Raw genomic sequence first — 71,006 nt, forward strand, 5'->3', positions numbered from 1 at the left:
GACTTGCCTCGTGGCTAGGCTTCCAGTCCTGAAAGGAGCGGGCTGCGCGAGACTGGGAGATGCTCCTGGCGCCTTCCTGGCCTCAGCTCCACTCCTGCCTTGCCTTTGCATCTAGTCCCCAGGCGTTCTCGTGGAGGGCTTAGTTGCCGGTGGGTTGCACACTGCCAAGCGCTCCAGCAGTGAGGGCTCTATTAGAGGCAATGGGAGGGCAACTGCAGGGCTCCTCCACCGGTTGCTTGACCGCCCAGACTCAGCACAGCACGGAGAGCACAAGGCTCACAGGGCCCCTGGCTGGGGTCTGCAGCCCCACACACGAGGAGGCTGACTCGGTGAGCGCCCAGAAGGTGCCTGCCAGACGTCATTTCCCTAGTGCTCTCCTCCCCAGCAGAGACGTGTGCAGGTGGTTTGGGCCTGCCCCTGCGTGTCTGGGCTCCCGTCCAAAGTCCCAGCTCAGGGAAGCAGCTCCTAAGACAAGACCTGTGGTAGGCGCAGGGGGCCCCGCCTTGAAGCCTAGTTTACAGCTTGCGGGAAGGGAGCCTCCTCAGGAGAAAAGAAGGCAGCCCTGCTGTGTGCGGCTGCATACACTGCTTTGGCGGAGCCGAGTTCGCCTCCAGTACCGCAGAGCTCCAGCTCTGCTTTGAGTCCCAATCTGGCAGAGTTGCTGGCGTGATGCAGCTCTGCCCTGGGCGAGCCTTGCCCAGACTTGCCTCGCGGCTAGGTTTCCAGTCCAGGACAGAGCATGCTGCGTGAGACTGGGAGATGCTACTGGCGCCTTCCTGGCCTCAGTTCCACTCCTGCCTTGCCTTTGCACCTAGTCCCCGGGCGTTCTTGTGGAGGGCTTAGTTGCCGGTGGGTTGCACACTGCCAAGCGCTCCAGCAGTGAGGGCTCTATTAGAGGAAATGGAAGGGCTACTGCAGGGCTCCTCCAGCGGTTGCTTGACCGCCCAGACTCAGCACAGCACGGAGAGCACAAGGCTCACAGGGCCCCTGGCTGGGGTCTGCAGCCCCACACACCAGAGGTGAACACCGGGAGCGCCCAGAAGGTGCCTGGAAGACGTCATTTCCCTAGTGCTCCCCTTCCCAGCAGAGACGTGTGCAGGTGGTTGGGGCCTGATCCTCCGTGTCTGGGCTCCCGTCCACAGCCCCAGCTCAGGGAAGCAGCTCCTGAGCCAAGACCTGTGGGAGGCGCAGGTGGCCCCGCCTGGAAACCTAGTTTACAGCATTCGGGAAGCCAGCCTCCTCGGGAGAAGAGAAGGCAGCCCTGCTGTGTGCGGCTGCATTCACTGCTTTGGCGGAGCCGAGTGCGCATCCAGTACGGCAGAGCTCCATCTCTTCTCAGAGGCCCGATCTGGCAGAGTTGCTGGCGTGAGGCTGCTCTGCCCTGGGCGAGCCTTGCCCAGACTTGCCGCACGTGAGGCTTCCAGTCCAGATAGGAGCGGGCTGCGTGAGACTGGGAGATGCTACTGGCGCCTTCCTGGCCTCAGCTCCACTCCTGCCTTGCCTTTGCACCTAGTCTCCAGGCGTTCTTGTGAAAGGCTTAGTTGCCGGTGGGTTGCACACTGCCAAGCGCTCCAGCAGTGAGGGCTCCTTTAAAGGCAAAGGGAGGGCTACTGCAAGTCGCCTCTTGCGTTTGCTTGACCGCCCAGACTCTGCACAGCACGGAAAGCACAAGGCTCACAGGGCCCCTAGCTGGGGTCTGCAGCCCCACACACCGGAAGGGAACTCTGGGAGCGCCCAGAAGGTGCCTGCCAGACGTCATTTCCCTAGTGCTCTCCTCCACAGCAGAGACGTGTGCAGGTGGTTGGGGCCTGCCCTTGAGTGTCTGGACTCCCTTCCACAGCCCCAGCTCAGGGAAGAAGCTCCTCAGCTATGACCTGAAGGAGGCGCGGGAAGCCCCCGCCTGGAAGCCCAGTTTATAGCATGCCGGAAGCGAGCCTCCTCAGTACAAGAGAAGGCAGCCCAGCTGCGTGCGGCTGCAATCAGTACTTTGGCGGAGCCGAGTGCCCCTCCAGTACGGAAGAGCTCCAGCTCTGCTCAAAGGCCCGATCTCTCATAGTTGCTGGCGTGAAGCTGCTGTGCCCTGGGCGAGCCTTGCCCAGACTTGCCTCGCGTTAGGCTTCCAGTCCAGAAAGGAGCGGGCTGCGCGAGACTGGGAGATGCTACTGGCGCCTTCCTGGCCTCAGCTCCACTCCTGCCTTGCCTTTGCACCTAGTCCCCAGGCGTTCTTTTGGAGGGCTTAGTTGCCGGTGGGTTGCACACTGCCAAGCGCTCCAGCAGTGAGGGCTCTATTAGAGGCAAAGTGAGGGCAACTGGAAGTCTATTCTTATGGTTGCTTGACCGCCGAGACTCAGCACAGCACGGAGAGCACAAGGATCACAGGGCCACTGGCTGGGGTCTGCAGCCCCACACACGCGGAGGCTGACTCGGTGAGCACCCAGAAGGTGCCCGCCAGACGTCATTTCCCTAGTGCTCTCCTCCCCAGCAGAGACGTGTGCAGGTGGTTGGGGCCTGCCCCTGCGTGTCTGGGCTCCCGTCCACAGCCCCAGCTCAGGGAAGGAGTTCCTGAGCCAAGACCTGTGGGAGGCGCAGGGGGCCCCGCCTGGAAGCCTAGTTTACAGCATGCGGGAAGCGAGCCTCCTCGGGAGAAGAGAAGGCAGGCCGGCTGCGTGCGGCTGCATTCACTGCTTGGGCGGAGCCGAGTGCGCTTCCAGTACGGCAGAGCTCCAGCACTGCTCAGAGGCCCGATCTGGCAGAGTTGCTGGCGTGAGGCTGCTCTGCCCTGGGCGAGCCTTGCCCAGACTTGCCTCGCGTTAGGCATCCAGTCCAGAAAGGAGCAGGCTGCGCGAGACTGGGAGATGCTACTGGCGCCTTCCTGGCCTCAGCTCCACTCCTGCCTTGCCTTTGCACCTAGTCCCCAGGCGTTCTTTTGGAGGGCTTAGTTGCCGGTGGGTTGCACACTGCCAAGCGCTCCAGCAGTGAGGGCTCTATTAGAGGCAATGGGAGGGCAACTGCAGGGCTCCTCCAGCGGTTGCTTGACCGCCCAGACTCAGCACAGCACGGAGAGCACAAGGCTCACAGGGCCCCTGGCTGGGGTCTGCAGCCCCACACACCGGAGGTGAACTCCGGGAGCGCCCAGAAGGTGCCTGAGTGCCGTCATTACCCTAGTGCTCTCCTCCCAGGCAGAGACGTGTGCAGGTGATTGGGCCCTGCCCCTGCCTGTCTGAGCTCCCGTCCACAGCCCCAGCTAAAGGAAGCAGCTCCTGAGCCACGACCTGTGGGAGGCGCAGGTGGCCCCGCCTGGAAGCCTAGTTTACAGCATGCGGGAAGCGAGCCTCCTCCGGAGAAGAGAAGGCAGCCCTGCTGTGTGCAGCTGCATTCACTGCTTTGGCGGAGCCGAGTGCGCCTCCAGTACGGCAGAGCTCCAGCTCTGCTCAGAGGCCCGATCTGACAGAGTTGCTGGCGTTAGGCTGCTCTGTCCTGGGCAAGCCTTGCCCAGACTTGCCTCACACAAAGGCTTCCAGTCCAGGAAGGAACGGGCTGCGCGAGACTGGGAGATGCTACTGGCCCCTTCCTGGCCTCAGCTCCACTCCTGCCTTGCCTTTGCACCTAGTCCCCAGGCGTTCTTGTGGAGGGCTTAGTTGCCGGTGGGTTGCACACTGCCAAGCGCTCCAGCAGTGAGGGCTCTATTAGAGGCAATGGGAGGGCAACTGCAGGGCTCTTCCAGGGGTTCCTTGACCGCCCAGACTCAGCACAGCATGGAGAGCACAAGGCTCAGAGGGCCCTTGGCTGGGGTCTGCAGCCCCACACACCAGTGGTGAACACCGGGAGCGCCCAGAAGGCGCCTGGGAGACGTCATTTCCCTAGTGCTCTCCTCCCCAGCAGAGACGTGTGCAGGTGGTTGGGGCCTGCCCCTGCGTGTCTGGGCTCCTGTCCACAGCCCCAGCTCAGGGAAGCAGCTCCTGAGCCAAGACCTGTGAGAGGCGCAGGGGGCCCCGCCTGGAAGCCTAGTTTACTGCATGCGGGAAGCGAGACTCCTCGGGAGAAGAGGAGCCAGCCCAGCTGGGTGCGGCTGCAATCAATACTTTGGCGGAGCCGAGTGCCCCTCCAGTACGGCAGTGCTCCAGCTCTGCTCAGAGGCCCGATCTTGCAGAGTTGCTGGCGTGAGGCTGCTCTTCCCTGGGCGAGCCTTGCCCAGACTTGCCTCTCGGCTAGGCTTCCAGTCCAGGAAGGAGCAGGCTGCGCGAGACTGGGAGATGCTACAGGCGCCTTCCTGGCCTAAGCTCCACTCCTGACTTGCCTTTGCACCTAGTCCCCAGGCGTTCTTGTGGAGGGCTTAGTTGCCGGTGGGTTGCACACTGCCAAGCGCACCAGCAGTGAGGGCTCTATTAGAGGCAATGGGAGGGCAACTGCAGGGCTCCTTCAGCGGTTGCTTGACCGCCAAGACTCAGCACAGCACGGAGAGCACAAGGCTCACAGGGCCCCTGGCTGGGGTCTGCAGCCCCACACACGCGGAGGCTGACTCGGTGAGCGCCCAGAAGGTGCCTGACAGACGTCATTTCCGTAGTGCTCTCCTCCCCAGCAGAGACGTGTTTAGGTGGTTGGGGCCTGCCCCTGCGTGTCTGGGCTCCCGTCCACAGCCCCAGCTCAGGGAAGCAGCTCCTCAACCAAGACCTGTAGGCGGCGCGGGGCGCCCCCTCCTGGAAGCCTAGTGCACAGCATGCGGGAAGCGAGCCTCCTTGGGAGAAGAGGAGGCAGCCCAGATGCGTGGGGCTGCAATCACTGCTTGGGCGGAGCCGAGTGCGCCTCCAGTACGGCAGAGCTTCAGCTCTGCTCAGAGGCCCGATCTGGCAGAGTGCTGGAGTGAGGCTGCTCTGCCCTTGGCGAGCCTTGCCCAGACTTGCCTCGTGGCTAGGCTTCCAGTCCTGAAAGGAGCGGGCTGCGCGAGACTGGGAGATGCTCCTGGCGCATTCCTGGCCTCAGCTCCACTCCTGCCTTGCCTTTGCATCTAGTCCCCAGGCGTTCTCGTGGAGGGCTTAGTTGCCGGTGGGTTGCACACTGCCAAGCGCTCCAGCAGTGAGGGCTCTATTAGAGGCAATGGGAGGGCAACTGCAGGGCTCCTCCACCGGTTGCTTGACGCCCAGACTCAGCACAGCACGGAGAGCACAAGGCTCACAGGGCCCCTGGCTGGGGTGTGCAGCCCCACACACGAGGAGGCTGACTCGGTGAGCGCCCAGAAGGTGCCTGCCAGACGTCATTTCCCTAGTGCTCTCCTCCCCAGCAGAGACGTGTGCAGGTGGTTTGGGCCTGCCCCTGCGTGTCTGGGCTCCCGTCCAAAGTCCCAGCTCAGGGAAGCAGCTCCTAAGACAAGACCTGTGGTAGGCGCAGGGGGCCCCGCCTTGAAGCCTAGTTTACAGCTTGCGGGAAGGGAGCCTCCTCAGGAGAAAAGAAGGCAGCCCTGCTGTGTGCGGCTGCATACACTGCTTTGGCGGAGCCGAGTTCGCCTCCAGTACCGCAGAGCTCCAGCTCTGCTCTGAGTCCCAATCTGGCAGAGTTGCTGGCGTGAGGCTGCTCTGCCCTGGGCGAGCCTTGCCCAGACTTGCCTCGCGGCTAGGTTTCCAGTCCAGGACAGAGCATGCTGCGTGAGACTGGGAGATGCTACTGGCGCCTTCCTGGCCTCAGTTCCACTCCTGCCTTGCCTTTGCACCTAGTCCCCGGGCGTTCTTGTGGAGGGCTTAGTTGCCGGTGGGTTGCACACTGCCAAGCGCTCCAGCAGTGAGGGCTCTATTAGAGGAAATGGGAGGGCTACTGCAGGGCTCCTCCAGCGGTTGCTTGACCGCCCAGACTCAGCACAGCACGGAGAGCACAAGGCTCACAGGGCCCCTGGCTGGGGTCTGCAGCCCCACACACCAGAGGTGAACACCGGGAGCGCCCAGAAGGTGCCTGGGAGACGTCATTTCCCTAGTGCTCCCCTTCCCAGCAGAGACGTGTGCAGGTGGTTGTGGCCTGATCCTCCGTGTCTGGGCTCCCGTCCACAGCCCCAGCTCAGGGAAGCAGCTCCTGAGCCAAGACCTGTGGGAGGCGCAGGTGGCCCCGCCTGGAAACCTAGTTTACAGCATTCGGGAAGCCAGCCTCCTCGGGAGAAGAGAAGGCAGCCCTGCTGTGTGCGGCTGCATTCACTGTTTTGGCGGAGCCGAGTGCGCATCCACTACGGCAGAGCTCCATCTCTTCTCAGAGGCTCGATCTGGCAGAGTTGATGGCGTGAGGCTGCTCTGCCCTGGGCGAGCCTTGCCCAGACTTGCCGCACGTGAGGCTTCCAGTCCAGATAGGAGCGGGCTGCGTGAGACTGGGAGATGCTACTGGCGCCTTCCTGGCCTCAGCTCCACTCCTGCCTTGCCTTTGCACCTAGTCTCCAGGCGTTCTTGTGAAAGGCTTAGTTGCCGGTGGGTTGCACACTGCCAAGCGCTCCAGCAGTGAGGGCTCCTTTAAAGGCAAAGGGAGGGCTACTGCAAGTCGCCTCTTGCGTTTGCTTGACCGCCCAGACTCTGCACAGCACGGAAAGCACAAGGCTCACAGGGCCCCTGGCTGGGGTCTGCAGCCCCACACACCGGAAGGGAACTCTGGGAGCGCCCAGAAGGTGCCTGCCAGACGTCATTTCCCTAGTGCTCTCCTCCACAGCAGAGACGTGTGCAGGTGGTTGGGGCCTGCCCTTGAGTGTCTGGACCCCCTTCCACAGCCCCAGCTCAGGGAAGCAGCTCCTCAGCTATGACCTGAAGGAGGCGCGGGGCGCCCCCGCCTGGAAGCCCAGTTTATAGCATGCCGGAAGCGAGCCTCCTCAGTACAAGAGAAGGCAGCCCAGCTGCGTGCGGCTGCAATCAGTACTTTGGCGGAGCCGAGTGCCCCTCCAGTACGGCAGAGCTCCAGCTCTGCTCAAAGGCCCGATCTCTCAGAGTTGCTGGCGTGAAGCTGCTGTGCCCTGGGCGAGCCTTGCCCAGACTTGCCTCGCGTTAGGCTTCCAGTCCAGAAAGGAGCGGGCTGCGCGAGACTGGGAGATGCTACTGGCGCCTTCCTGGCCTCAGCTCCACTCCTGCCTTGCCTTTGCACCTAGTCCCCAGGCGTTCTTGTGGAGGGCTTAGTTGCCGGTGGGTTGCACACTGCCAAGCGCACCAGCAGTGAGGGCTCTATTAGAGGCAAAGTGAGGGCAACTGGAAGTCTATTCTTACGGTTGCTTGACCGCCGAGACTCAGCACAGCACGGAGAGCACAAGGATCACAGGGCCACTGGCTGGGGTCTGCAGCCCCACACACGCGGAGGCTGACTCGGTGAGCGCCCAGAAGGTGCCTGCCAGACGTCATTTCCCTAGTGCTCTCCTCCCCAGCAGAGATGTGTGCAGGTGGTTGGGGCCTGCCCCTGCGTGTCTGGGCTCCCGTCCACAGCCCCAGCTCAGGGAAGGAGTTCCTGAGCCAAGACCTGTGGGAGGCGCAGGGGGCCCCGCCTGGAAGCCAAGTTTACAGCATGCGGGAAGCGAGCCTCCTCGGGAGAAGAGAAGGCAGGCCGGCTGCGTGCAGCTGCATTCACTGCTTGGGCGGAGCCGAGTGCGCTTCCAGTACGGCAGAGCTCCAGCACTGCTCAGAGGCCCGATCTGGCAGAGTTGCTGGCGTGAGGCTGCTCTGCCCTGGGCGAGCCTTGCCCAGACTTGCCTCGCGTTAGGCATCCAGTCCAGAAAGGAGCAGGCTGCGCGAGACTGGGAGATGCTACTGGCGCCTTCCTGGCCTCAGCTCCACTCCTGCCTTGCCTTTGCACCTAGTCCCCAGGCGTTCTTTTGGAGGGCTTAGTTGCCGGTGGGTTGCACACTGCCAAGCGCTCCAGCAGTGAGGGCTCTATTAGAGGCAATGGGAGGGCAACTGCAGGGCTCGTCCAGCAGTTGCTTGACCGCCCAGACTCAGCACAGCACGGAGAGCACAAGGCTCACAGGGCCCCTGGCTGGGGTCTGCAGCCCCACACACCGGAGGTGAACTCCGGGAGCGCCCAGAAGGTGCCTGAGTGCCGTCATTACCCTAGTGCTCTCCTCCCAGGCAGAGACGTGTGCAGGTGATTGGGCCCTGCCCCTGCCTGTCTGAGCTCCCATCCACAGCCCCAGCTAAGGGAAGCAGCTCCTGAGCCAAGACCTGTGGGAGGCGCAGGTGGCCCCGCCTGGAAGCCTAGTTTACAGCATGCGGGAAGCGAGCCTCCTCCGGAGAAGAGAAGGCAGCCCTGCTGTGTGCAGCTGCATTCACTGCTTTGGCGGAGCCGAGTGCGCCTCCAGTACGGCAGAGCTCCAGCTCTGCTCAGAGGCCCGATCTTGCAGAGTTGCTGGCGTGAGGCTGCTGTTCCCTAGGCGAGCCTTGCCCAGACTTGCATCGCGTTAGGCATCCAGTCTAGAAAGGAGCAGGCTGCGCGAGACTGGGAGATGCTACTGGCGCCTTCCTGGCCTCAGCTCCACTCCTGCCTTGCCTTTGCACCTAGTCCCCAGGCGTTCTTTTGGAGGGCTTATTTGTCGGTGAGTTGCACACTGCCAAGCACTCCAGCAGTGAGGGCTCTATTAGAGGCAATGGGAGGGCACCTGCAGGGCTCTTCCAGCGGTTGCTTGACTGCCCAGACTCAGCACAGCACGGAGAGCACAAGGCTCACAGGGCCCCTGGCTGGGGTCTGCAGCTCCACACACCAGAGGTGAACACCGGGAGCGCTCAGAAGGCGCCTGGGAGACGTCATTTCCCTAGTGCTCTCCTTCCCAGCAGAGACGTGTGCAGGTGGTTGGGGCCTGCCCCTGCGTGTCTGGGCTCCCGTCCACAACCCCAGCTCAGGGAAGCAGCTCCTGAGCCAAGACCTGTGGGAGGCGCAGGTGGCCCCGCCTGGAAACCTAGTTTACAGCATGCGGTAAGCGAGCTTCCGTGGGAGAAGAGAAGGCAGCACTGCTGTGTGCGGCTGCATTCACTGCTTTGGCGGAGCCGAGTGCGCCTCCAGTACGGCAGAGCTCCAGCTCTGCCCAGAGGCCCGATCTGGCAGAGTTGCTGGCGTGAGGCTGCTCTGCCCAGGGAGACTTGCCCAGACTTGCCTCGCGGCTAGGCTTCCAGTCCAGGAAGGAGCATGCTGCGCGAGACTGGGAGATGCGACTGGCGCCTTCCTGGCCTCAGCTCCACTCCTGCCTTGCCTTTGCACCTAGTCCCCAGGCGTTCTTGTGGGGGCTTAGTTGCCGGTGGGTTGCACACTGCAAAGCGCTCCAGCAGTGAGGGCTCTATTACAGGCAATGGGAGGGCAACTGCAGGGCTCCTCCAGCGGTTGCTTGACCGCTCAGACTCAGCACAGCACGGAGTGCCCAAGGCTCACAGGGCCCCTGGCGGGGGTCTGCAGCCCCACACACGCGGAAACTGACTCGGTGAGCGCCCAGAAGGTGCCTGAGTGCCGTCATTTCCCTAGTGCTCTCCTCCCGAGCAGAGACGTGTGCCGGTGCTTGGGGCCTGCCCCTGCGTGTCTGGGCTCCCGTCCACAGCCCCAGCTCAGGGAAGCAGCTCCTGAGCCAAGACCTGTGGGAGGCGCAGGGGGCCCCGCCTGGAAGCCTAGTTTACAGCATGCGGGAAGCGAGCCTCCTCGGGAGAAGAGAAGGCAGCCCTGCGGCGTGCGGCTGAATTCACTGCTTTGGCGGAGCCGAGTGCGCCTCCAGTACGGCAGAGCTCCATCTCTGCTCAGAGGCCCGATCTGGCAGAGCTGCTAGCGTGAGGCTGCTCTGCCCTGGGCGAGCCTTGCCCAGACTTGCCTCGCGGCTAGTCTTCCAGTCCAGGAAGGAGCATGCTGTGCAAGACTGGGAGATGCTACTGGCGCCTTCCTGGCCTCAGCTCCACTCCTGCCTTGCCTTTACACCTAGTACCCAGGCGTTCTTGTGGAGGGCTTAGTAGCCGGTGTGTTGCACACTGCCAAGCGCTCCAGCAGTGAGGGCTCTATTAGAGGCAAAGGGAGGGCTACTACAAGTCGCCTCTTGCGTTTTGCTTGACCGCCCAGACTCAGCACAGCACGGAAAGCACAAGGCTCACAGGGACCCTGGCTGGGGTCTGCAGCCCCACACACCGGAGGCGAACTCCGGGAGCACCCAGAAGGTGCCTGACAGACGTCATTTCCCTAGTGCTCTCCTCCCCAGCAGAGACGTATGCAGGCGGTTGGGGCCTGTCCTTGAGTGTCTGGACTCCCTTCCACAGCCCCAGCTCAGGGAAGCAGCTCCTCAGCTAAGACTTGTAGGAGGAGCGGGGAGCCCCCGCCTGGAAGCCTAGTGCACAGCATGCGGGAAGCGAGCCTCCTCGGTAGAAGAGAAGGCAACCCAGCTGCGTGCGACTGCAATCACTGCTTTGGCGGAGCCAAGTGCCCTTCCAGTACGGCAGAGCTCCAGGTCTGCTCAAAGCCCCGTTCTGGCAAAGTTGCTACCGTGAGGCTGTTGTGCCCTGGGCGAGCCTTGCCCAGACTTGCCTCGCGTAGGCTTCCTGTCCAGAAAGGAACGGGCTGCGCGAGACTGAGAGATGCTCCTGGCGCCTTCCTGGCCTCAGCTCCACTCCTGCATTGCCTTTGCACCTAGTCCCCAGGCGTTCTTGTGGACGTGTTAGTTGCCTGTGTGTTGCACACTGCCAAGCGCTCCAGCAGTGAGGGCTCTATTAAAGGCAAAGGGAGGGCTACTGCAAGTCGCCTCTTGCGTTTGCTTGACCGCCCAGACTCTGCACAGCACGGAAAGCACAAGGCTCACAGGGCCCCTGGCTGGGGTCTGCAGCCCCACACACCGGAGGGGAACTCTGGGAGCGCCCAGAAGGTGCCTGCCAGACGTCATTTCCCTAGTGCTCTTCTCCCCAGCAGAGACGTGTGCAGGTGGTAGGGGCCTGCCCTTGAGTGTCTGGACTCCCTTCCACAGCCCCAGCTCAGGGAAGCAGTTCCTCACCTAAGACGTGTAGGAGGCGCGGGGCGCCCCCGCCGGGAAGCCTAGTTTACAGCATGCCGGAAGCGAGCCTCCTCAGTACAAGAGAAGGCAGCCGAGCTGCATGCGGCTGCAATCAGTACTTTGGCGGAGCCGAGTGCCCCTCCAGTACGGCAGAGCTCCAGCTCTGCTCAAAGGCCCGATCTCTCAGAGTTGCTGGCGTGAGTCTGTTGTGCCCTGGGCGAGCCTTGTCCAGACTTGCCTCGCGTTAGGCTTCCAGTCCTGAAAGGAGCGGGTTGCGCGAGACTGGGAGATGCTACTGGCGCCTTCCTGGCCTCAGCTCCACTCCTGCCTTGCCTTTGCACCTAGTCCCCAGGCGTTCTTGTGGAGGGCTTAGTTGCCGGTGGGTTGCACACTGCCAAGCGCTCCAGCAGTGAGGGCTCTATTATTGGTAATGGGAGGGCAATTGCAGGGCTCCTCCAGTGGTTGCTTGACCGCCCAGACTCAGCACAGCACGGAGAGCACAAGGCTCACAGGGCCACTGGCTGGGGTCTGCAGCCTCACACACGCGGAGACTGACTCGGTGAGCGCCCAGAAGGTGCCTGACAGACGTCATTTCCCTAGTGCTCTCCTCCCCAGCAGAGACGTGTGCAGGTGGTTAGGGTCTGCCCCTGCATTTCTGGGCTCCCGTCCACAGCCCCAGCTCAGGGAAGCAGCTCCTGAGCCAAGACCTGTGAGAGGCGCAGGGGGCCCCGCCTGGAAGCCTAGTTTACAGCATGCGGGAAGCGAGCCTCCTTGGGAGAAGGGGAGGCAGCCCAGCTGCGTGCGGCTGCAATCACTGCTTTGGCGGATCCGAGTGCCCCTCCATTACGGCAGAGCTCCAGCTCTGCTCAGAGGCCCGATCTGGCAGAGTTGCTGGCGTGAGGCTGCTCTGCCCTGGGCGAGCCTTGCCCAGACTTGCCGCACGTTAGGGTTCCAGTCCCGAAAGGAGCGGGCTGCGTAAGACTGGGAGATGCTACTGGCGCCTTCCTGGCCTCAGCTCCACTCCTGCCTTGCCTTTGCACCTAGTCCCCAGGCGTTCTTGTGGAGGGCTTAGTTGCCGTTGGGTTGCACCCTGCCAAGCGCTCCAGCAGTGAGGGCTCTATTAGAGGCAATGGGAGGGCAACTGCAGGGCTCCTCCAGCGGTTGCCTGACCGCCCTGACTCAGCACAGCACGGAGAGCACAAGGCTCACAGGGCCCCTGGCTGGGGTCTGCAGCCCCACACACCGGAGGTTAACTCCGGGAGCGCCCAGAAGGTGCCTGACAGACCTCATTTCCCTAGTGCTCTCCTCCCCAGCAGAGACGTGTGCAGGTGGTTTGGGACTGCCCCTGCGTGTCTGGGCTCCCATCCACAGCCTCAGCTCAGGTAAGCAGCTCCTGAGTCAAGACCTGTGGGAGTCGCGGGGGGCCCCACCTGGAAGCCTAGTTTACAGCATGTGGGAAGCGAGCAGCCTCGGGAGAAGAGAAGGCAGCCTGGCTGTGTGCGGCGGCATTCACTGCTTTGGCGGAGCCGAGTGCGCCTCCAGTAAGGCAGAGCTCCAGCTCTGCTCAGAGGCCCGATCTGGCAGAGTTGCTGGCGTGAGGCTGCTCTGTCCTGGGAGAGACTTGCCCAGACTTGCCTCGCACATAGGCTTCCAGTCCAGGAAGGAGCGGGCTGCGTGAGACTGGGAGATGCTACTGGCGCCTTCCTGGCCTCAGCTCCACTCCTGCCTTGCCTTTGCACCTAGTCCCCAGGCGTTCTTGTGGAGGGCTTAGTTCCCGGTGCGTTGCACACTGCCAAGCGCTCCAGCAGTGAGGGCTCTATTAGAGGCAAAGTGAGGGCAACTGGAAGTCTATTCTTACGGTTGCTTGACCGCCCAGACTCAGCACAGCACGGAGAGCACAAGGCTCTCAGGGCCCCTGGCTGGGGTCTACAGCCCCACACACGCGGAGGCTGACTCGGTGAGCGCCCAGAAGGTTCCTGACAGACGTCATTTCCCTAGTGCTCTCCTCCCCAGCAGAGACATGTGCAGGTGGTTGGGGCCTGGCCGTGCGTGTCTGGGCTCCCGTCCACAGCCCCAGCTCAGGGAAGCAGCTCCTCAGCCAAGACCTGTGGGTGGCACGGGGGACCCGCCTGGAAGCCCAGTTTACAGCATGCGGGAAGCGAGCATCCTTGGGAGAAGGGGAGGCAGCCCAGCTGTGTGCGGCTGCAATCACTGCTTTGGCGGAGCCGAGTGCCCCTCCAGTAAGGCAGAGCTCCAGCTATGCTCAAGGCCCGGTCTGGCAGAGCTGCTGGCGTGAGGCTGCTCTGCCCTGGCGAACCTTGCCCAGAATTGCCTCGCGGCTAGGCTTCCAGTCCAGGAAGGAGCAGGCTGCGCGAGACTGGGAGATGCTACTGGCGCCTTCCTGGCCTCAGCTCCACTCCTGCCTTGCCTTTGCACCTAGTCCCCAGGCGTTCTTGTGAAAGGCTTAGTTGCCGGTGGGTTGCACACTGCCAAGCGCTCCAGCAGTGAGGGCTCTATTAGAGGCAAAGGGAGGGCAACTTCAAGTTTCCTTGTGTGGTTGCTTGACCGCCCAGACTCAGCACAGCACGGAGAGCACAAGGCTCACAGGGCCCCTGGCTGGGGTCTGCAGCCCCACACACGCGGATGCTGACTCGGTGAGCGCCCAGAAGGTGCCTGCCAGACGTCATTTCCCTAGTGCTCTCCTTCCCAGCAGAGACGTGTGCAGGTGGTTGAGGCCTGCCCCTGCGTGTCTGGGCTCCCGTACACAGCCCCAGCTCAGGGAAGGAGTTCCTGAGCCAAGACCTGTGGGAGGTGCAGGGGGCCCCGCCTGGAAGCCTAGTTTACAGCATGCGGGAATCGAGCCTCCTCGGGAGAAGAGAAGGCAGGCCGGCTGCGTGCGGCTGCATTCACTGCTTGGGCGGAGCCGAGTGCGCTTCCAGTACGGCAGAGCTCCAGCACTGCTCAGAGTCCCGATCTGGCAGAGTTGCTGGCGTGAAGCTGCTCTGCCCTGGGCGAGCCTTGCCCAGACTTGCCTCGCGTTAGGCATCCAGTCCAGAAAGGAGCAGGCTGCGCGAGACTGGGAGATGCTACTGGCGCCTTCCTGGCCTCAGCTCCACTCCTGCCTTGCCTTTGCACCTAGTCCCCAGGCGTTCTTGTGGAGGGCTTAGTTGCCGGTGGGTTGCACACTGCCAAGCGCTCCAGCAGTGAGGGCTCTATTAGAGGAAATGGGAGGGCTACTGCAGGGCTCCTCCTGCGGTTGCTTAACCGCCCAGACTCAGCACAACACGAAGAGCACAAGGCTCACAGGGCCCCTGGCTGGGGTCTGCAGCCCCACACACGCGTAGGCTGACTCGGTGAGCGCCCAGAAGGTGCCTGACAGACGTCATTTCCCTAGTGCTCTCCTGTCCAGCAGAGACGTGAAAAGGTGGTTGGGGTCTGCCCCTGCGTGTCTGGGCTCCCGTCCACAGCCCCAGCTCAGGGAAGCAGCTCCTGAGCCAAGACCTGTAGGAGGCGAAGGGGGCCCCGCCTGGAAGACTAGTTTACAGCATTTGGGAAGCGAGCCTCCTCGGGAGAAGAGAAGGCCTCCCTGCTGTGTGCGGCTGCATTCACTGCTTTGCCAGAGCCGAGTGCACCTCCATTACGGAAGAGCTCCAGCTCTGCTCAGAGGCCCGATCGGGCAGAGTTGCTGGCGTGAGGCTGATCTGCCCTGTGCGAGCCTTGCCCAGACTTGCCTCGCGGCTAGGCTTCCAGTCCAGGAAGTAGCACGCTGCGCGAGACTGGGAGATGCTACTGGCACCTTCCAGGCCTCAGCTCCACTCCTGCCTTGCCTTTAAACCTAGTCCCCAGGCGTTCTTGTGGAGGGCTTAGTTGCCGGTGGGTTGCACACTGCCAAGCGCTCCAGCAGTGAAGGCTCTATTAGAGGCAATGGGAGTGCAACTGCAGGGATCCTCCAGCGGTTTCTTGACCGCCCAGACTCAGCACAGCATGGAGAGCACAAGGCTCACAGGGCCCCTGGCTGGGGTCTGCCGCCCCACACACGCGGAGGCTGACTCGGTGAGCGCCCAGAATGTGCCTGACAGACGTCATTTCCCTAGGGCTCCCCACCCCAGCAGAGAAATATGCAGGTTGTTTGGGCCTGCCCCTGCATGTCTGGGCTCCCGTCCACAGCCCCAGCTCAGGGAAGCAGCTCCTCAGCCAAGACCTGAAGGAGGCGCGCGGCGCCCCCGCCTGGAAGCCCAGTGCACAGCATGCGGGAAGCGACCCTTCTTGGGAGAAGAGGAGCCAGCCCAGATGCGTGCGGCTGCAATCACTGCTTGGGCGGAGCCGAGAGCCCCTCCAGTACGGCAGAGCTCCAGCTCCGCTCAGAGGCCCGATCTGGCAGAGTTGCTGGCGTGAGGCTGCTTTTCCTTGGGCGAGCCTTTCCCAGACTTGCCTCGTGTCTAGGCTTCCAGTCCAGGAAGGAGCAGGCTGCGTGAGACTGCGAGATGCTACTGGCGCCTTCCTGGCCTCAGCTCCACTCCTGCCTTACCTTTGCACTTAGTCTCCAGGCGTTCTTGTGGAGGGCTTAGTTGCCAGTGGGTTGCACACTGCTAAGCGTTCCAGCAGTGAGGGCTCTATTAGATGCAATGGGAGGGCAACTACAGGGCTCCTCCAGCGGTTGCTTGACCGCCCAGACTCAGCACAGCACGGAGAGCACAAGGCTCACAGGGCCCCTGGCTGGGGTCTGCAGCCCCACACACTGGAGGGTAACTCCGGGAGCGCCCAGAAGGTGCCTGACAGACGTCATTTCTCTAGTGCTCTACTCCCCAGCAGAGACGTGTGCAGGTGGTTGGGGCCTGCCCTTGAGTGTCCGGACTCCCTTCCACAGCCCCAGCTCAGGGAAGCAGCTCCTCAGCTAAGACCTGTAGGAGGCGCGTGGCGCCCCCGCCGGGAAGCCTAGTTTACAGCATGCCGGAAGCGAGCCTCCTCAGTACAAGAGAAGGCAGCCCAGCTGCGTGCGGCTGCAATCAGTACTTTGGCGGAGCCGAGTGCCCCTCCAGTACGGCAGAGCTCCAGCTCTGCTCAAAGGCCCGATCTCTCATAGTTGCTGGCATTAGGCTGCTGTGCCCTTGGCGAGCCTTGCCCAGACTTGCCTCGCGTTAGGCTTCCAGTCCAGAAAGGAGCGGGCTGCGCGAGTCTGGGAGATGCTACTGGCGCCTTCCTGGCCTCAGGTCCACTCCTGCCTTGCCTTTGCACCTAGTCCCCAGGCGTTCTTGTGGAGGGCTTAGTTGCCGGTGGGTTGCACACTGCCAAGCGCTCCAGCATGAGGGCTCTATTAGAGGCAAAGTGAGGGCCACTGGAAGTCTATTCTAATGGTTGCTTGACCGCCCAGACTCAGCACAGCACGGAGAACACAAGGCTCTCAGGGCCCCTGGCTGGGGTCTACAGCCCCACACACGCGGAGGCTGACTCGGTGAGCGCCCAGAAAGTGCCTGACAGACGTCATTTCCCTAGTGCTCTCCTCCCCAGCAGAGACGTGTGCAGGTGGTTGGGGCCTGCCCCAGTGTGTCTGGGCTCCCGTCCACAGCCCCAGCTCAGGGAAGCACTCCTGAGCCAAGACCTGTGGGAGGCGCAGGGGGCCCCGCCTAGAAGCCTAGTTTACAGCATGCGGGAAGCGAGTCTCCTCTGGAGAAGAGAAGCCAGCCCAGCTGCGTGCGGCTGCAATCACTGCTTTGGTGGAGCCGAGTGCCCCTCCAGTACGGCAGAGCTCCAGCTCTGCTCAGAGGCCCGATCTGGCAGAGTTGCTGGCGTGAGGCTGCTCTGCCCAGGGCGAGCTTTGCCCAGACTTGCCTCGCGGCTAGGCTTCCAGTCCAGGAAGGAGCAGGCTGGGCGAGACTGCGAGATGCGACTGGCGCCTTCCTGGCCTCAGCTACACTCCTGCCTTGCCTTTGCACGTAGTCCCCAGGCGTTCTTTTGGAGGGCTTATTTGCCGGTGGGTTGCACACTGCCAAGCGCTCCAGCTTGAGGGCTCTATTAGAGGCAAAGTGAGGGCAACTGGAAGTCTCTTCTTACGGTTGCTTGACCGCCCAGACTCAGCACAGCATGGAGAGCACAAGGCTCACAGGGCCCCTGGCTGGGATCTGCAGCCCAACACACACGGAGGCTGACTCGGTGAGCGCCCAGAAGGTGCCTGAGAGACGTCATTTCCCTATTGCTCTCCTCCCCAGCAGAGACCTGTGCAGCTGGTTTTGGCCGGCCCCTGCGTGTCTGGGCTCCCGTCCACAGCCCCAGCTCAGGGAAGCAGCTCCTGAGCCAAGACCTGTAGGAGGCGCAGGGGGCCCCGCCTGGAAGCCTAGTTTACAGCATGCGGGAAGCGAGCCTCCTCGGGAGAAGAGAAGGCAGCCCTGCTGTTTGCGGCTGCATTCACTGCTTTGGCGGAGCCGAGTGCGCCTCCAGTACGGCAGAGCTCCAGCTCTGCTCAGAGGCCCGATCTGGCACAGTTGCTGGCGTGAGGCTGCTCTGCCCTGGGCGAGCCTTGCCCAGACTTGCCTCGCGGCTAGGCTTCCTGTCAGGAAGGAGCAGGCTGCGCGAGACTGGGAGATTCTCCTGGCGCCTTCCTGGCCTCAGCTCCACTCCTGCCATGCCTTTGCACCTAGTCCCCAGGCGTTCTTGTGGAGGGCTTAGTTGCCGGTGGGTTGCACACTGCCAAGCGCTCCAGCAGTGAGGGCTCTATTAGAGGCAATGGGAGGGCAACTGCAGGGCTCCTCCAGCGGTTGCTTGACCGCCCAGACTCAGCACAGCACGGAGAGCACAAGGCTCACAGGGCCCCTGGCTGGGGTCTGCAGCCCCACACACGCGGAGGCTGACTCGGTGAGCGCCCAGAAGGTGCCTGACAGACGTCATTTCCCTAGTGCTCTCCTCCCCAGCAGAGACGTGTGCAGGTGGTTGGGGCCTGCCCTTGATTGTCTGGACTCCCTTCCACAGCCCCAGCTCAGGGAAACAGCTCCTCAGCTAAGACCTGTAGGAGGCGCGGGGCGCCCCCGCCTGGAAGCCCAGTTTATAGCATGCCGGAAGCGAGCCTCCTCAGTACAAGAGAAGGCAGCCCAGCTGCGTGCGGCTGCAATCAGTACTTTGGCGGAGACGAGTGCCCCTCCAGTTCGGCAGAGCTCCAGCTCTGCTCAAAGGCCCGATCTCTCATAGTTGCTGGCGTGAGGCTGCTGTGCCCTGGGCGAGCCTTGCCCAGACTTGCCTCGCGTTAGGCTTCCAGTCCAGAAAGGAGCGGGCTGCGCGAGACTGGGAGATGCTACTGGCGCCTTCCTGGCCTCAGCTCCACTCCTGCCTTGCCTTTGCACCTAGTCCCCAGGCGTTCTTGTGGAGGGCTTAGTTGCCGGTGGGTTGCACACTGCCAAGCGCTCCAGCAGTGAGGGCTCTATTAGAGGCAAAGTGAGGGCAACTGGAAGTCTATTCTTACGGTTGCTTGACCGCCGAGACTCAGCACAGCACGGAGAGCACAAGGATCACAGGGCTACTGGCTGGGGTCTGCAGCCCCACACACGCGGAGGCTGACTCGGTGAGCGCCCAGAAGGTGCCTGACAGACGTCATTTCCCTAGTGCTCTCCTCCCCAGGAGAGACATGTGCAGGTGGTTGGGGCCTGCCCCTGCGTGTCTGGGCTACGTCCACAGCCCCACCTCAGGGAAGCAGCTCCTCAGCCAAGACCTGTGGGAGGCACAGGGGGCCCCACCTGGAAGCCCAGTTTACAGCATGCGGGAAGCGAGCCTCCTCCGGAGAAGAGAAGGCAGCCCTGCTGTGTGCGGCTGCATTCACTGCTTTGGCGGAGCCGAGTGCCCTTCCAGTACAGCAGAGCTCCAGCTCTGCTCAAGGCCAGATCTGGCAGAGCTGCTGGCGTGTGGCTGCTCTGCCCTGGGCGAGCCTTGCCCAGACTTGCCTCGCGGATAGGATTCCAGTCCAGGAAGGAGCAGGCTGCGCGAGACTGGGAGATGCTACTGGCGCCTTCCTGGCCTCAGCTCCACTCCTGCCTTGCCTTTGCACCTAGTCCCCAGGCGTTCTTGTGGAGGGCTTAGTTGCCGGTGGGTTGCACACTGCCAAGCGCTCCAGCAGTGAGGGCTCTATTAGAGGCAATGGGAGGGCAACTGCAGGGCTCCTCCAGCGGTTGCTTGACCGCCCAGACTCAGCACAGCACGGAGAGCCCAAGGCTTACAGGGCCCCTGGCTGGGGTCTGCAGCCCCACACACGCGGAAACTGACTCGGTGAGCGCCCAGAAGGTGCCTGACAGACGTCATTTCCCTAGTGCTCTCCTCCCCAGTAGAGACGTGTGCCGGTGCTTGGGGCCTGCCCCTGCGTGTCTGGGCTCCCATCCACAGCCCCAGCTCAGGGAAGCAGCTCCTCAGCCAAGACCTGTGGGAGGTGCAGGTGGCCCCGCCTGGAAGCCTAGTTTACAGCATGCGGGAAGCGAGCCTCCTCGGGAGAAGAGAAGGCAGCCCTACTGCGTGCGGCTGAATTCACTGCTTTGGCGGAGCCGAGTGCGCCTCCAGTACGGCAGAGCTCCATCTCTGCTCAGAGGCCCGATCTGGCAGAGCTGCTGGCGTGAGGCTGCTCTGCCCTGGGCTAGCCTTGCCCAGACTTGCCTCGCGGCTAGGCTTCCAGTCCAGGAAGGAACATGCTATGCAAGACTGGGAGATGCTACTGGCGCCTTCCTGGCATCAGCTCCACTCCTGCCTTGCCTTTGCACCTAGTCCCCAGGCGTTCTTGTGGAGGGCTTAGTAGCCGGTGTGTTGCACACTGCCAAGCGCTCCAGCAGTGAGGGCTCTATTAGAGGCAAAGGGAGGGCTACTGCAAGTCGCCTCTTGCGTTTTGCTTGACCGCCCAGACTCAGCACAGCACGGAAAGCACAAGGCTCACAGGGCCCCTGGCTGGGGTCTGCAGCCCCACACACCGGAGGCGAACTCCGGGAGCACCCAGAAGGTGCCTGACAGACGTCATTTCCCTAGTGCTCTCCTCCCCAGCAGAGACGTGTGCAGGTGGCTGGGGACTGCCCTTGAGTGTCTGGAATCACTTCCACAGCCCCAGCTCAGGGAAGCAGCTCCTCAGCTAAGACTTGTAGGAGGAGCGGGGCGCCCCCGCCTGGAAGCCTAGTGCACAGCATGCGGGAAGCGAGCCTCCTCGGTAGAAGAGAAGGGAGCCCAGCTGCGTGCGGCTGCAATCACTGCTTTGGCGGAGCCGAGTGCCCTTCCAGTACGGCATAGCTCCAGCTCTGCTCAAAGGCCCGATCTGGCAGAGTTGCTTCCTTGAGGCTGTTGTGCCCTGGGCGAGCCTTGCCCAGACTTGCCTCGCGTAGGCATCCTGTCCAGAAAGGAGCGGGCTGCGCGAGACTGGGAGATGCTACTGGCGCCTTCCTGGCCTCAGCTCCACTCCTTCCTTGCCTTTGCACCTAGTCCCCAAGCGATCTTGTGGACGTCTTAGTTGCCGGTGTGTTGCACACTGCCAAGCGCTCCAGCAGTGAGGGCTCTATTAGAGGCAAAGGGAGGGCATCTGCAAGTTTCCTCTTGCGGTTGCTTGACCGCCGAGACTCAGCACAGCACGGAGAGCCCAAGGCTCACAGGGCCCCTGGCTGGGGTCTGCAGCACGACACACGCGGAAACTGACTCGGTGAGCGCCCAGAAGGTGCCTGACAGACGTCGTTTCCCTAGTGCTCTCCTCCACAGCAGAGACGTGTGCAGGTGCTTGGGGCCTGTCCCTGCGGGTCTGGGCTCCCATCCACAGCCCCAGCTCAGGGAAGCAGTTCCTCAGCTAAGACCTGTAGGAGGCGCGGGGCGCCCCCGCCTGGAAGCCCAGTTTATAGCATGCCGGAAGCGAGCCTCCTCAGTACAAGAGAAGGCAGCCCAGCTGCGTGCGGCTGGCATCAGTACTTTGGCGGAGCCGAGTGCCCCTCCAGTACGGCAGAGCTCCAGCTCTGCTCAAAGTCCCGATCTCTCATAGTTGCTGGCGTGAGGCTGCTGTGCCCTGGGCGAGCCTTGCCCAGACTTGCCTCGCGTTAGGCTTCCAGTCCAGAAAGGAGCGGGCTTCGCGAGACTGGGAGATGCTACTCGCGCCTTCCTGGCCTCAGCTCCACTCCTGCCTTGCCTTTGCACCTAGTCCCCAGGCGTTCTTGTGGAGGGCTTAGTTGCCGGTGGGTTGCACACTGCCAAGCGCTCCAGCAGTGAGGGCTCTATTAGAGGCAAAGTGAGGGCAACTGGAAGTCTATTCTTACGGTTGCTTGACCGCCGAGACTCAGCACAGCACGGAGAGCACAAGGATCACAGGGCCACTGGTGGGGTCTGCAGCCCCACACACGCGGAGGCTGACTCGGTGAGCGCCCAGAAGGTGCCTGACAGACGTCATTTCCCTAGTGCTCTCCTCCCCAGCAGAGACGTGTGCAGGTGGTTAGGGCCTGCCCCTGCGTTTCTGGTCTCCCGTCCATAGCCCCAGCTCAGGGAAGCAGCTCCTCAGCCAAGACCTGTGGGAGGCGCAGGGGGCCCCGCCTGGAAGCCTAGTTTACAGCATGTGGAAAGCGAGCCTCATTGGGAGAAGGGGAGCCAGCCCAGCTGCGTGCGGCTGCAATCACTGCTTTGGCGGAGTCGAGTGCCCCTCCATTACGGCAGAGCTCCAGCTCTGCTCAGAGGCCCGATCTGGCAGAGTTGCTGGCGTGAGGCTGCTCTGCCCTGGGCGAGCCTTGCCCAGACTTGCCGCACGTTAGGCTTCCAGTCCAGAAAGGAGCGGGCTGCGTGAGACTGGGAGATGCTACTGGCGCCTTCCTGGTCTCAGCTCCACTCCTGCCTTGCCTTTGCACCTAGTCCCCAGGCGTTCTTGTGGAAGGCTTACTTGCCGGTGGGTTGCACACTACCAAGCGCTCCAGCAGTGAGGGCTCTATTAGAGGCAAAGGGAGGGCAACTGCAGGGCTCCTCCAGCGGTTGCTTGACCGCCCAGACTCAGCACAGCACGGAGAGCACAAGGCTCACAGGGCCCCTGGCTGGGGTCTGCAGCCCCACAAACCGGAGTTGAACTCCGGGAGCGCCCAGAAGGTGCCTGACAGACGTCATTTCCCTAGTGCTCTCCTCTCCAGCAGAGACGTGTGCAGGTGGTTGGGGCCTGCCCCTGCGTGTCTGGGCTCCCGTCCACAGCCCCAGCTCAGGGAAACAGCTCCTGAGCCAAGACCTTTGGGAGGCGCAGGTGGCCCCGCCTGTAAGCCTAGTTTACAGCATGCGGGAAGCGAGCCTCCTCGGGAGAAGAGAAGGCAGCCCTGCTGTGTGCGGCTGCATTGACTGCTTTGGCGGAGCCGAGTGTGCCTCCAGTACAGCAGAGCTCCAGCTCTGCTCAAGGCCAGATCTGGCAGAGCTGCTGGCGTGAGGCTGCTCTGCCCTGGGCGAACCTTGCCCTGACTTGTCTCGCGGATAGGTTTCCAGTCCAGGAAGGAGCAGGCTGCGCGAGACTGGGAGATGCTACTGGCGCCTTCCTGGCCTCAGCTCCACTCCTGCCTTGCCTTTGCACCTAGTCCCCAGGCGTTCTTGTGGAGGGCTTAGTTGCCGGTGGGTTGCACACTGCCAGGCGCTCCAGCAGTGAGGGCTCTATTAGAGGCAATGGGAGGGCAACTGCAGGGCTCCTCCAGCGGTTGCTTGACCCCACAGACTCAGCACAGCACGGAGAGCACAAGGCTCACAGGGCCCCTGGCTGGGGCCTGCAGCCCCACACACGCGGAGGCTGACTCGGTGAGCGCCCAGAAGGTGCCTGACAGACGTCATTTCCCTAGTGCTCTCCTCCCCAGCAGAGACATGTGCAGGTGGTTGGGGCCTGCCCCTGCGTGTCTGGGCTCCCGTCCACAGCACCAGCTCAGGGAAGCAGCTCCTCAGCCAAGACCTGTGGGAGGCGCAGGGGGCCCTGCCTGGAAGCCTAGTTTACAGCATGCGGGAAGCGAGCCTCCTCCGGAGAAGAGAAGGCAGCCCTGCTGTGTGCGGCTGCATTCACTGCTTTGGCGGAGCCGAGTGCGCCTCCAGTACGGCAGAGCTCCAGCTCTGCTCAGAAGCCCGATCTGAAGAGTTGCTGGCGTTAGGCTGCTCTGTCCTGGGCGAGCCTTGCCCAGACTTGCCTCACACATAGGCTTCCAGTCCAGGAAGGAGCGGGATGCGCGAGACTAGGAGATGCTACTGGCGCCTTCCTGGCCTCAGCTCCACTCCTGCCTTGCCTTTGCACCTTGTCCCCAGGCGTTCCTGTGGAGGGCTTAGTTGACGGTGGGTTGCACACTGCCAAGCGCTCCAGCAGTGAGGGCTCTATTAGAGGCAATGGGAGGGCAACTGCAGGGCTCCTCCAGGGGTTGCTTGACCGCCCAGACTCAGCACAGCACGGAGAGTCCAAGGCTCACAGGGCCCCTGGCTGGGGTCTGCAGCCCCACACACCGGAGGCGAACTCCGGGAGCACCCAGAAGGTGCCTGACAGACGTCATTTCCCTAGTGCTCTCCTCCCCAGCAGAGACATGTGCAGGTGGCTGGGGCCTGCCCTTGAGTGTCTGGACTCCCTTCCACAGCCCCAGCTCAGGGAAGCAGCTCCTCAGCTAAGACTTGTAGGAGGAGCGGGGCGCCCCCGCCTGGAAGCCTAGTGCACTGCATGCGGGAAGCGAGCCTCCTCGGTAGAAGAGAAGGCAGCCCAGCTTCGTGCGGCTGCAATCACTGCTTTGGCGGAGCCGAGTGCCCTTCCAGTACGGCAGAGCTCGAGCTCTGCTCAAAGGCCCTATCTGGCAGAGTTGCTTCCTTGAGGCTGTTGTGCCCTGGGCGAGCCTTGCCCAGACTTGCCTCGCGTAGGCTTCCTGTCCAGAAAGGAGCGGGCTGCGCGAGACTGGGAGATGCTACTGGCGCCTTCCTGGCCTCAGCTCCACTCCTGCCTTGCCTTTGCACCTAGTCCCCAGGCGTTCTTGTGGACGTCTTAGTTGCCGGTGTGTTGCACACTGCCAAGCGCTCCAGCAGTGAGGGCTGTAGTAGAGGCAAAGGGAGGGCATCTGCAAGTTTCCTCTTGCGGTTGCTTGACCGCCCAGACTCAGCACAGCACGGAGAGCACAAGGCTCACAGGGCCCCTGGCTGGGGTCTGCAGCACCACACACGCGGAAACTGACTCGGTGAGCGCCCAGAAGGTGCCTGACAGACGTCGTTTCCCTAGTGCTCTCCTCCACAGCAGAGAAGGGTGCAGGTGCTTGGGGCCTGCCCCTGCGGGTCTGGGCTCCCGTCCACAGCCCCAGCTCAGGGAAGCAGCTCCTCAGCCAAGACCTGTGGGAGGCGCAGGGGGCCCTGCCTGGAAGCCTAGTTTACAGCATGCGGGAAGCGAGCCTGCTCGGGAGAAGAGAAGGTAGCCCTGCTGCGTGTGGTTGCATTCACTGCTTTGGCGGAGCCGAGTGTGGCTCCAGTACGGCAGAGCTCCAGCTCTGCTCAAGGCCAGATCTGGCAGAGCTGCTGGCGTGAGGCTGCTCTGCCCTGGGCGAACCTTGCCCTGACTTGCCTCGCGGATAGGTTTCCAGTCCAGGAAGGAGCAGGCTGCGCGAGACTGGGAGATGCTACTGGCGCCTTCCTGGCCTCAGCTCCACTCCTGCCTTGCCTTTGCACCTAGTCCCCAGGTGTTCTTGTGGAGGGCTTAGTTGCCGGTGGGTTGCACACTGCCAAGCGCTCCAGCAGTGAGGGCTCTATTAGAGGCAATGGGAGGGCAACTGCAGGGCTCCTCCAGCGGTTGCTTGACCGCCCAGACTAAGCACAGCACGGAGAGCACAAGGCTCACAGGGACCCTGGCTGGGGTCTGCAGCCCCACAAACCGGAGTTGAACTCCGGGAGCGCCCAGAAGGTGCCTGACAGACGTCATTTCCCTAGTGCTCTCCTCCCCAGCAGAGACGTGTGCAGGTGGTTGGGGCCTGCCCCTGCGTGTCTGGGCTCCCGTCCACAGCCCCAGCTCAGGGAAGCAGCTCCTCAGCCAAGACCTGTGGGAGGCGCAGGGGGCCCCGCCTGGAAGCCTAGTTTACAGCATGTGGAAAGCGAGCCTCATTGGGAGAAGGGGAGCCAGCCCAGCTGCGTGCGGCTGCAATCACTGCTTTGGCGGAGTCGAGTGCCCCTCCATTACGGCAGAGCTCCAGCTCTGCTCAGAGGCCCGATCTGGCAGAGTTGCTGGCGTGAGGCTGCTCTGCCCTGGGCGAGCCTTGCCCAGACTTGCCGCACGTTAGGCTTCCAGTCCAGAAAGGAGCGGGCTGCGTGAGACTGGGAGATGCTACTGGCGCCTTCCTGGTCTCAGCTCCACTCCTGCCTTGCCTTTGCACCTAGTCCCCAGGCGTTCTTGTGGAAGGCTTACTTGCCGGTGGGTTGCACACTACCAAGCGCTCCAGCAGTGAGGGCTCTATTAGAGGCAAAGGGAGGGCAACTGCAGGGCTCCTCCAGCGGTTGCTTGACCGCCCAGACTCAGCACAGCACGGAGAGCACAAGGCTCACAGGGCCCCTGGCTGGGGTCTGCAGCCCCACAAACCGGAGTTGAACTCCGGGAGCGCCCAGAAGGTGCCTGACAGACGTCATTTCCCTAGTGCTCTCCTCTCCAGCAGAGACGTGTGCAGGTGGTTGGGGCCTGCCCCTGCGTGTCTGGGCTCCCGTCCACAGCCCCAGCTCAGGGAAACAGCTCCTGAGCCAAGACCTTTGGGAGGCGCAGGTGGCCCCGCCTGGAAGCCTAGTTTACAGCATGCGGGAAGCGAGCCTCCTCGGGAGAAGAGAAGGCAGCCCTGCTGTGTGCGGCTGCATTGACTGCTTTGGCGGAGCCGAGTGTGCCTCCAGTACAGCAGAGCTCCACCTCTGCTCAAGGCCAGATCTGGCAGAGCTGCTGGCGTGAGGCTGCTCTGCCCTGGGCGAACCTTGCCCTGACTTGTCTCGCGGATAGGTTTCCAGTCCAGGAAGGAGCAGGCTGCGCGAGACTGGGAGATGCTACTGGCGCCTTCCTGGCCTCAGCTCCACTCCTGCCTTGCCTTTGCACCTAGTCCCCAGGCGTTCTTGTGGAGGGCTTAGTTGCCGGTGGGTTGCACACTGCCAGGCGCTCCAGCAGTGAGGGCTCTATTAGAGGCAATGGGAGGGCAACTGCAGGGCTCCTCCAGCGGTTGCTTGACCCCCCAGACTCAGCACAGCACGGAGAGCACAAGGCTCACAGGGCCCCTGGCTGGGGCCTGCAGCCCCACACACGCGGAGGCTGACTCGGTGAGCGCCCAGAAGGTGCCTGACAGACGTCATTTCCCTAGTGCTCTCCTCCCCAGCAGAGACATGTGCAGGTGGTTGGGGCCTGCCCCTGCGTGTCTGGGCTCCCGTCCACAGCACCAGCTCAGGGAAGCAGCTCCTCAGCCAAGACCTGTGGGAGGCGCAGGGGGCCCTGCCTGGAAGCCTAGTTTACAGCATGCGGGAAGCGAGCCTCCTCCGGAGAAGAGAAGGCAGCCCTGCTGTGTGCGGCTGCATTCACTGCTTTGGCGGAGCCGAGTGCGCCTCCAGTACGGCAGAGCTCCAGCTCCGCTCAGAAGCCCGATCTGAAGAGTTGCTGGCGTTAGGCTGCTCTGTCCTGGGCGAGCCTTGCCCAGACTTGCCTCACACATAGGCTTCCAGTCCAGGAAGGAGCGGGATGCGCGAGACTAGGAGATGCTACTGGCGCCTTCCTGGCCTCAGCTCCACTCCTGCCTTGCCTTTGCACCTTGTCCCCAGGCGTTCCTGTGGAGGGCTTAGTTGACGGTGGGTTGCACACTGCCAAGCGCTCCAGCAGTGAGGGCTCTATTAGAGGCAATGGGAGGGCAACTGCAGGGCTCCTCCAGGGGTTGCTTGACCGCCCAGACTCAGCACAGCACGGAGAGTCCAAGGCTCACAGGGCCCCTGGCTGGGGTCTGCAGCCCCACACACCGGAGGCGAACTCCGGGAGCACCCAGAAGGTGCCTGACAGACGTCATTTCCCTAGTGCTCTCCTCCCCAGCAGAGACATGTGCAGGTGGCTGGGGCCTGCCCTTGAGTGTCTGGACTCCCTTCCACAGCCCCAGCTCAGGGAAGCAGCTCCTCAGCTAAGACTTGTAGGAGGAGCGGGGCGCCCCCGCCTGGAAGCCTAGTGCACTGCATGCGGGAAGCGAGCCTCCTCGGTATAAGAGAAGGCAGCCCAGCTTCGTGCGGCTGCAATCACTGCTTTGGCGGAGCCGAGTGCCCTTCCAGTACGGCAGAGCTCGAGCTCTGCTCAAAGGCCCTATCTGGCAGAGTTGCTTCCTTGAGGCTGTTGTGCCCTGGGCGAGCCTTGCCCAGACTTGCCTCGCGTAGGCTTCCTGTCCAGAAAGGAGCGGGCTGCGCGAGACTGGGAGATGCTACTGGCGCCTTCCTGGCCTCAGCTCCACTCCTGCCTTGCCTTTGCACCTAGTCCCCAGGCGTTCTTGTGGACGTCTTAGTTGCCGGTGTGTTGCACACTGCCAAGCGCTCCAGCAGTGAGGGCTGTAGTAGAGGCAAAGGGAGGGCATCTGCAAGTTTCCTCTTGCGGTTGCTTGACCGCCCAGACTCAGCACAGCACGGAGAGCCCAAGGCTCACAGGGCCCCTGGCTGGGGTCTGCAGCACCACACACGCGGAAACTGACTCGGTGAGCGCCCAGAAGGTGCCTGACAGACGTCGTTTCCCTAGTGCTCTCCTCCACAGCAGAGAAGGGTGCAGGTGCTTGGGGCCTGCCCCTGCGGGTCTGGGCTCCCGTCCACAGCCCCAGCTCAGGGAAGCAGCTCCTCAGCCAAGACCTGTGGGAGGCGCAGGGGGCCCTGCCTGGAAGCCTAGTTTACAGCATGCGGGAAGCGAGCCTGCTCGGGAGAAGAGAAGGTAGCCCTGCTGCGTGTGGTTGCATTCACTGCTTTGGCGGAGCCGAGTGTGGCTCCAGTACGGCAGAGCTCCAGCTCTGCTCAAGGCCAGATCTGGCAGAGCTGCTGGCGTGAGGCTGCTCTGCCCTGGGCCAACCTTGCCCTGACTTGCCTCGCGGATAGGTTTCCAGTCCAGGAAGGAGCAGGCTGCGCGAGACTGGGAGATGCTACTGGCGCCTTCCTGGCCTCAGCTCCACTCCTGCCTTGCCTTTGCACCTAGTCCCCAGGTGTTCTTGTGGAGGGCTTAGTTGCCGGTGGGTTGCACACTGCCAAGCGCTCCAGCAGTGAGGGCTCTATTAGAGGCAATGGGAGGGCAACTGCAGGGCTCCTCCAGCGGTTGCTTGACCGCCCAGACTCAGCACAGCACGGAGAGCACAAGGCTCACAGGGACCCTGGCTGGGGTCTGCAGCCCCACAAACCGGAGTTGAACTCCGGGAGCGCCCAGAAGGTGCCTGACAGACGTCATTTCCCTAGTGCTCTCCTCCCCAGCAGAGACGTGTGCAGGTGGTTGGGGCCTGCCCCTGCGTGTCTGGGCTCCCGTCCACAGCCCCAGCTCAGGGAAGCAGCTCCTGAGCCAAGACCTTTGGGAGGCGCAGGTGGCCCCGCCTGGAAGCCTAGTTTACAGCATGCGGGAAGCGAGCCTCCTCGGGAGAAGAGAAGGCAGCCCTGCTGTGTGCGTCTGCATTCACTGCTTTGGCGGAGCCGAGTGTCCCTCCAGTACAGCAGAGCTCCAGCTCTGCTCAAGGCCAGATCTGGCAGAGCTGCTGGCGTGAGGCTGCTCTGCCCTGGGCGAACCTTGCCCTGACTTGCCTCGCGGATAGGTTTCTAGTCCAGGAAGGAGCAGGCTGCGCGAGACTGGGAGATGCTACTGGCGCCTTCCTGGCCTCAGCTCCACTCCTGCCTTGCCTTTGCACCTAGTCCCCAGGCGTTCTTGTGGAGGGCTTAGTTGCCGGTGGGTTGCACACTGCCAAGCGCTCCAGCAGTGAGGGCTCTATTAGAGGCAATGGGAGGGCAACTGCAGGGCTCCTCCAGCGGTTGCTTGACCTCCCAGACTCAGCACAGCACGGAGAGTAAAAGGCTCACAGGGCCCCTGGCTGGGGTCTGCAGCCCCACACACGCGGAGGCTGACTCGGTGAGCGCCCAGAATGTGCCTGACAGACGTCATTTCCCTATTGCTCTCCTCCCCAGCAGAGACGTGTGCAGCTGGTTTGGGCCGGCCCCTGCGTGTCTGGGCTCCCGTCCCCAGCCCCAGCTCAGGGAAGCAGCTCCTGAGCCAAGACATGTGGGAGGCGCAAGGGGCCCCGCCTGGAAGGCTAGTTTACGGCATGCGGGAAGCGAGCCTCCTCGGGAGAAGGGAAGGCAGCCCTGCTGTGTGCGGCTGCATTCACTGCTTTGGCGGAACCTAGTGCGCCTCCAGTATGGCAGAGCTCCAGCTCTGCTCAGAGGCCCGATCTTACAGAGTTGCTGGCGTGAGGCTGCTCTGCCCTTGGCGGGCCTTGCCCAAACTTGCCTCGCGGCTAGGCTTCCAGTCCAGGAAGGAGCAGGCTGCGCGAGACTGGGAGATGCTACTGGCGCCTTCCTGGCCTCAGCTCCACTCCTGCCTTGCCTTTGCACCTAGTCCCCAGGTGTTCTTGTGGAGGGCTTAGTTGCCGGTGGGTTGCACACTGCCAAGCGCTCCTGCAGTGAGGACTCTATTAGTGGCAGTGGGAGGGCAACTACAGGGCTCCTCCAGCGGTTGCTTGACCGCCCAGACTCAGCACAGCACGGAGAGCACATGGCGCCCAGGGTCCCTGGCTGGGGTCTGCTGCCCCACACACGCGGAGGCTGACTCGGTGAGCGCCCAGAAGGTGCCTGAGAGACGTCATTTCCCTAGTGCTCTCCTCCCCAGCAGAGACGTGTGCAGGTGGTTTGGGCCTACCCCTGCGTGTCTGGGCTCCCGTCCACAGCCCCAGGTCAGGGAAGCAGCTCCTGAGCCAAGACATGTGGAAGGCGCAGGGGGCCCCGACTTTAAGCCTAGTTTACAGCATTTGGGAAGCGAGCCTCCTCGGTAGAAGAGAAGGCAGCCCTGCTGTGTGCGGCTGCATTTACTGCTTTGGCGGAGCCTAGTGCGCCTCCAGTTCGGCAAAGCTCCAGCTCTGCTCAGAGGCCCGATCTGGCAGAGTATCTGCCGTGAGGCTGCTCTGCCCTCGGAGACTTGCCCAGACTTGCCTCGCGGCTAGGCTTCCAGTCCAGGAAGGAGAAAGCTGAGCGATACTGGGAGATGCTCCTGGCGCCTTCCTGGCCTCAGCTCCACTGCTGCCTTGCCTTTGCACCTAGTCCCCAGGCTTTCTTCTGGAGGGCTTAATTGCCCGTGGGTTGCACACTGCCAAGCGCTCCAGCAGTTAGGGCTCTATTAGAGGCAAAGTGAGTTCAACTGGAAGTCTATTCTTACGGTTGCTTGACCGCCCAGACTCAGTACAGCACGGAGAGCACAAGGCTCACAGGGCCCCTGGCTGGGGTCTGCAGCCCCACACACGCGGAGGCTGACTCGGTGAGCACCCAGAAGGTGCCTGACAGACGTCATTTCCCTAGTGCTCTCCTCCCCAGCAGAGATGTGTGCAGGTGGTTGGGGCCTGCCCCTGCGTGGCTCGGCTCCCGTCCACAGCCCCAGCTCAGGGAAGCAGCTCCTCAGCCTAGACCTGTAGGAGGTGCGGGGCGCCCCCACCTACAAACCTAGTGCAGATCATGCGGGAAGCGAGCCTCCATGGGAGAGGAGGAGGCATCCCAGACCCGTGTGCCTGCAATCACTGCTTGGGCGGAGCCGAGTGCGCCTCCACTACGTCACAGTTCCAGCTCTGCTCAGAGGCCCGATCTGGCAGAGTGCTGGCGTGAGGCTGCTCTGCCCTGGGCGAGCCTTGCCCAGACTTGCCTCTCGGCTAGGCTTCCAGTCCAGCAAGGAGCAGGCTGCGCAAGACTGGGAGATGCTCCTGTCGCCTTCCAGGCCTCAGCTCCACTCCTGCCTTGCCTTTGCACCTAGTCCCCAGGCGTTCTTGTGGAGGGCTTAGTTGCCGGTGGGTTGCACACTGCCAAGCGCTCCAGCAGTGAGGGCTATATTAGAGGAAATGGGAGGGCTACTGCAGGGCTCCTCCAGCGGTTGCTTGACCGCCCAGACTCAGCACAACACGGAGAGCACAAGGCTCACAGGGCCCTTGGCTGGGGTCTGCAGCCCCACACACGCGGATGCTGACTCGGTGAGCGCCCAGAAGGTGCCTGACAGACGTCATTTCCCTAGTGCTCTCCTCCCCAGCAGAGACGTGTGCAGGTGGTTGGGGCCTGCCCTGCATGTCTGGGCTCACGTGCACAGCCCCAGCTCAGGGAAGCAGCTCCTGAGCCAAGACCTGAAGGAGGCGCGCGGCGCCCCCGCCTGGAAGCTTAGTGCACAGCATGTGGGAAGCGACCCTCCTTGGGAGAAGAGGAGGCAGCCCAGATGCGTGCGGCTGTAATTACTGCTTGGGCGGAGCCGAGAGCCCCTCCAGTACGGCAGAGCTCCAGCTCTGCTCAGAGGCCCGATCTGGCAGAGTTGCTGGCGTGAGGCTGCTTTTCCTTTGGCGAGCGTTGCCCAGACTTGCCTCGTGTCTAGGCTTCCAGTCCAGGAAGGAGCAGGCTGCGTGAGACTGCGAGATGCTACTGGCGCCTTCCTGGCCTCACCTCCACTCCTGCCTTACCTTTGCACTTAGTCTCCAGGCGTTCTTGTGGAGGGCTTAGTTGCCAGTGGGTTGCACACTGCTAAGCGTTCCAGCAGTGAGGGCTCTATTAGATGCAGAGGGAGGGCAACTACAGGGCTCCTCCAGCGGTTGCTTGACCACCCAGACTCAGCACAGCACGGACAGCACAAGGCTCTCAGGGCCCCTGGCTGGGGTCTACAGCCCCACACACGCGGAGGCTGACTCGGTGAGCGCCCAGAAAGTGCCTGACAGACGTCATTTCCCTAGTGCTCTCCTCCCCAGCAGAGACGTGTGCAGGTGGTTGGGGCCTGCCCCTGCGTGTCTGGGCTCCCGTCCACAGCCCCAGCTCAGGGAAGCAGCTCCTGAGCCAAGACCTGTGGGAGGCGCAGGGTGCCCCGCCTGGAAGGCTACTTTACGGCATGCGGGAAGCGAGCCTCCTCGGGAGAAGGAAAGGCAGCCCTGCTGTGTGCGGCTGCATTGACTGCTTTGGTGGAGCCGAGTGTGCCTCCAGTACGGCAGAGCTCCAGCTCTGCTCAGAGGCCCGATCTGGCAGAGTGCTGGCGTGAGGCTGCTCTGCCCTGGGCGAGCCTTGCCCAGACTTGCCTCGAGGCTCGTCTTCCAGTCCAGAAAGGAGCGGGCTGCGCGAGCCTGGGAGATGCTACTGGCGCCTTCCTTGCCTCAGCTCCACTCCTGCCTTGCCTTTGCACCTAGTCCCCAGGCGTTCTTGTGGAGGGCTTAGTTGCCGGTGGATTGCACACTTCCAAGCGCTCCAGCTTGAGGGCTCTATTAGAGGCAAAGTGAAGGCAACTGGAAGTCTATTCTTACAGTTGCTTGACCGCCCAGACTCAGCACAGCACGGAGAGCACAAGGCTCACAGGGTCCCTGGCTGGGGTCTGCAGCCCCACACACGTGGAGGATGACTCGGTGAGCGCCCAGAAGGTGCCTGACAGACGTCATTTCCGTAGTGCTCTCCTCCCCAGCAGAGACGTGTGCAGGTGTTTGGGGCCTTCCCCTGCGTGTCTGGGCTCCTATCCACAGCCCCAGCTCAGGGAAGCAGCTCCTCAGCCAAGACCTGTAGGAGGCGCGGGGCGCCCCTGCCGGGAAGCCTAGATTACAGCATGCCGGAAGCGAGCCTCCTCAGTACAAGAGAAGGCAGCCCAGCTGCGTGCGGCTGCAATCAGTACTTTGGCGGAGCCGAGTGCCCCTCCAGTACGGCAGAGCTCCAGCTCTGCTCAGAGGCCCGATCTGGCAGAGTTGCTGGCGTGAGGCTGCTCTGCCCTGGGCGAGCCTTGCGCAAACTTGCCTCACGTTAGGCTTCCAGTCCAGAAAGGAGCGGGCTGCGCTAGACTGGGAGATGCTACTGGCGCCTTCCTGGCCTCAGCTCCACTCCTGCCTTGCCTTTGCACTTAGTCCCCAGGCGTTCTTGTGGAGGGCTTAGTTGCCGGTGGCTTGCACACTGCCAAGCGCTCCAGCAGTGAGGGATCTATTAGAGGCAATGGGAGGGCAACTGCAGGGCTCCTCCAGCGGTTGCTTGACCGCCCAGACTCAGCACAGCACGGAGAGCACAAGGCTCACAGGGCCCCTGGCTGGGGTCTGCAGCCCCACACACGCGGAGGCTGACTCGGTGAGCCCCCAGAAGGTGCCTGAGAGACGTCATTTCCCTAGTGCTCTCCTCCCCAGCAGAGACGTGTGCAGCTGGTTTGGGCCGGCCCCTGCGTGTCTGGGCTCCCGTCCACAGCCCCAGCTCAGGGAAGCAGCTCCTGAGCCAAGACCTGTGGTAGGCGCAGGGGGGCCCCGCCTGGAAGGCTAGTTTACGGCAGGCGGGAAGCGAGCTTCCTCGGGAGAAGGGAAGGCAGCCCTGCTGTGTGCGGCTGCTTTGACTGCTTTGGCGGAGCCGAGTGTGCCTCCAGTACGGCAGAGCTCCTGCTCTGCTCAGAGGCCCGATCAGGCAGAGTGGTGGCGTGAGGCTGCTCTGCCCTGGGCGAGCCTTGCCCAGACTTGCCTCGAGGCTCGGCTTCCAGTCCAGAAAGGAGCGGGCTGCGCGAGCCTGGGAGATACTACTGGCGCCTTCCTGGCCTCAGCTCCACTCCTGCCTTGCCTTTGCACCTAGTCCCCAGGCGTTCTTGTGGAGGGCTTAGTTGCCGGTGGGTTGCACACTTCCAAGCGCTCCAGCTTGAGGGCTCTATTAGAGGCAAAGTGAGGGCAACTGGAAGTCTATTCTTACGGTTGCTTGACCGCCCAGACTCAGCACAGCACGGAGAGCACAAGGCTCACAGGGTCCCTGGCTGGGGTCTGCAGCCCCACACACGTGGAGGCTGACTCGGTGAGCGCCCAGAAGGTGCCTGACAGACGTCATTTCCCTAGTGCTCTCCTCCCCAACAGAGATGTGTGCAGGTGGTTGGGGCCTGCCCCTGCGTGTCTCGGCTCCCGTCCACAGCCCCAGCTCAGGGAAGCAGCTCCTCAGCCTAGACCTGTAGGAGGCGCGGGGCGCCCCCGCCTACAAACCAAGTGCACATCATGCGGGAAGCGAGCCTCCTTGGGAGAGGAGGAGGCATCCCACACCCGTGTGCCTGCAATCACTGCTTGGGCGGAGCCGAGTGTGCCTCCACTAAGGCAGAGTTCCAGCTCTGCTCAGAGGCACGACCTGGCAGAGTGCTGGCGTGAGGCTGCTCTGCCCTGGGCGAGCCTTGCCCAGACTTGCCTCGCGGCTAGGCTTCCAGTCCAGAACGGAGCGGGCTGCGTGAGACTGGGAGATGCTCCTGGCACCTTCCTGGCCTCAGCTCCACTCCTGCCTTGCCTTTGCACCTAGTCCCCAGGCGTTCCTGTGGAGGGCTTAGTTGCCGGTGGGTTGCACACTGCCAAGCGCTCCAGCAGTGAGGGCTCTATTAGAGGCAATGGGAGGGCAACTGCAGGGCTCCTCCAGCTTTTGCTTGACCGCCCAGACTCAGCACAGCACGGAGAGCACAAGGCGCCCAGGGTCCCTGGCTGGGGTCTGCAGCCCCACACACGCGGAGGCTGACTCGGTGAGCGCCCAGAAGGTGCCTGAGAGACGTCATTTCCCTAGTGCTCTCCTCCCCAGCAGAGACGTGTGCAGGTGGTTTGGGCCTGCGCCTGCGTGTCTTGGCTCCCGTCCACAGCCCCAGCTCAGGGAAGCAGCTCCTGAGCCAAGACATGTGGAAGGCGCAGGGGGGCCCGACATTAAGCCTAGTTTACAGCATTTGGGAAGCGAGCCTCCTCGGGAGAAGAGAAGGCAGCCCTGCTGTGTGCGGCTGCATTCACTGCTTTGGCGGAGCCTAGTGCGCCTCCAGTTCGGCAGAGCTCCAGCTCTGCTCAGAGGCCCGATATGGCAGAGTTGCTGGCGTGAGGCTGCTCTGCCCTGGGAGACTTGCCCAGACTTGCCTCCCGGGTAGGCTTCCAGTCCAGGAAGGAGCAGGCTGCGCGATACTGGGAGATGCTCCTGGCGCCTTCCTGGCCTCAGCTCCACTCCTGCATTGCCTTTGCACCTAGTCCCCAGGCTTTCTTCTGGAGGGCTTAATTGCCCGTGGGTTGCACACTGCCAAGCGCTCCAGCAGTGAGGGCTCTATTAGAGGCAAAGTGAGTTCAACTGGAAGTCTATTCTTACGGTTGCTTCACCGCCCAGACTCAGTACAGCACGGAGAGCACAAGGCTCACAGGACCCCTGGTTGGGGTCTGCAACCCCACACACGCGGAGGCTGACTCGGTGAGCACCCAGAAGGTGCCTGACAGACGTCATTTCCCTAGTGCTCTCCTCCCCAGCAGAGATGTGTGCAGGTGGTTGGGACCTGCCCCTGCGTGTCTCGGCTCCCGTCCACAGCCCCAGCTCAGGGAAGCAGCTCCTCAGCCTAGACCTGTAGGAGGCGCGGGTCGCCCCCGCCTACAAACCTAGTGCACATCATGCGGGAAGCGAGCCTCCTTGGGAGAGGAGGAGGCATCCCACACCCGTGTGCCTGCAATCACTGCTTGGGCGGAGCCGAGAGCGCTTCCAGTACGGCAGAGCTCCAGTTCCGCTCAGAGGCCTGATCGGGCAGAGTTGCTGGCGTGAGGCTGCTCTGCCCTAGGCGAGCCTTGCCCAGACTTGCCTCGAGGCTAGGCTTCCAGTCCAGAAAGGAGCGGGCTGCGCGAGACTGTGAGATGCTACTGGCTCCTTCCTGGCCTCAGCTCCACTCCTGCCTTGCCTTTGCACCTAGTTCCCAGGCGTTTTTGTGGAGGGCTTAGTTGTCGGTGGGTTGCACACTGCCAAGCGCTCCAGCCGTGAGGGCTCTATTAGAGGCAAAGGGAGGGCTACTGCAAGTCGCCTCTTGCGTTTGCTTGACCGCCCAGACTCAGCATAGCACGGAACGTACAAGGCTCACAGGGCCCCTGGCTGGGGTCTGCAGCCCCACACACCGGAGGGAAACTCCGGGAGCGCCCAGAAGGTGCCTGACAGACGTCATTTCCCTAGTGCTCTCCTCCCCAGTAGAGACGTGTGCAGGTGGTTGGGGCCTGCCCCTGCGTGTCTGGGCTCCCGTCCACAGCCCCAGCTCAGGGAAGCAGCTCCTGAGCCAAGACCTGTGGGAGGCGCAGGGGGCCCCGGCTGGAAGCCTAGTTTACAGCATGCGGGAAGCGAGCCTCCTCGGGAGAAGAGAAGGCAGCCCTGCTGTGTGCGGCTGCATTCACTGCTTTGGCGGAGCCGAGTGCGCCTCCAGTACGGCAGAGCTCCAGCTCTGCTCAGAGGCCCGATCTGGCAGAGTTTCTGGCGTGAGGCTGCTCTGCCCTGGGCGAGCCTTGCCCAGACTTGCCGCACGTTAGGCTTCCAGTCCAGATAGGAGCGGGCTGCGTGAGACTGGGAGATGCTACTGGCGCCTTCCTGGCCTCAGCTCCACTCCTGCCTTGCCTTTGCACCTAGTCCCCAGGCGTTCTTGTGGAAGGCTTAGTTGCCGGTGGGTTGCACACTGCCAAGGGCACCAGCAGTGAGGGCTCTATTAGAGGCAATGGGAGGGCAACTGCAGCTCTCCTCCAGCGGTTTCTTGACCTCCCAGACTCAGCACAGCACGGAGAACACAAGGCTCACAGGGCCCCTGGCTGGTGTCTGCAGCCCCACACACGCGGAGGCTGACTCGGTGAGCGCCCAGAAGGTGCCTGACAGACGTCATTTCCCTAGTGCTCTCCTCTCCAGCAGAGACGTGTGCAGGTGGTTGGGGCCTGCCCTTGAGTGTCTGGACTCCCTTCCACAGCCCCAGCTCAGGGATGCAGCTCCTCAGCTAAGACCTGGATTAGGCGCGGGGCGCCTCCTCCTGGAAGCCCAGTTTATAGCATGCCGGAAGCGAGCCTCCTCAGTACAAGAGAAGGCAGCCCAGCTGCGTGCGGCTGCAATCAGTACTTTGGCGGAGCCGAGTGCCCCTCCAGTACGCAGAGCTCCAGCTCTGCTCAAAGGCCAGATCTCTCATAGTTGCTGGTGTGAGGCTGCTGTGCCCTGGGCGAGACTTGCCCAGACTTGCCTCGCGTTAGGCTTCCAGTCCAGAAAGGAGCTGGCTGCGCGTGACTTGGAGATGCTACTGGCGCCTTCCTGGCCTCAGCTCCACTCCTGCCTTGCCTTTGCACCTAGTACCCAGGCGTTCTTGTGGAGGGCTTAGTTGCCGGTGGGTTGCACAGTGCCAAGCGCTCCAGCAGTGAGGGCTCTATTAGAGGCAATGGGAGGGCAACTGCAGGGCTCCTCCAGCGGTTGCTTGACCGCCCAGACAGCACATGACGGAGAGCCCAAGCCTCACAGGGCCCCTGGCTGGGGTCTGCAGCCCCACACACCGGAGGGGAATTCCGGGAGCGCCCAGAATGTGCCAGACAGACGTCATTTTCCTAGTGCTCTCCTCCCCAGCAGAGACGTGTGCAGGTGGTTGGGGCCTGCCCTTGAGTGTCTGGACTCCCTTCCACAGCCCCAGCTCAGGGAAGCAGCTCCTCAGCTAAGACTTGTAGGAGGCGCGGGGCGCCCCCGCCGGAAAGCCTAGTTTACAGCATGCCGGAAGCGAGCCTCCTCAGTACAGGAGAAGGCAGCCCAGCTGCGTGCGGCTGCAATCAGTACTTTGGCGGAGCCGAGTGCCCCTCCAGTACGGCAGAGCTCCAGCTCTGCTCAAAGGCCCGATGTCTCATAGTTGCTGGCGTGAGCCTCCTGTGCCCTGGGCGAGCCTTGCCCAGACTTGCCTCGGGTTAGGCTTCCAATCCAGAAAGGAGCAGGGTGCCCGAGACTGGGAGATGCTACTGCCGCCTTCCTGGCCTCAGCTCCACTCCTGCCTTGCCTTTGCACCTAGTCCCCAGGTTCTTGTGGAGGGCTTAGTTGCCGGTGGGTTGCACACTGCCAAGCACTCCAGCAGTGAGGGCTCTATTAGAGGCAATGGGAGGGCAACTGCAGGGCTCCTCCAGCGGTTGCTTCACCTACCAGACTCAGCACAGCATGGAGAGCCCAAGGCTCACAGGGCCCCTGGCTGGGGTCTGCAACCCCAAACACGTGGAAGCTGACTCGGTGAGCGCCCAGAAGGTGCCTGTCAGATGTCATTTCCCTAGTGCTCTCCTCCCCAGCAGAGATGTGTGCCGGTGCTTAGGGCCTGCCCTGCGTGTCTGGGCTCCCGTCCACAGCCCCAGGTCAGGGAAGCAGCTCCTGAGCCAAGACCTGTGGGAGGCGCAGGGGGCCCCGCCTGGAAGCCTAGTTTACAGCATGCGGGAAGCGAGCCTCCTCGGGAGAAGAGAAGGCAGCCCTGCTGTGTGGGGCTGCATTCACTGCTTTGGCCGAGCCAAGTGCGCCTCCAGTACGGCAGAGCTCCAGCTCTGCTCAGAGGCCCGATCTGGCAGAGCTGCTGGCGTGAGGCTGCTCTGCCCTGGGCGAGCCTTGCCCAGACTTGCCTCGCACATAGGCTTCCAGTCCAGGAAGGAGCAGGCTGCGCGAGACTGGGAGATGCGACTGGCGCCTTCCTGGCCTCAGCTCCACTCCGGCCTTGCCTTTGCACCTAGTCCCCATGCGTTCTTGTGGAGGGTTAGTAGTCGGTGTGTTGCACACTTCCAAGCGCTCCAGCAGTGAGGGCTCTTTTAGAGGCAAAGGGAGTGCTACTGCAAGTCGCCTCTTGCGTTTGCTTGACCGGCCAGACTCAGCACAGCACGGATAGCACAAGGCTCACAGGGCCCCTGGCTGGGGTCTGCAGCCCCACACACGCGGAAACTGACTCGGTGAGCGCCCAGAAGGTGCCTGACAGACGTCATTTCGCTAGTGCTCTCCTCCCCAGCAGAGACGTGTGCAGGTGCTTGGGGCCTGACCCTGCGTGTCTGGGCTCCCGTCCACAGCCCCAGCTCAGGGAAGCAGCTCCTGAGCCAAGACCTGTGGGAGGCGCAGGGGGCCCTGCCTGGAAGCCTAGTTTACAGCATGCGGGAAGCGAGCCTCCTCGGGAGAAGAGAAGGTAGCCCTGCTGCGTGTGGCTGCATTCACTGCTTTGGCGGAGCCGAGTGCGCCTCCAGTACGGCAGAGCTCCAGCTCTGCTCAGATGCCCGGTCTGGCAGAGCTGCTGGCGTGAGGCTGCGCTGCCCTGGGCGAGCCTTGCCCAGACTTGCCTCATGGCTAGGCTTCCAGTCCAGGAAGGAGCAGGCTGCGCGAGACTGGGAGATTCTACTGGCGCCATCCTGGCCTCAGCTCCACTCCTGCCTTGCCTTTGCACCTAGTCCCCAGGCGTTCTTGTGGAGGGCTTAGTTGCCGGTGGGTTGCACACTGCCAAGCGCTCCAGCAGTGAGGGCTCTATTAGAGGCAATGGGAGGGCAACTGCAGGGCTCCTCCAGCGGTTGCTTGACCGCCCAGACTCAGCACAGCACGGAGAGCACAAGGCTCACAGGGCCCCTGGCTGGGGTCTGCAGCCCCACACACCGGAGGCGAACTCCGGGAGCGCCGAGAAGTTGCCTGAAAGACGTCATTTCCCTAGTGCTCTCCTCCCCAGCAGAGACGTGTGCAGGTGGTTGGGGCCTGCCCCTGCGTGTCTGGGCTCCCGTCCACAGCCCCAGCTCAGGGAAGTAGTTCCTGAGCCAAGACCTGTGGGAGGCGCAGGGGGCCCCCCCTGGAAGCCTAGTTTACAGCATGCGGGAAGCGAGCCTCCTCGGGAGAAGAGAAGGCAGGCCGGCTGCGTGCGGCTGCATTCACTGCTTGGGCGGAGCCAAGTGCGCTTCCAGTACGGCAGAGCTCCAGCACTGCTCAGAGGCCCGATCTGGCAGAGTTGCTGGCGTGAGGCTGCTCTGCCCTGGGCGAGCCTTGCCCAGACTTGCCTCGCACATAGGCTTCCAGTCCAGAAAGGAGCAGGCTGCGCGAGACTGGGAGATGCTACTGGCGCCTTCCTGGCCTCAGCTCCACTCCTGCCTTGCCTTTGCACCTAGTCCCCATGCGTTCTTGTGGAGGGCTTAGTTGCCGGTGGGTTGCACACTGCCAAGCGCTCCAGCTGTGAGGGCTCTATTAGAGGCAATGGGAGGGCAACTGCAGGGCTCCTCCAGCGGTTGCTTGACCGCCCAGACTCAGCACAGCATGGAAAGCCCAAGGCTCACAGGGCCCCTGGCTGGGGTCTGCAGCCCCACACACCAGAGGCGAACTTCGGGAGCGCCCAGAAGGTGCCTGACTGTCGTCATTTCCCTCGTGCTCTCCTCCCCAGAAGAGAGTTGTGCAGGTGGTTGGGGCCTGCACTTGCGTCTCTGAGCTCCTGCCCACAACCCAGCTCAGGGGATGCAGACCCTAAGCCAAACCTGCAGGAGGCGAGGGTCGGCTCGCCTGGAAGCGGAGTGCACAGCATGTGGGGAATCGAGCCTCCTCGGAGGTAGATGAGACAGCATAGCCGCGTGGCGCTACAAGCCCTGGTTGGTCAGAGTCAAGTGCTCCTCCTCTAGGGCATAGCTCCAGGTCTGCTCAGAGGCCCGATCTGGCAGAGTTCCTGGAGCGAGGCTGCTCTGCCCTGGGCGAGCCTTTCCGAGACGTGCCTCGCTGCTAGGCTCTTGCCCATGAAGGAGCAGGCTGTGCGAGGCTGGTATATCCCACGGGCACCTTCCTTGCCTCAGCTCTGATCCTGCCTTGCCTTTGCAGGTAGGCCCCAAGCGTCCTTGGGGAGGAGTTAGGGGCCGGTGGGTTCCACATTGCCACGGGCTAGAGCAGTGAGAGCTCTGTCAGAGGGAATGGAAGGGCAACTGTTTGGCTCCTTCAGTTGTTGCTTGGCTGCCCAGACATGTGCCGCACGGAGAGCACCATACACCCAGGGCCCCTGGCTGGGATCTGCAGTCCCCAGACTCGGAGACTCACTCCGTGGGCGCCCTGCAGGTGCCTGACAGATGTATATTCCCTAGCGCTCTCGTCCCCAGCAGAGACGTGTGCAGGTGGTTGGGGCCTGCCCCTGCGTGTCTGGGCTCCTGCCCACAGCCCCAGCTCAGGGGAAGCAGCCCCTGAGGTAAGACCTGTAGGAGAAGCAGGAGGCCCCTGCCTGGAAGCCAAGTGCGCAGCATGAGGGGAAACGAGCCTCCTCGGGGGAAATGAGGCAGCCCAACCGCGTGCAGCTGCAAGCCCAGTTTGGGCGGAGTCGAGTGTGCCTCCACTACTGCAGAGCTTCAGCTCTGCTCAGAGGCCCGATCTGGCAGAGTTCCTGGCGTGAGGCTGCTCTGCTCTGGGCGAGCGTTGCCCAGACTTGCCTCGCTGCTAATGTTAGTTTCCAGGAAGGAGCAGGCTGCGCGAGGCTCGGAGACACCACTGGCGCCTTCCTGGCCTCAGCTCCGCTCCTGCCTTGCCTTTGCACCTAGGCCGCAGGCGTCCTTGTGGAGGTTTTAGGGGCTGGTGTGTTTCACACTGCCAAGGGCTCCAGCAGTGAGAGCTCTGTTCGAGGGAAGCGAAGGGTATATTTGGAGTACAATCCTTTATCAGATATGAGGCCCACACCCTCAGCCTGAACCCTCACCCCGAACCCTTACCCTCACCCACACCCTCACCCTGAACCCTCACGCCTCACCCCTCACCCTAACAAGTTGGGGGGCTCTTCCCCAAACTCTAACCTTAACCCTACTGCCGGGGTCCAGCCCCAGTGGATCCAGGGTGATTTGAAGTTGGGGGCGGAGCCGGCGTCTTTAGAAAAATACATATTTAATCACAGATATAGAGAGATTAGAAATGGTTAGTGCAGTAGGAAGATTAGTGAAGAAAAGGAGGCTGAATAACTTAGATTACGTGGAATAGCATCCATGCTCCAGATGGGAATTCAGCCAGAAAAATGGGAGCAAGAAAGAAGTGACATGGGGGAATCAGTCTTTCCGGAAACTGATCCGATTTCTTTATTTTTGGGTTTGCTTATATACCTTTTGTTACACATAGGGATGAATACAGAGTCACGTGGGGGTCAGCAGTCCTGACCTTTATCAAAATCAGGTGCTTCACATAAATGTATAAAAAAAGGTCTTAGGGATACTACATCATCTTCTGGCCATGAGTGAGACCTGCTGACATTTTATGATCCTTTCTTTCTGATAACCAAAAAACTTATTTTTTCCAAGTGTGTTTTTTCTCAAACCAGGCACCACCCTCCAAATAAAGCTGCATTCCTATAGGGTGTGGGTGTAGTGAGTTACAATCAAGAAAGGAATTTACTTAACCCAAGGTTAACAGGATTCATCTTAAAGGTTAATACTTATTTCTCCTATATGTTAGTTATATTCATTAGAAGGGTAGGGAACATGGAGATTTAGCAGCAAACATCAGCCCAACAAATGAAAATCCTTTCACCAATGCTCCCCTTAAGATCTATTTAGTCTTAAGATATGATAAAGTTACATTCTTACATAGCAAGGATACAGTGATTTGTAGCAAAGTCCAGTGGTCTATTACAAAAGAGAAAATCCATTAGCTAAAAAGTCTAGTATTGCTAACATCAAAAATGACTGTATTTCCTTTTCTATATTCCAAATACATTGATTAATATATTCCCAAGTGCCTAAGGATATGGAGGCCTGGCGGCAATCATTGACTCAACAAGAAGAAAAAGCCCTATGCTAATTAAGACTCTCCAAAACTCTGTGCTGTTTATGGTTAAGAGGTAGTAAACAATCATGTGGCAGGAGTATGGATAATCCTGTCACACAAGCTAGTCTGTCAGCAGAGAGGTTTGACCTGAGACATCCTTGTCCCACCCAGAGCAGGGAATTAGCAGCAATTATTGACACAACAAATGAAAAAACCCTTCACCAATATAATTCCTAACCAACCCATTATACTAATAATTTCTAACTCCCCAAAATAATTTGCCTTTAGTAAGTCCAAAACATCTCGTGCCTCTCAGATTGGGAGGCTGTAAATCACATGTGGCTGGACTAACCTAAACAGGTGGGCTAGATAACCTTCAGAGCAGTCCGGAAGCTGAAACACTCTTGTCACGCCCAAGAATTTTTATTGCCTTGGAGCTGCAGGTTTACTCCTTCTCCGAGAGAAACGGTTATTGGGGAGAGCCCCCTGTAAAGTCAGAGGTGTAGGTGAGAGCATAAAACAGAGTCTGGTTTTGGGGTAGATGCTCAGGAACAGGGGGTTTCCTGAGGCTTGATCACGCCTTTGCATATGCCAAGCCTTCTTCCTCATGACCTTTGCCATGGGCGGAGTTCCTCACGCTGGCCCCCGACACCCTATCCACATCCTAAACCTAACCCACATCATAGTCACGCCCTCAACCCTATACTTACCCTTGAAGCACGTACCCGCCTCATCTTCATTTTTGACACTTCCCATGCATAACAAAAGACAAGGTCGTAATGTTTCAAACATGGATCCAAGACCCATTATCCACATAAAAAGAATATACATACTCTGATCACATCATTTAAATCTCTTGCATCACCAAAATACCTCTCCACCACGTATCCAATCGCCATTGATGGATCACATCTATCTCATACATTTCATAACTTAGCAATCAAATACGCAGCAGTAATCTGGGTAATTATATACACAAGATATATTTATACCATAAATATTTCAACACATTCCACTTTCTACGATGAATTCAATCTTCACAAAAGTAGGATGAACAGCACCTGTTTCCACTAGGATCCATATCATTGCACAAAGTGACAGTGAGCGTGAAAATCTTAATGATGACCACCAGTAAGAAGGTCAGCACGGTTGATATCACAGATTTTTCAGTGTTCCAATACAAGTTCTACCCAAATCCATAAGGAGAGACGTACGCATAGGAAACTACACATTGAAAGCAAGTCTATTGAGATAAATATTGGACATCAATTGTGTGAATCTTTAAGGCATAACTGCAGACATTCTTCAGACATTCTTCAAATTCATAAAATGACAACAAAGTATGGCTATGTACAATCCATTCGGTTTTATAAACCACTCATGAATAACCTCACAAGCCATTGAAAACCAGATGACAATTTCAAATAGCTTTGATCTACAAACAAGGCTGTAAGACAGAAAGTCAAAATCGAAATACATGAAGTAAATCCTCAATAGACAGGAAAACATCCCATGGTAGTGAAGTCAATTAACATTAGTTATTAGGGCTTTCATGCACAGACTCATTTCCGATCGATGTGATCTCAATTCATATTTGGCAAAATATACGAAAGCTGATCTTAACAGTCATATTATTTTTCTTTGTACCCCTAAAAAGAAAAATGAACATGAAACACTAAATTAAACTTGGAGACTCACATTTCCCAATCGGTATACAAAGCAACGGCATGTCAAACTTTCTAATTCACATATGCATTTAAATGAAATTGGATGAAATACCCCTAAATTAACACATACTTCTATGCCCAATGTTTCACAAGGCAGAAAACACTCAATGAATGAAACTGAGAGGGTAACAGCCAGGAAGGCCAGGGGTCTCCAAAGGGAGGAAACGGGGTGCAAGTGTCAGACAGTTGTAATCTGTGACTTCCCAGGCAGGAGGAAACAAGCTGTTCTCTTTCTTCCCCTTCTCGATACAAATTTAAAAAGAGGTTTTCTCTTACAATTCTGTGTTGCTATAATGACACCTGGTTCCACCTGAACTTCACTTTTCTCATACTTTGAGCTGACCAAGGCATTTTTCTTATGGAAAGGTTTGCCTTAAGCTATGTGAATGTACTATGTATTTACCCTAGACTCTATCTTCAAGGAGGTTCTGCCTAAAGGCTCAGAACTGACTTGACAAACCAATTAGCTTTACTCATACATGGTTCTCCTGATCTATGTGAATGAAGCTATCTATTTGCTCCTATCAATCATTTTATGGCCCAGGATGACTCACCTGGTGCCACGGTCATCTCCATATATCTTGTGGGTGAGGGGTCTGCTGCCATTCCTTTCTCTAATGAGTAGACTGCTAGTAGCTAGATAACATGCAGCTAAAGATGAGTAGGGGGGCACTCTTTCTGCCCCCTTCTGATGTCTATGTCAGAAGCTTTCTCTCTTTTATACTTTCATAAAACGTTGCGACACAAAAGCTCTGAGTGATCAAGCCTCATCACTGGCCCCGGGTTGAATTCTTCCTCTAAGGAGCCCAAGAATTCAAGCATCTTTCCTGGTTAGACAACAACCTTTAAAAACAATGGTCTTTTCAAAAAAAAATGATGATAAGTGATGAGTATGCAGATGTCTACGAATGAAATGGGACCCATATGTCAAACCACATAAAAATATATCTTCCCTCAACATACATATAACACAATCAGGCCTTCATATGCATCGATTCGCCAACTATCAACTCATACAAATATGGATGTAAAATATCACAATACATTCCAAAGTTGAAAAGTGATGGATATTGACTTTCGCCCGCTGGTGATTCTTTTTATGTCATCTCCATTATATTAGCTATGACAATGAAGCATGTGCTGTGCTAAGTCACTTACATTGTGTCCAACTCTTTGGGATCATATGGACTAGGCCCCACCAGGCTCCTCTCTCCATGAGATTCTCTAGGCAAGGATACTGGAGTGGGTTGCCATGCTCTCCCTCAGGAGATCTTCCTGCCCCAGGGATCGAATCCATATCTCCTATGTCTCCTGCATGGGTATGTTCCGCATGTTCTTTACCACTAGAACCACCTGGGAAGCCCCAAGACACATGAACATCAGTGGATTTGGGGATCCACGGGCCATATACAGAACCATTCCTCCAACAAAACTGAAGAATGACTTTAAAATCTCAAACAAAACATGAGTGTATGTGTTCACAAACTTCACGGAGCAAGGGTTTCTTCGATCTGAAAACTGGCATCGATGAAGGATTGTGTGAAGAATGCTTCCAAGTCTATTTGGCAAACACAACCTAAGTTGGCTATATTTAGTCCTCAGATGAATGGAATGTCATGAGTACTGGTCGTTTCAAATAAGTAGCATGTGAAGCTGTTTACACTTATTGGGATGCGTGGTAGGCCACATTCACACATTTCAGTAGCATTGGTGCCAAAACGATACATTTCTCAGGGGAAGCTTCTACATGGACTCTTGGGATCAGAGCTCTAACTCATACACACATGCTTTTCCTTTTAAAATGATCCTGCATGATACGCAAACAAAACACTGGATGAACACCTAGACGGTGAGCTCTGTACTAAATGATTTTAAAGCCAGTAGATGGAATGAGCTCATGAGGAAGACTACAAACGAGTCATCTTCTTCAACTTGGTCAAACTGCTCATAGTCATACAGGTGAATGAAAAGTTGAGCCTGTTGTCATTCAATCTGTTTAAAAGAAATAGAATAATACAACAAATTAGTAAATCTTGTTTTCTTAATAAACATTGTATGATTTCTGCACAGCTTTGTTACTGGCATGAATAGAATATCTACAATAATAATTTGTCACAGTGAAATGGATTCACATTCGCTATCGAGTCACATCTATAATTGATGCCATAGCTGTTTGATACTATTGCTTGAATGAATGCAACTTATGTGACTTCACAAACTACAAACACGACTAACATAATAGCTATTATAAAACCTTGAGTGACATGAGCGTGAAGACGTAGTAGAGTTGCTCTCAAGAATAATGATACTATTATTCACTGCAGCCATAGTACTGGAATCTGTACATTCACACCCCTGCAAAAGAGACGGAAAGGATAGAATAATAATAAAGGAACTTCATAACTATATTCCTACTGTAAACATTCAACACGACGTTTTCTTTTAAACTGACTCTCATATTTGGTCTACTGTAACCTCTTCTGTGTTCATTTTATGCTAAACTTATTGCTAACAGTAAAATTACCATATGAGCACTAATTAATTTTTTTTTACTTGCAAAGCTAGTGATAGAACCAAAGGCCAATATCTACATCAAACAGGAGGAACGGAATGGAAACTGTAAACAATTTTATGGAATAACATTTCCGTGCTCCTACTCAGTCAAACAGACATTCAAAAGGATGTGATTTTTCTGACAGTTTATTTCGGAAACTTGGAAGTGGATGACTGCAAACAATAAAACGAATAATATATTGATACATAATATTAATAATATACACTGGGTCATTCTTTTTTCTGTTCTGCCACAGCTAACTGACTGGAAGTCAGTTGTCGTAACTACTACTAACATAAGACCCTCACCGATAAGTGAAGATATATAGGAAAATCCATAATAGATCCAAAAACCATCAAAGATAGAATGGTAATAAAAAAATACAGTGACAGTTTAGTTGGTATAAGAAACAGGATGATTATGAAAGCAAAGCCAACAATCATGGATAGGCCATGGAAGCCCGTGGCTGTCACGAGTGTTGACTTGGATCCTTCATCTCAGGTTGTTAAAAGTGCATGGTAAAATCCAGAGGTTTGCAGCAGTGGTAACCTCCTGAACAGACTGAAATAAACAGGGTTTCCAGAATATCCTGACGATTTCCATCTACTAGGCTGTGGTGAGCTCAAGCAATACATACTCCAGAGGACAGAAGACAGACAGGTTGGGAACACGTCTACTGCACTTAGGGAGAAAGGGAATGTTGCTACTCAGCCTAGTCCAAGTGTAGAAGCAACACCTCGGTGATTCGACCTTTAAAGACTCGATACATATGAGAACGACTGGTATGAAGAAACCTTCAGAAGTGCCTTCTCAGACCTCCTCCCATCATAAGCACAAGCATAATGAAAACACGGAGTTTTCATGGTCTCACGCAAAATTAGACTCACTTATGACTTTGCTTTGAGAAGAGTTGAACTACTCATTGTTAAAGAGAAATGATCCTTTCTTCTCTGAAGATCTGTGAATCATTCATAGGGTGTGGTGAATAAACTACTTACGGATCTAATACATAAAAATGCAATAGGCTAAGCACAGAGATGTTTTTCTCCCTTTCTCAAAGGACGGAACATTTTGTATTTGCACTGATTTTATGTCTTGACTTCATGTACAATTATACAGTGATTTTTTTAGTTGACATACAATAGGACTAAAAATATTGATATAATACTAATAACTCATGTTGGTATGTGTGGTTGTCACATAGGATTCACAGGAGATTTAAATTCACAGTTGTCAATGTAAAGGATGAATGCTATTTAGCTTCTTCGTGAATCTAGACCACGAATGAAGAGTTTTCCTCAACATATTTCACTGAGGGAAATACAAGGATGATAGGCATAATACTATGCTTCGACTCATGGATATCTAAGCATTGCTCACAATACAGATCTGATTTTCGAAATCAGGGTTCTTTCAGTGTCCTTGAACAGCATTTGTTTTTCTGTATACAGAAGAAAAAAACTCCTGAGTATCAAACTTGTTCACATAAAACATGTGTATGAATTGTTACCTTCCTGAAACAGGGATCAAACCCACATCACTTCCACCTCCTGCACTGGTAGGCAGATTATTTATTTATCAACTGCGCCACCTGGGAATCGACATACATTTCAAGGACCACTGCCATCAGCTTCTACTGTTCATGACCAAAGTAGGAGAAACAACATTGGAAGAAGTACTCAAAAGGGTACTCATAGGAAGTACTCATAAGTCAAGGAACTGTTATACGGGGTACTCTCGTTATTACTCGGACAAGTCAGTTCCTCCGATGATGATGGCTATAACTGAAAAATTACTACAAATGCATGGGATGCGATGTCTACATGATAAATGTGTTCCTCTTACACTATTGCTTCAGGGATGCCTACTCCAGCATGAAGGACTGCACTTCAAGGGACGCCTGCTATTCCAGCTCAAGCAACAGATAGTGAAGTGCAGATCATTGTCCTTTGTTGAAAATAATCAGCAGTTTGTCAACATAGGGAACATGCCGGAGGAACCCTCGGGATGGAACTCTGAAAACAGGTTGGGCCCTCTTTTTGCCAAGCCCTGCGATAAAATACAAATCAGAAAAAGAAAAATAGCATCGGTTTGGTCAGGACTTCCTCATCTTTTCTTTCTCGGTAGCAGGAAGCAGACATTGAGGCCAGAGGATGGCAGGGTTTCATTGTGAACTAACGTTGGGTGGGGTGGAAGCTCATCACTCTAGTAAGAATGTGGCTCAATAAAACGGAATTTCATTCGCTTCATGGACATAGAGTTCTACAATCCTTCATTAAGGAATTCAATGAGTTACATTTCCTTACACCTTCACAATCTCTCGGTTTACAAGAATGTCAATTGCTAGTCCAGCACTTATACGATGAGTGTTACAGGTAGTATTAGTGTATAAAGGAGGAGGAGCAATGGCAGGAAGTTTATTTATTCTCTGTTTGAATTCTTGATTTTTTATATAATTTTTTATAATATCCTTACAGATGTGGATATTTTAGTGACATGTATAAATACACATTGAGCAGTGCTATAACTCATACTGTTGGCACACTAAATATCATGCTTACTATGTGCTTTTCATATATTCCTTTTGAGATTCTCTTCCATGATACATTATCATAAGATATTTAATAGTTTCCTAAACTGTACAGTAGGTCCTTGTGGCTTCTTTTATATATAGTAATGTATTTGTTCATAATTCAAACAAAAACTGGTACACAAATATTCACAGTGACATTCACAATAGCTCAAAGGTAGAACTCATTCAAGTGTCTGTTGGTGGGAGACTGAATATGCAACACAAGGTATATTCAGAAGCTTGAACGGTATTCCCCCATACAAAAAAGTACATGAAATGGTGCTGCCACTCTGCAAGACATTACAGAAATGACTCCAAAAGGAACACACAGAATAAATACATAGTTCGAATCCTATTCATGCTATGTACCCAAATGGTTTGGGAAAGGGGGCTGAAAAAATGGATTCTTCTTCAGTCATACCCACAATGGCATGATTCACACTGCCAAACAAACAGAAGTAATCTAAGTGTCCATGGCAGCCAATTCCATAAACAAACTGTGGTATACCCACAATGGAATCTGATTCGGCCCTTCAAAGTCAGTAATTCTGACAATGCGACAATGTGGACAAACCTTATGGTCATTAGATTCAGTGAAATAAACCAGACCAAGAAAAAGACAAACGTTCTGTGATTCTACTCATATGAGATATCCAAACGAGTCAAATCTGTCAGAAATAGCAGAAAGTGATTCCGACCGATCGAAAAGAGTTCACCTCAGCTTTTCTATCCATAGGGAAAGCTAAGCCGTAAATCTGCACAACAACCATACCCTTCCTTTCCTTTGGTTGCATTTTTAAAATATTTGTTTCTTTTTTAATTTGGCTGCGTCAAGTCAACCTTCCTTGAGGCAAGCCAGATATTTAGCTACAGCATGCAAATTCTCCGTTGTGGCATGGGAGATCTACTTCTTGGAGCAGGGAATGAACCTGGGCCTCCTTCTTTGGGAGTGTCCAGTCTCAGCCATTGGACCACCAGGAAGTGCCTGTTTTGTTTTTAGATGAAGATGGAATCTAAGGTGATATCTTGGGCCATTTCAGTCACTGACTCAGTTTCCTGAGTTTCTCCAAAGCACGCACAAGGTGCACATTATTAAACTGGTTTGCAAAACAAGAAAAGGTTGTCTGCTACAACACTGTATGCTTACAAATATCTCAATGGTAAATGGCACATTATTTAATTACTATGGGGGGAGAAAGAATCCAGGATTCATACATGTTACAACATGAAGAAATATTAAAGCCATCTTCAGTGAAAAAAAAAATCCACAAAGAAAAGGCCACCCAGAACCCTTGTTCACCATGTCTGCTTTCAATCCATCAAGTTTGTCCAAATAACTGAAAATCTCAGTAACACTCTAAATAAAGGAAAAAGGATGAAGATGGAAACAAAAGATATATTCATACACTTGAACAATTGCTAAAAGTGGAAGCGGGGCTGTGGATTACATTATAATGTAGATACCATATGATTTCCTGATTTTGGAGATTATGTGCTGGTTCTGCAGAAGGTACCCATTTTGGATAAAAGACAGAGAGTATTTTAGATGATGTGGCAAATGCTAGCACTTGTTCCCATTGCTAGGCATTTTCTGTACATTTTAAATGACTGGAAAGTATACTAGGTTTCAAATCAACCATGTCAATACCACAAAAGACTTTTAGAGTAGACAGGCAGGAAACTTTCTTACACAGGCCAAGACTTACCCAGACGAAGTTCAAGGGAAGCTGCGATGCTCACTGCCCTTGAAGGAGTCCACGTGGAATGAAGAAGTACTGTGGGAAGTCTATTAGTAACCACCATGTCTTGGGTCCTCTGGATGACCTACTGCAGGAGAAACAGATTTGACAGATAAAATGCTCCACATAACTTCACAAAAAGTTGTTAGACTACATTCAGTAAAGCTGAATCATTTCGGATCAATTTACAATCCTATAAAATACTACCATTTACAGTCCAAAAATCACTTGCATTTCTATACACTAATAACAATCAGAAAAAAAAAATTAAGAAAATCCCACTTAAATAAAACATCTAGCAACAAACTCAATCAAGAACATGAAAGACCAGTAGTCAGAAAACTAGAAAGCACTCATAAAGAAACCAAAGAAAACACAAATACACAGAAAACTATTCCATGCTCATGCACTGGAACAGTGAGGAATTAAAAGGTCCATTCCAACCAAAGTCATCAACAAATACACTGACTGCAATCACAAAATAATATTCAATGGCATTTTTCACAGAAATAGAAATAGTCCTAATATTAGCCTGCTAATGTTGAACAGGACCTTAAACGGCCAAAAAGACTCTGAGAAAGAGGAACACAGCTGGAGGCATCTTCCTATCCCTCTTCAAACTACATCACGGACCTGGAGTGACCACCACAGTGAGGAACTGGCAGGAACACAGACACATGGACTCCAGGAGAGAAGAGAGAGCCCAGAAGCGAACCCACGTGTTCATGGTCAATTCCTGAAAATCAAACCAGGAACGAGCGAAGAGGAAAGGACAGTCTTCTCAAGAAACAGTGACAGGAAAACGGCCACCTACACGGAAGAACATCAGTGTTCATCCTCTACATCATCTAACGCAAATCTAACTAAAAACCCACCGTTTTGCACACGGAGCTCTTTCCCCCTGAGTCCTCTGAGATGGACCTCCAGTCAGCCCTCAGCTGGACACAGGAAACGTCTACTCGGTCCTCATTTTTCGCTCTGGCAGCGCCTCCCTGCTGGTGGGCACTGAGGCAACCCTGCTCCTCTCAGCCTGGATGCAGCCCTGTTATCCAGAAGCCTGAGCCCTGATGGTCCTGAGGAGACAAAGCTCCCGCCAGCTGCTCACGGAGCAGAGTCTAAAGGCAAAGCGTCCTGCGCCCGCGGGTCAGAGGGGGGTTTGGCGCCCCCTGCGGGCCACAAGAGAAGAGCGGGCAGCCCGGCACTCACAGACCTCAGAGGGCTCACCCAGAAGCAGCTCTGCTGCGAGCACTCAGACTGGAAGCCCAAACTGAAATGGAGCAGAATAGCCCCATGACCCTCCGCAAAACATGGCTAAGGAACAATCAGAGCCTGTATGGAATGCAGCCATAAAAAGGAACACATTTGAGTCTGTTCTAATAAAGGGGAGGGAAGTCAGTCAAAGAGAGAAAAACATGGAATCTAGAAGGATGGTACTGACGAGTCTGTTCACAGAGCAGCAATGGAGGTGCAGACATAGGGAACAGACTTAAGACGAGGGTGGGGAACAAGAGGGAGAGGGTGAGCTGAATGGAGAGAGCAGCATGGATGCAGGTACACCAACATTTGTAAATAGACAACCAATGGGAATTTGCTGTATGATTCAGGGAACTCAAAGTGGGGCTCAGGAGTAACCAGGAGACGTGGGAATGGGTGCGAGGTGGGAGGGAGATTCAAGAGCAAGAGGACATAGGTACACCTATGGTTAATTCATGTGGATATATGACACATCCAACCAATATTGTAAAGCAAGGATCAATGAACTAAAAAGAAATAACTGTTTAAAAAAATATGAACATAAACACAAACTTTGCAACAAGGTAATTCCATTTAAAAAACTATAGAAATTTTAGAAAACTACAAAAGTTCTACATGACCTTCGGTCTGGGGATCAGGTCTAACATACACAAAAAAAGCCAACTTACCAAATTATGAATATAAATTATTTAAAACATTGCCTTTTATCATTTCATACATTTACCCTGTGGAGGACCTTACTCGAGAGAACCAAAAACAAACGGTTAAATGAACCACGGACCACCCACTCTGGCCAGGCAACAGAGAAAAGAAAACACTTGCAGGAGTCATCTTACAACAGGAGGTCCTGGGAAGGAATAAGGAACGAACAAGCTACCACCAACCAGAATTCTGGAGAGGTCAGGAGATGGGAGGCTCCAGTTCAGAGGTCCTATCAACCTCCCAGGATCCGCTTCGCTGGATTCCATCTCGGCTGAGTGATGCGTGTGCCCCCAAGAAGGATCCCAATTCAGAATGCCCGGCAAGAGACAAACCAGAAATGAACCCGATGAGCATAAAACCTGAGACTGTGAGCCACGTGACGGAGTGGTTCTCTCCGTTTCCCTCACCCTCCTGCCCTCCACCCCGGCAGCCCTTCCCAAGAAAGCCTCTCGCTTGGACAGACAGCACTCCTCTCCTCAGACAACTCATTGCCCAGTGTCAGACAAGAACTCACTCTCAAGCCCTGGAAGGGATCCCCCTTCCTTCATCAAAAGCAATATCCAGGAGAAAATATCTTCAAAACGCTATCTTGCAGAGAAGGAAATCAGAGAAGGCAATGACAGCCCGCTCCAGTACCATTGCCTGGAGAATCCCACGGACAGAGGAGCCTGGTAGGCTGCAACCCCGGGGTCACTAAGAGTCGGACACGACTTCACTGAGTGACTTCACTTTCACTTTTCACTTTCCTGCACTGGAGGAGGACATGGCAACCCACTCCAGGGTTCTTGCCTGGAGAATCCCAGGGACAGAGGAGCCTGGTAGGCTGCTGTCTCTGGGGTCGCGCAGAGTCAGGCACGACTGAAGCGACGCAGCAGCAGCAGCAGAGAAGGAAATGGCACCACCTGCAGTACTCTGGTCTCACAAATCCCAGGGACAGAGGAGCTTGGTGGGCTACAGTCCAAAAGCAGGGCATTTCTGATGGCAGGAAACAGTCCCAGGGAAGCTGAGCTGCTCACCAAAGGCCCCAGAGCTTTGGATAGCACACCAGAGCTGTGGCTGAGGATTCCCAGCTGCCATGCCTCTTGATCCTGGCCTCTTTCACTAGATACATGTGTGGAAAACGAGAATCTAGAATATGCCCTGGTGGTTCCATAGTAAAGAATCCACCTGCCAGTGCTGGAGATGCATGTGCGATCCCTAGGATGGGAAGATCCCACATCCTCTGGAGCCCGTGTGCCACAACTGCCCAGCCTGTGCTCTACATCCTGGAAGCCACGATGCCGAGTTTACATGCTGCAGCCACTGAAGCCCGTGAGCCGGTGCCCCTCAACAAGAGGAGACACTGCAGTGAGAAGCCTGCAAACCACTAGTTATGGCCCATGCTCACCAAAACTAGAGAAAAGCCCACACACAAAGATGCAACACAGCCAACAATAAATAAAACTGTTTTTCTAAAAAAAAATGCATATCTGGCAAAGAAACTGTACTCGAATTGTCCAAGAACACTAGAGCAAACGGGCCCATTCATAATTGGTAGCGACTGAAATAGACACCTGGCCACTGAGGGTATACAGATAGTAAACTATCATACAAAAACATCCTCAAGATACTGGTGCCATGCACGCAGGGCCCCCTTTGAAAGACAATCTGACAGTTTTTTTTCAGTAACCACGTGGGACAAGCACTGAATTCTGTGTATGACAAGCGGTGGAAGCCAGGTATCTTACCATTGGAACGCAAAGTTACAGATAAACAAAAGGACACGTTACACTGTCCAAGTCGTGGTGGATCGGGTTGGAGACATCATCACAAATTACCTTTAACTGAATATGTTCAAAGGCGAGCTGGAATACATGCATATATATATCCATGTATTGTCAGCTGAGCATATTGAGCTCCTACATGTATGTTTTAAATATCATTCTCTAATAAAAGGGAACAGGAAACATCTCCGATGGCCCGGTGGTAAAGAATCTGCCTACCGATGCAGGGAACACGGGTTCAATTCCTGTGTAGAGGATTCCACACGCCCAGGGGCAACGAAGCCCTTGAACAACTCTTGAAGTTTGCATGCTCCAGAGCCCAAGTTCTGCAAACAGAGAAAGCACTGCAATGAGAAGCCATGGCACAGCAACTAACTAGAGGGTAGCCTCTGCTCACTACAACTAGACAAACCAGCAATAAAGACCCAGCACAGTCAAAAATAATGTAATGTTTAAAAAAAAAAAAAAAAAAAAGGACAGTTCTTTGAAGAAATGACTGAGACTAGGGGTGAGACTAAATATATGAGCCAGGGTCATCTTAAATTATGAGAAATTAAAGAAACTAAAGACAACTAACAAGCTGTCCAAACTGATACAAATGAATGTTGACACAGTGTTATCTGTATACACCAGCAAATAACAATCTGAAAAGGAATTTAAACAAACAGTTCCCTTTCAATCATGTCAACATTAATAAAATACTTTGCTATGGACGGAATGAGGATGACAAGAATGGCTCACTGGAAATGATACATGATTGCTGAAAAATACCCTGAAGACATGGACAGATACTCCATAGCGATGAGAAGACTTCAGTTGGAAATACCGTGGAATGCATCTTCAATCTGAAATGAAGATTCAATATGAATTACAAAAGGCTGAAAGGGGGTTGCTAAACCACAAAAGATGCCAGCATTCTTGGCCTCCAGAGGAGAATTCCATCCAGGGCAAGTGACAAAGCTTGATGGCTCAGAGGTTTTCTGTTAAAAAGTTTTATTAAAGTATAAAAGAGATCGAGAGAGCTGCTGACATAGACATTAAAAGGGGGAAGAAAGAGGACCCCCTGCTAGTCTTTAGCCAGATGTTATACAGCCACTAGCAGTCTGCTAATGAAAGAAAGACAATGTCTCAGAGAATGGCACCAGGCCCCTCACCCACAGCATGCATTGAGATAACACTGGCAGCAGATGAGTCATCCCAGGCCATAAAATGATGGACATGAATCTTGAAGAAAGGCAGATTTCCAAGCACATATATAGTTTCATTCACATAGATTAAGAGAACAAGGTATGAGTAAAACATGCTGGTTTGTCAAGTCGTTTCTGAGGCTTTAGGGGGAACTGACCTGAAGACAGAGCCTTGGGTGAATACCTAGTACATTAACATACCTTAAGACAAACATTTCCATAAGAAAAATGCATTGCTTAGTTCAAGGTTTGAGAAAAGTGACATTCAGGTGGAGCCAGGAGTTGTCATGGCAACACAGAATTTTCAGAGAAACCTCTTTAAATTTGTATCAAGATGGAGAAAAAAAAAATGCAACACTCTTTTGTCTCCTCCTGCCTCTTAAGAGAGAGAAAGAAACGTCTGACACTTGCAGTCTATCTTCTCTGTCTGGAGACCCCTGGCCTTCCTGCCTGGTATCCTCTCCAGGCGTGTAGGAAGCAATACATAGGCTGCTTGGGAAAACCGCGCGGGTCTGAGCTTTATGCAAAGGGGTAAAGCGGTAAAACCGTTGGCCCCAAAGGCGAGGCTTTTCTGCGACCGGCATGTTAGTCGGCTCCGAGACTGCAAACAAAGAGGGCAGAATACATGGTTCCCTGCTCCGCCGAGTCCGAGTTCCCTTACCTGTGGTCCACAGCCCTCCGCTCTGCTCGCTGGCTGCGGATCGACGGGGACCCAGGAGCCCACGAAACGAGCATTCCCAGCTGCGATGGCGAGCCCTGAGAGCACAACCGGGAAGCCCTGGCCCCGACGCGCCGCCATGGTCATCCAGCCCCAGACCCGCTCACGTGAGCCGCGCTCCTGACCAGCCGCCCAGGTTCGCCCCGCCCCCGACGCGCGCACGGTGCGCCCCGCCCCCACGCCCCCTTCCAGGACGGGCGGGCGGGACCGCGACTGCCTCCAGGTGAAACACAAGGACAAGCAAATCCACCCCACCGAGGCAATCCAAGCTTTTTCTCAGCTGATCTGTCTATGATTTTGGGATAAAACTATGACTACAGAAAGCAAAGATGACCTAGGACAGCCATGATATTCTACAGAACCAGACCCTGGCGGGCAGAGGCTTGAAGAGGGCGCGGGAGCCCTATCAGTAACAGCAAGCCTCTGTAGCCCAGCGGTTAGGCAGGCTGGTGAGCAGGCGGACGGTGGCCTGCGATTTAGGAGTTCAAGTGCCCTATCTAACCCTTTGGCTTTTAGGGGGCGGGGGACCGCAAGAGGAGGGGCTTAGACCAGAAAAGTTTATTTTTATGTGAGGGTTAGGTTTAGGGTTCCGGCATCCCCCCAACTTGTTAGGGTTCAGGATCAGAGTTCGGGTTTGGGGAATCCCCTCTCTTCTTAGGGTTCGGATTCGGGTTCAGGGTTCGTGTTTGGGGTTTGGCGTTCAGGGTTTGGGGCTAGGGGCTCGCGGTTCTAGTTTGGGGTTTGGGGTTCCCCTAAGGTTCAGCTTAGGGGTTTGGCGGTTGGGGTTCGGCTTAGGGGTTAGAGGTTTGTGGTTTGGGATTCGGGTTTGGAGATTGAAGTCTGGGTTTGGGCTTTAAGATTCGGTGTTGGGGTTTGGGGTTGGGTTAGGGTTACGGTATCACGGTTCAGGTTCACGGTTTGGGGACTGGAGCTCGGCGTTTAGTTTAGGGGTTCGGGATATAGGGTTTTGAGGTCAGGGTCGACTTCGGGGTTTGGAGTCGCGGTGAGGGGCTAGTAAGTGCCACACAGCCAAGGGCTCCAGCAGTACCAGCTCTGTCAGAGGAAAGGGAAGGGCAAGTGCAGGGCTCCTCCAGCGGTTGCTTGGGCGCCCAGACTCACCGCAGCACGGAGAGCACCAGGCTCCCAGGGCCCCTGGCTGGGGTCTGCGGCTCCGCACTCCCAGAGGCTGACTCCGTGGGCGCCCAGCAGGGGCCTGACAGACCTAGGTTCCCTAGCGCTCTCCTCCCCAGCAGACATATGTGCAGGTGGTTGGGGCCTGCCCCTGCGTGTCTGGGATCCCGCCCACAGTCCCAGCTCGTGGGAAGTAGCCCCTGAGCCAAGACCTGCAGGAGGCGAGGGGCGGCACCGCCTGGAAGGCGAGTGCACAGCATGCAGGGAAGCGAGCCTCCTTGGGGGAGGTTGAGGCAGCCCAATTGCCTGAGGCTGCCAGCCCTGGTTGGGGGGAGCCTAGTGCGCCTCCAGTAAGGCAGAGCTTCAGCTCTGCTCAGAGGCCTGAGCTGGCATAGTTTCTGGTGCGAGGCTGCTGTGCTCTGGGCGAGCCTTGCCCAGACTTGCCTCGCCGCTAATCGTAGTGCCCAGGAAGGAGCAGGCTGTGCGCGACTGGGAAACACCACTGGCGCCTTCCTGGCCTCAGCTCCGCTCCTGCCTTGCCTTTGCACCTAGGCCCCAGGCGTCCTTGCGGAAGTTTTAGGGGCTGGTGTGTTCCACACTGCCAAGGGCTCCAGCAGTGAGAGCTCAGTTCGAGGGAAAGGAAGGGCATATTTGGAGTACAATCCTTTACCAGCGATGAGGCCCTCACCCTCACCCTGAACCCTGAACCCTCACACCTCACCCCTCACCCTAACATGGTGGGGGGCTATTCCCCAAACTCTAACCTTCACCCTACCCTAACCCGACACCCTATCCACATCCTAAACCTAACCCACATCATAGTCACGCCCTCAACCCTATACTTACCCTTGAAGCACGTACCCACCTCATCTTCTTTTTTGACACGTCCCCTGCATAACAAAAGACAAGGTCATAATATTTCAACCATGGATCCAAGACCCATTATCCACAGAAAAGGAGTATACATACTGTGATCACATCATTTAAATCTCTTGCATCACCAAAATACCTCTCCACCACGTATCCAATCGCCATTGATGGATCACATCTATCTCATACATTTCATAACTTAGCAGTCAAATACGCAGCAGTAATCTGGGTAATTTTATACACAAGATATATTTATACCATAAATATTTCAACACATTCCACTTTCTACGATGAGTTCAATCTTCACAAAAGTAGGATGAACAGCACCTGTTTCCACTAGGATCCATCGCATTGCACAAAGTGACAGTGAGCGTGAAAATCTTAATGATGACCACCAGAAAGAAGGTCAGCACGGTTGATATCAGAGATTTTTCAGTGTTCCAATACAAGTTCTACCCAAATCCATAAGGAGAAACGTACGCATAGGAAACTACACATTGAAAGCAAGTCTATTGAGATAAATATTGGACATCAATTGTGTGAATCTTTAAGGCATAACTGCAGACATGCTTCAGACATTCTTCAAATTCATAGAATGACAACAAAGTATGGCTACGTACACTCCATTCGGTTTCATAAACCACTCATGAATAACCTCACAAGCCATTGAAAACCAGATGACAATTTCAAATAGCTTTGATCTACAAACAAGGCTGTAAGATAGAAAGTTAAAATCGAAATACATGAAGTAAATCCTCAATAGATAGGAAAACATCCCATGGTAGTGAAGTCAATTAACTTTAGTTATTAGGGCTTTCATGCACAGACTCATCTCCGATCGATGTGATCTCAATTCATATTTGGCAAAAAATACAAAAGCTGATCTTAGCAGTCATATTATTTTTCTTTGTACCCCTAAAATGAACATGAAATACTAAATTAAACCTGGAGGCTCACATTTCCCAATCGGTATACAAAGCAACAGCATGTCAAACTTTCTAATTCACATATGCATTTAAATGAAATTGGATGAAATACCCCTAAATTAACACATACTTCTATGCCCAATGTTTCACAAGGCAGAAAACACTCAATGAATGAAACTGAGAGGGTAACAGCCAGGAAGGCCAGGGGTCTCCAAAGGGAGGAGACGGGGTGCAAGTGTCAGACAGTTGTTATCTGTCACTTCCGAGGCAGGAGGAAACAAGCTGTTCTCTTCTTTCCCCTTCTCGATACAAATTTAAAAAGAGGTTTTCTCTTACAATTCTGTGTTGCTATAATGACACCTGGGTCCACCTGAACTTCACTTTTCTCATACTTTGAGCTGACCAAGGCATTTTTCTTATGGAAAGGTTTGCCTTAAGCTATGTGAATGTACTATGTATTGACCCTAGACTCTTATCTTCAAGTAGGTTCTGCCCAAAGGCTCAGAACTGACTTGACAAACCAATATGCTTTACTCATACATGGTTCTCCTGATCTATGTGAATGAAGCTATCTATTTGCTCATATCAATCATTTTATGGCCCAGGATGACTCACCTGGTGCCACGGTCATCTCCATATGTCTTGTGGGTGAGGGGTCTGCTGCCATTCCTTTCTCTAATGAGTAGACTGCTAGTAGCTAGATAACATCCAGCTAAAGATGAGTAGGGGGGCACTCTTTCTGCCCCCTTCTGATGTCTATGTCAGAAGCTTTCTCTCTTTTATACTTTCATAAAACGTTGCGACACAAAAGCTCTGAGTGATCAAGCCTCATCACTGGCCCCGGGTTGAATTCTTCCTCTAAGGAGCCCAAGAATTCAAGCATCTTTCATGGTTAGACAACAACCTTTCCAAACAATGGTCTTTTCAAAACAAATGATGATTCAGTGATGAGTATGCAGATGTCTACGAATGAAATGGGACCCATATGTCAAACCACATAAAAATATATCTTCCCTCAACATACATATAACACAATCAGGCCTTCATACACATCGATTCGCCAACTATCAAGTCATACAAATATGGACCTAAAATATCACAATACATTCCAAAGTTGAAAAGTGATGGATATTGACTTTCGCCCGCTGGTGCTTCTTTTTATGTCATCTCCATTATATTAGCTCTGACAATGAATCATGTGCTGTGCTAAGTCACTTACATTGTGTCCAACTCTTTGGGATCGTATAGACTAGGGCCCACCAGGCTCCTCTCTCCATGAGATTCTCTAGGCAAGGATACTGGAGTGGGTTGCCATGCTCTCCCTCAGGAGATCTTCCTGCCCCAGGGATCGAATCCATATCTCCTATGTCTCCTGCATGGGTATGTTCCGCATGTTCTTTACCACTAGAACCACCTGGGAAGCCCCAAGACACATGAACATCAGTGGATTTGGGGATCCACGGGGCATATACAGAACCATTCCTCCAACAAAACTGAAGAATGACTTTAAAATCTCAAACAAAACATGAGTGTATGTGTTCACGAACTTCACGGAGCAAGGGTTTCTTCTATCTGAAAACTGGCATCGATGAAGGATTGTGTGAAGAATGCTTCCAAGTCTGTTTGGCAGACACAGCCTAGGTTGGCCATATTTAGTCCTCAGATGAATGGAATGTCATGAATACTGGTCGTTTCAAATAAGTAGCATGTGAAGCTGTTTACACTTATTGGGATGCGTGGTAGGCCACATTCACACATTTCAGTAGCATTGGTGCCAAAACGATACATTTCTCAGGGGAAGCTTCTACATGGACTCTTGGGATCAGAGCTCTAACTCATACACACATACTTTTCCTTTTAAAATGATCCTGCATGATACGCAAACAAAACACTGGATGAACACCTAGACGGTGAGCTCTGTACTAAATGATTTTAAAGCCAGTAGATGGAATGAGCTGATGGGGAAGACTAAAAACGAGTCATCTTCTTCAACTTGGTCAAACTGCTCATAGTCATACAAGTGAATGAAAAGTTGAGCCTGTTGTCATTCAATCTGTTTAAAAGAAATAGAATAATACAACAAATTAGTAAATCTTATTTTCTTAATAAACATTGTATGATTTCTGCACAGCTTTGTTACTGGCATGAATAGAATATCTACAATAATAACTTGTCACAGTGAAATGGATTCACATTCGCTATTGAGTCACATCTATAATTGATGCCATAGCTGTTTGATACCATTGCGTGAATGAATGCAACTTATGTGACTTCACAAACTACAAACACGACTAACATAATAGGTATTAAAAAACCTTGAGTGACATGAGCGTGAAGACGTAGTACAGTTGCTCTCAAGAATAATGATACTATTATTCACTGCAGCCATAGTACTGGAATCTGTACATTCACACCCCTGCAAAAGAGACGGAAAGGATAGAATAATAATAAAGGAACTTCATAACTATATTCCTACTGTAAACATTCACCACGACGTTTTCTTTTAAACTGACTTTCATATTTGGTCTACTGTAACCTCTTCTGTGTTCATTTTATGCTAAACATTGCTAACAGTAAAATTACCATACGAGCTCTGATTAATTTTTTTTTTTTTTACTTGCAAAGCTAGTGATAGAACCAAAGGCCAATATCTACATCAAACAGGAGGAACGGAATGGAGACTGTAAACAATTTTATGGAATAACATTTCCGTGTTCCTATTCAGTCAAACGGACATTCGAAAGGATGTGATTTTTCTGAAAGTTTATTTCGGAAACTTGGAATTGGATGACTGCAAACAATAAAAACGAATAATATATTGATACATACTATTAATAACGTACAGTGGGTCATTCTTTTTTCTGTTCTGCCACAGCTAACTGACTGGAAGTCAGTTGTCGTAACTTCTACTAACATAAGACCCTCACTGATAAGTGAAGATATATAGGAAAATCCATAATAGATCTAAAAACCATCAAAGATAAAATGGCCATAAAAAAATACAGTGACAGTTTAGTTGGTGTAAGAAACAGGATGATTATGAAAGCAAAGCCAACAATCATGTATAGGCCATGGAAGCCCGTGGCTGTCACGAGTCTTGACTTGGATCCTTCCTCTGAGGTTGTGAAAAGTGCGTGGTAAAATCCAGAGGTTTGCAGCAGTGGTAACCTCCTGAACAGACTGAAATAAAAAGGGTTTCCAGAATATCCTGACGATTTCCATCTACTAGGCTGTGGTGAGCTCAAGCAATACATACTCCAGAGGACAGAAGACAGACAGGTTGGGAACACGTCTACTGCACTTAGGGAGAAAGGGAATGTTGCTACTCAGCCTAGTCCAAGTGTAGAAGCAACACCTCGGTGATTCGACCTTTAAAGACTCGATACATATGAGAACGACTGGTATGAAGAAACCTTCAGAAGTGCCTTCTCAGACCTCCTCCCATCATAAGCACAAGCATAATGAAAACACTGAGTTTTCGTGGTCTCACACAAAATTATACTCACTTATGACTTTGCTTTGAGAAGAGTTGAACTACTCATTGTTAAAGAGAAATGATCCTTTCTTCTCTGAAGATTTGCGAATCATTCATAGGGTGTGGTGAATAAAATACTTAAGGATCTAATACATAAAAATGCAATAGGCTAAGCACAGAGATGTTTTTCTCCCTTTCTCAAAGGATGGAACATTTTGTATTTGCACTGATTTTATGTCTGGACTTCATGTACAATTATATACCGATTTTTTTTTTTTTTAGTTGACATACAATAGGACTAAAAATATTGAAATAATACTAATAACTCATGTTGGTATGTGTGGTTGTCACATAGGATTCACAGGAGATTTAAATCCACAGTTGTCAACGTAAAGGATGAATGCTATTTAGCTTCTTCGTGAATCTAGACCACGAATGAAGAGTTTTCCTCAACATATTTCACCGAGGGAAATACAAGGATGATAGGCATAATACTATGCTTCGACTCATGGATATCTAAGCATTGCTCACAATACAGATCTGATTTTCGAAATCAGGGTTCTTTCAGTGTCCTTGAACGGCATTTGTTTTTCTGTATACGGAAGAAAAAAACTCATGAGTATCCAACTTGTTCACATAAAACATGTGTATGAATTGTTATCTTCCTGAACCAGGGATCAAACCCACATCACTTCCACCTCCTGCACTGGTAGGCAGATTATTTATTTATCAACTGCGCCACCTGGGAATCGACATACATTTCAAGGACCACTGCCATCAGCTCCTAGTGTTCATGACCAAAGTAGGAGAAACAACATTGGAAGAAGTACTCATAAGGGTACTCATAGGAAGTACTCATAAGTCAAGGAACTGTTATACTGGGTACTCTCGTTATTACTCGGACAAGTCAGTTCCTCCGATGATGATGGCTATAACTGAAAAATTACTACAAATGCATGGGATGCGATGTCTACATGATAAATGTGTTCCTCTTACACTATTGCTTCAGGGATGCCTACTCCAGCATGAAGGACTGCACTTCAAGGGACGCCTGCTATTCCAGCTCAAGCAACAGATAGTGAAGTGCAGATCATTGTCCTTTGTTGAAAATAATCAGCAGTTTGTCAACACAGGGAACATGCTGGAGGAACCCTCGGGATGGAACTCTGAAAACAGGTTGGGCCCTCTTTTTGCCAAGCCCTGCGATAAAATACAAATCAGAAAAAGAAAAATAGCATCGGTTTGGTCAGGACTTCCTCATCTTTTCTTTCTCGGTAGCAGGAAGCAGACATTGAGGCCAGAGGACGGCAGGGTTTCATTGTGAACTAACGTTGGGTGGGGTGGAAGCTCATCACTCTAGTAAGAATGTGGCTCAATAAAACGGAATTTCATTCGCTTCATGGACATAGAGTTCTACAATCCTTCATTAAGGAATTCAATGAGTTACATTTCCTTACACCTTCACAATCTCTCGGTTTACAAGAATGTCAATTGCTAGTCCAGCACTTATACGATGAGTGTTACAGGTAGTATTAGTGTATAAACGAGGAGGAGCAATGGCAGGAAGTTTATTTATTCTCTGTTTGAATTCTTGATTTTTTATATAATTTTTTATAATATCCTTACAGATGTGGATATTTTAGTGACATGTATAAATACACATTGAGTAGTGCTATGACAACTCATAGTGTTGGCACACTGAATATCATGCTTACTATGTGCTTTTCATATATTCCTTTTGAGATTCTCTTCCATGATACATTATCATAAGATATTTAATAGTTTCCTAAACTGTACAGTAGGTCCTTGTGGCTTCTTTTATATATAATGTATTTGTTAATAATTCAAACAAAAACTGGTACACAAATATTCACAGTGACATTCACAATAGTTCAAAGGTGGAACTCATTCAAGTGTCCATTGGTGGGAGACTGAATATGCAACACAAGGTATATTCAGAAGCTTGAACGGTATTCCCCCATACAAAAAAGTACATGAAATGGTGCTGCCACTCTGCAAGACATTACAGAAATGACTCCAAAAGGAACACACGGAATAAATACATAGTTCGAATCCTATTCATGCTATGTACCCAAATGGTTTGGGAAAGGGGGCTGAAAAAATGGATACTTCTTCAGTCATACTCACAACGGCATGATTCACACTGCCAAACAAACAGAAGTAATCTAAGTGTCCATGGCAGCCAATTCCATAAACAAACTGTGGTATACCCACAATGGAATCTGATTCGGCCCTTCAAAGTCAGTAATTCTGACAATGCGACAATGTGGACAAACCTTATGGTCATTAGATTCAGTGAAATAAACCAGACCAAGAAAAAGACAAACGTTCTGTGATTCTACTCATATGAGATATCCAAACGAGTCAAATCTGTCAGAAATAGCAGAAAGTGATTCCGACCGATCGAAAGGAGTTCATGTTTCATGCACCTCAGTTTCCCTTGGAAAAACTGACTTCCCGTGATATCTCCAAAACCAATTAGACAAATAATTGGAAGCTATATCCAGTCAAATGAACGTAGACGTAATGTTACAGTGTACACCAAACTCACTCAAACTTCTCAACAGACAAAAGGCAAAACTGTATCTATGGTACCTCAGCTTAGCTTGAAACTGTATCTATGGTACCTCACTTCTGCTTATAAAATGTAACAACAACAACAACGACACACTAAAGTCTATCCCAAAAAGGATATAAAACATATATCACCTCAACTTTAAACAATTAGAAATTTAAACTGTGAAAAACCTGATTCACAAAACTTAAACACAAGCCACAGGAAAATATATTGATAAAATACATATCTGATAAAGGATTGTACTCCAAATATACCAAAAAACCTAGAACAATCTCGTAAACAATGTATACACCTAAACACCTGGCCTACAGAAATATCAAGATAGTAAATAAGCCTATCAAAAAGACTCAAAATCACATATCACGAGGAAATGACAAACTAAAATAACAGGGAGGTAGCACTGCACACCTATTAGATCCAGTAAACTCAAAAAAGGGGGGGTAGGGCACAGCTTTTCCTGTGGCTGCAAGACACTCTAGTTCGATCCCTTACCCCAGAAGATCCCGCATGCCACAGAGAAACATAGCTGGATTTGTCCACAGCTAAGCAAGGCTCACCTCTGACCTGAATACTACATGTATAGCACTTACTAAACAGCTTTGCAAACGTCCAGACAAAACGTATCGCATGATTATATACAACAGCTCTACTTGTAATAACTAAACACTTTCAAAGATCAGGATGTCTTCAGTAGATGACAGTGTAAACAAATGGGGATACATCCAAAGTGAAGGGGAGCAGATGCTACCACAAAATATACCACCTCAGCTTTTCTATCCATAGGGAAAGCTAAGCTGTAAATCTGCACAACAACCATACCCTTCCTTTCCTTTTGGTTGTATTTTTTAAATATTTGTTTCTTTTTTAATTTGGCTGCGCCAGGTCAACCTTCCTTGAGGCAAGCCAGATATTTAGCTACAGCATGCAAATTCTCCGTTGTGGCATGGGAGATCTACTTTTCGGATCAGAGAATGAACCTGGGCCTCCTTCTTTGGGAGTGTCCAGTCTCAGCCATTGGACCACCAGGAAGTGCCTGTTCTGTTTTTAGATGAAGATGGAATCTAAGGTGATATCTTGGGCCATTTCAGTCACTGACTCAGTTTCCTGAGTTTCTCCAAAGCACGCACAAGGTGCACATTATTAAACTGGTTTGCAAAACAAGAAAAGGTTGTCTGCTACAACACTGTATGCTTACAAATATCTCAATGGTAAATGGCACATTATTTAATTACTATGGGGGGAGAAAGAATGCAGGATTCATACATGTTACAACATGAAGAAATATTAAAACCATCTTCAGTGAAAAAAAAAAAAAAAATCCACATAGAAAAGGCCACCCAGAACCCTTGTTCACCATGTCTGCTTTCAATCCATCAAGTTTGTCCAAATAACTGAAAATCTCAGTAACACTCTAAATAAAGGAAAAAGGATGAAGATGGAAACAAAAGATATATTCATACACTTGAACAATTGCTAAAAGTGGAAGCGGGGCTGTGGATTACATTATAATGTAGATACCATATGGTTTCCTGATTTTGAAGATTATGTGCTGGTTCTGCAGAAGGTACCCATTTTGGATAAAATACAGAGAGTATTTTAGATGATGTGGCAAATGCCAGCACTTGTTCCCATTGCTAGGCATTTTCTGTACATTTTAAATGACTGGAAAGTATACTAGGTTTCAAAACAACCATGTCAATACCACAAAAGACATTTAGAGTAGACAGGCAGGAAACTTTCTTACACAGGCCAAGACTTACCCAGACGAAGTTCAAGGGAAGCTGCGATGCTCACTGCCCTTGAAGGAGTCCACGTGGAATGAAGAAGTACTGTGGGAAGTCTATTAGTAACCACCATGTCTTGGGTCCTCTGGATGACCTACTGCAGGAGAAACAGATTTGACAGATAAAATGCTCCACATAACTTCACAAAAAGTTGTTAGACTACATTCAGTAAAGCTGAATCATTTCGGATCAATTTACAATCCTATAAAATACTACCATTTACAGTCCAAAAATCACTTGCATTTCTATACACTAATAACAATCAGAAAAAAAAAATTAAGAAAATCCCACTTAAATAAAACATCTAGCAACAAACTTAATCAACATGAAAGACCAGTAGTCAGAAAACTAGAAAGCACTCATAAAGAAACCAAAGAAAACACAAATACACAGAAAACTATTCCATGCTCATGCACTGGAACAGTGAGGAATTAAAAGGTCCATTCCAACCAAAGTCATCAACAAATACACTGACTGCAATCACAAAATAATATTCAATGGCATTTTTCACAGAAATAGAAATAGTCCTAATATTAGCCTGCTAATGTTGAACAGGACCTTAAACGGCCAAAAAGACTCTGAGAAAGAGGAACACAGCTGGAGGCATCTTCCTATCCCTCTTCAAACTACATCACGGACCTGGAGTGACCACCACAGTGAGGAACTGGCAGGAACACAGACACATGGACTCCAGGAGAGAAGAGAGAGCCCAGAAGCGAACCCACGTGTTCATGGTCAATTCCTGAAAATCAAACCAGGAACGAGCGAAGAGGAAAGGACAGTCTTCTCAAGAAACAGTGACAGGAAAACGGCCACCTACACGGAAGAACATCAGTGTTCATCCTCTACATCATCTAACGCAAATCTAACTAAAAACCCACCGTTTTGCACACGGAGCTCTTTCCCCCTGAGTCCTCTGAGATGGACCTCCAGTCAGCCCTCAGCTGGACACAGGAAACGTCTACTCGGTCCTCATTTTTCGCTCTGGCAGCGCCTCCCTGCTGGTGGGCACTGAGGCAACCCTGCTCCTCTCAGCCTGGATGCAGCCCTGTTATCCAGAAGCCTGAGCCCTGATGGTCCTGAGGAGACAAAGCTCCCGCCAGCTGCTCACGGAGCAGAGTCTAAAGGCAAAGCGTCCTGCGCCCGCGGGTCAGAGGGGGGGGGGGGGGGGGTTGGCGCCCCCTGCGGGCCACAAGAGAAGAGCGGGCAGCCCGGCACTCACAGACCTCAGAGGGCTCACCCAGAAGCAGCTCTGCTGTGAGCACTCAGACTGGAAGTCCAAACTGAAATGGAGCAGAATAGCCCCATGACCCTCCGCAAAACATGGCTAAGGAACAATCAGAGCCTGTATGGAATGCAGCCATAAAAAGGAACACGTTTGAGTCTGTTCTAATAAAGGGGAGGGAAGTCAGTCAAAGAGAGAAAAACATGCAATCTAGAAGGATGGTACTGACGAGTCTGTTCACAGAGCAGCAATGGAGGTGCAGACATAGGGAACAGACTTAAGACGAGGGTGGGGAACAAGACGGAGAGGGTGAGCTACGCCAATATTTGTAAATAGACAACCAATGGGAATTTGCTGTATGATTCCGGGAACTCAAAGTGGGGCTCTGTAGTGACCTAGAGAGGTGGGAATGGGTGCGAGGTGGGAGGGAGATTCAAGAGCAAGAGGACAGTGGTACACCTATGGTTAATTCACGTGGATGTATGACAAATCCAACCAATATTTTAAAGCAAGGAACAATCAACTAAAAAGAAATAACTGTTAAAAAAATATGAACATAAACACAAACCAACAAGGTAATTCCATTTTAAAAACTATAGAAATTTCAGAAAACTACAAAAGTTCTACATGACCTTCGGTCTGGGGATCAGGTCTAACATACACACAAAAAGCCAACTTACTAAATTATGAATATAAATTATGTAAAAGATTGCCTTTTATCATTTCATACATTTACCCTGTGGAGGACCTTACTCGAGAGAACCAAAAACAAACGGTTAAATGAACCACGGACCACCCACTCTGGCCAGGCAACAGAGAAAAGAAAACACTTGCAGGAGTCATCTTACAACAGGAGGTCCTGGGAAGGAATAAGGAACGAACAAGCTACCACCAACCAGAATTCTGGAGAGGTCAGGAGATGGGAGGCTCCAGTTCAGAGGTCCTATCAACCTCCCAGGATCCGCTTCGCTGGATTCCATCTCGGCTGAGTGATGCGTGTGCCCCCAAGAAGGATCCCAATTCAGAATGCCCGGCAAGAGACAAACCAGAAATGAACCCGATGAGCATAAAACCTGAGACTGTGAGCCACGTGACGGAGTGGTTCTCTCCGTTTCCCTCACCCTCCTGCCCTCCACCCCGGCAGCCCTTCCCAAGAAAGCCTCTCGCTTGGACAGACAGCACTCCTCTCCTCAGACAACTCATTGCCCAGTGTCAGACAAGAACTCACTCTCAAGCCCTGGAAGGGATCCCCCTTCCTTCATCAAAAGCAATATCCAGGAGAAAATATCTTCAAAACGCTATCTTGCAGAGAAGGAAATCAGAGAAGGCAATGACAGCCCGCTCCAGTACCATTGCCTGGAGAATCCCACGGACAGAGGAGCCTGGTAGGCTGCAACCCCGGGGTCACTAAGAGTCGGACACGACTTCACTGAGTGACTTCACTTTCACTTTTCACTTTCCTGCACTGGAGGAGGACATGGCAACCCACTCCAGGGTTCTTGCCTGGAGAATCCCAGGGACAGAGGAGCCTGGTAGGCTGCTGTCTCTGGGGTCGCGCAGAGTCAGGCACGACTGAAGCGACGCAGCAGCAGCAGCAGAGAAGGAAATGGCACCACCTGCAGTACTCTGGTCTCACAAATCCCAGGGACAGAGGAGCTTGGTGGGCTACAGTCCAAAAGCAGGGCATTTCTGATGGCAGGAAACAGTTCCAGGGAAGCTGAGCTGCTCACCAAAGGCCCCAGAGCTTTGGATAGCACACCAGAGCTGTGGCTGAGGATTCCCAGCTGCCATGCCTCTTGATCCTGGCCTCTTTCACTAGATACATGTGTGGAAAACGAGAATGTAAAATATGCCCTGGTGGTTCCATAGTAAAGAATCCACCTGCCAGTGCTGGAGATGCATGTGCGATCCCTAGGATGGGAAGATCCCACATCCTCTGGAGCCCGTGTGCCACAACTGCCCAGCCTGTGCTCCACATCCTGGAAGCCACGATGCTGAGTTCACATGCTGCAGCCACTGAAGCCCGTGAGCCTGTGCCCCTCAACAAGAGGAGACACTGCAGTGAGAAGCCTGCAAACCACTAGTTATGGCCCATGCTCACCAAAACTAGAGAAAAGCCCACACACAAAGATGCAACACAGCCAACAATAAATAAAACTCTTTTCCTAAAAAAAGGCATATCTGACAAAGAAACTGTACTCGAATTGCCCAAGAACACTAGAGC

Source organism: Capricornis sumatraensis, chromosome 5, assembly GCF_032405125.1.
Source record: "Capricornis sumatraensis isolate serow.1 chromosome 5, serow.2, whole genome shotgun sequence".
Taxonomy (NCBI): Eukaryota; Metazoa; Chordata; class Mammalia; order Artiodactyla; family Bovidae; genus Capricornis; species Capricornis sumatraensis.